The 72,089-nt window shown below is 42.9% G+C and overlaps 2 protein-coding genes across 2 annotated transcripts in view; both read left to right on the top strand.

Moving 5' to 3' along the window:
* Positions 1-19,285, top strand: part of odad2 (outer dynein arm docking complex subunit 2) — a 43,585-nt gene extending 24,300 nt beyond the window's left edge. Inside the window, exons 15-20 of the mRNA XM_008281251.1 lie at positions 5,953-6,133; positions 7,335-7,396; positions 9,816-9,930; positions 12,822-13,010; positions 13,263-13,484; positions 19,117-19,285. Of these exons, the coding sequence (XP_008279473.1) occupies positions 5,953-6,133; positions 7,335-7,396; positions 9,816-9,930; positions 12,822-13,010; positions 13,263-13,484; positions 19,117-19,233 (886 nt within the window). The 3' untranslated portion in view covers positions 19,234-19,285. The remainder of the gene's footprint in view (positions 1-5,952; positions 6,134-7,334; positions 7,397-9,815; positions 9,931-12,821; positions 13,011-13,262; positions 13,485-19,116) is intronic.
* A 17,546-nt stretch (positions 19,286-36,831) lies between these two features.
* On the top strand, positions 36,832-65,235 carry mkxa (mohawk homeobox a). The gene is made up of 7 exons (XM_008281222.1): positions 36,832-36,906; positions 38,204-38,478; positions 40,850-41,009; positions 43,982-44,135; positions 48,140-48,508; positions 64,868-64,901; positions 65,028-65,235. The coding sequence occupies exons 2-7, from the start codon at positions 38,303-38,305 to the stop codon at positions 65,233-65,235; spliced, it is 1,101 nt and encodes a 366-aa protein (XP_008279444.1). The 5' UTR covers positions 36,832-36,906; positions 38,204-38,302.
* Positions 65,236-72,089: the final 6,854 nt, after the last annotated feature.

Raw genomic sequence — 72,089 nt, 5'->3', positions numbered from 1 at the left:
CAGCAGTATGTGAATACATTAATAGCAGCAATGGATACAGAACTCAGCAGACTTGCGTGCATTAGCGTCGTCATGGCCTCATCACATATGTTACTTTTATAGGGGGCTCTCACTCATTCATGACTAGTTGTGTCACTTTTTCCACTCGCATGCTGTTGTCATATCTCCATTTTCTTTACCATTGTGTCTGGTTGAAGTGATTATTTGTATAAAATGTAAAGTTTTTGTACGGATTCTATGGGCTCTGATCTTTTATGTGACTGTTTGCCTTTAGATTTCAGTCTTTTCCACTGTTAACAAAGGATCAAATAAATGTGCCGATTTTATAGACTTCAGTGATGTGTTAGTCAAGGCTTGTTAGTATTGAACCAAACATGGGCATACTGAAAGTATCAGCCTTGCGATTCTCTAATGTCAGAAGACCCAGGCTGACGACGCCTTTAATCATTTGTCATGTATGGCAAGGATTTATTTAAGTGTCATTTAGCCTGGTTCCTTTGGTAGTGACATTTCTGGAATGGCTTTTGACTTGTACTTGTAGTGTCAGATGATTTTAAGTCAGTAATTTTCCCTATAAAGTAAATAATGCCCGGAGACCGTGCCCTGGCAGCCCCAAACATTTCCACTAGTGCTCCCTCGAAAGAATGATTTAGCTGTATTTATTTTCTTCTTCAGTATGAGGCTGGGAATGTAATATATAACCCTCATGCAGTGATTTAATACCTCAGTAACAAATTAATCAGTTTAAAAACCTATTCTTTTCAGTGTGGCCAAGAAACTGATAAGACCTAGTCTTTTAATAATTGTTTTGATAAAGAATATGCGGTTTAAGGCTGTTTGTGGAGGTGAGATTATGTGAAAATGCTTTTCTTCTTAGTCAGAAATGATGTGTAGTTCAAATTGCAGAGGAATTCTAAAAATAACAAGAAAAAAGGCTCAGTAGCACTCACAAGGATCTTTCTTCACTTCATATATCATAACTGACAGATTGATATCCTACATTTAAAGTCTATGTTAAGTCCTCCCAACTGGAACTGAGTGTCTGCTGCCACATCGAGTTAAGTGAGAAGTCCTTTACAAAAGCAGAAGGATGACAATAACATTCTTTTAAAGCAAGATGGACGGCTCGGTATCTCTTTAATGCAAGTCATGAAAGAAAATCATTTGGGCGGATTTTTTATTTAACGATTGGAGCATGGTTCTCATTCTATAGACACCAGTTCTTTTTTCACTGCACAAAATCAAGCGTTTTCATGGAGGTTTTAATCATTTTCTGGCAAAAAACATCTGAAAAAAAACAACAAAATTGACACAGGTTTGAATCCCTTCTGACTTCAGCTTGGCGAAATGATAGAACAACTTAACTGCACTGGCCATGAGTAATGTGGCAGCCTAATAGACTTGCTGCCGGTACAGGCTCTCTGCCATACTTAATGGCTTGTCATACTGTTGCTATGTTAAAAAAAAAAAAAGTTCTACTACTACTGATAATAACAATAATAGAAATAATTGTAATGATGCCATTAATCACATGTAAACCACATTTAGTGACACTTCTTTTACAAACACTGAAAAACACTTTGGTTGCCCTCACTCTAAATTTAACATGTCACAATGGGCCATAATATGAGTAGAGTTCTTATTTCATGGTTTCTTTCCTGTGTGTGCTGCGCTGTGTTTTGTTTTTTGGATGATGTGCACAGTTGGGTGTGAATGAAGGTGAAATTGGCCACCTCTTCAGGAGGAAGCCAGCATGATGCACAGCAAATGTTTTTAATGCCCACTTGAATGTGTAAGTAGATCTGTTTTTTCATACTCTCTCAGGCTTATTTGAATCACTTAAAATGTCTAGGTCAGGCAAAAGCTTGGAATGAAGTGACTGAGCCATTACTGTCAAAAAGTAAAGGCTGCTAATGGTAACAGGGTTTTAGGGGCATGCGCTCATTTCAGAATCAATCATAGGCTGAGTGTTGTACTGAGATGAAAATCATTTTGGAATATATTTTGCTACGGCAATAATGGGAGGCAGAGTGCGTATTTTTTTGCTCTTTTCTTTCATTGAGTTCATGGTCAAATGAAGCAGGCCGTGTGGCCCACTGCAAGCAGCACGGTTTTCTCTTTTATGTGACTGATGATTTGCGCGGTCTGGACAGTATAGAGGTCGGGAGGACCTCCACTCAAGTCAAGTAGCAGCATATGTTAGCCATTTCCCTGATTAATGATGCATCAGAATGAAAGATGATTGATGCCCCGAAGTATAATTACATTTATAACAAGTGTGTTTGTTTAACAACCACATTGTCATAAGCTTGTGTTTTTCGTAGAACTTATTACTATACCTGGACAAAAGTTATATGTGTGAGGAAAAACCTTACTAGAAAGCCTACTTTGAAACACTGAAACATTATTTTGTGCAGATTTATGAATTCATCCACACATGGCTCGTTGAGCCTGTATACTGAGGTGTTACGGACACACAAAAATGCTGTAAAAAGCCTTAACAAAAGAGTGAGGGAATAACTTTGCAATGGAAAGTCACGACTGCCAAGTCTCGGACTGTATTTGCCAGCGCAGTAATGCTTGGGGTCAAGATTGTGGGGTTCGCGTCCAATTACTGACTACCCCTCCATCTTACCTCTGTTCCAGCCCTATGATGAGCAGACCATAATTGCCCCTCTAAATGATACTTCTGAGTAACTCACAATAGTTCCCTGCTCACCCAAGTTATTCAGTGCTGGGCTATTTCCTTTCAAATAGAATGCATTGATCTGTCTGTTAAATTTCAGTCTTAACAAGTGACTGTCTTTCTCTCTTCTTTTCTGTGGTCATTGCCAAGTATCTTAGGATTCCTGAAATGTCTTACTTTAACTTGGGCCTTGCTAAAAGCTCTAGTTAGTATAAAAGGCTGCATTTAATCTTTCTACACTTAGCTCAATATGTAACTAGTGCAGATGAATGAGAAAAGGAAAAGGCCCGCAATCAATCATAAAAATCTGCCGCACAGAAGCTCCACTGTGGTTCCTGTGTCTTCACATGGGCTTTAATAGGCTTTCAGTTGTGTGGAGTCCAGTGTTTGCAGTAGAAGCCGCTTCAGGCAGCTTTGTGTAATGTTACTCTTGCCATCACGTAATTACTTCAGCTGGGATTGGCTTAACAAAAATAGACATGACTTACTGTTCATTTATCAAAGTTATGTCTGTGATTACAAGATAATTCTACTGTAGTCAACTGTAGATGACACTTCAGTGATGGCATAGAAAAACCATTGTTTTTCGTTATGGTGAATTTCACTGAAGTTAACTTTGGCAGCTCCTCTGTTCATTAGCAGTGTTTTCACTTGCAAGAATAGGCTGTCTGTCGGTGGACCCTGACCAAAACCAAATGACCTTGGCCATCTACAATAGCTTACGGGCCATGATGCCAGCAACCGTAACTGTGAATAAAAACAGTCGTAGAACTTAACTGTACATCAGAGGTTTGTTGAGGTTTTTTGCAACCACATTATATCCCTTTTAAATGTTTACTATAGTTTACCACTCTATAGCACTGGCAAACAAGGCAAAATCACAGCAAAAGAGGGAGGAAGAGTTTCCAAACCGCAGCAAAGCTTTGGTTATGCAAAGTACGTACGAGGGACAACTGTGAAGAGCCGTGGGAAAACTGCCTATACTGCTGGGTTACAGTAAGAGATCTGTGCCTATGTGGCCGTAAGTGATGTAACCTGTCACTTCAACAATAATACCATTTTTATTAGGTACACTAACAGAAGTGGGATTAGGCATGGCAATGTTAGTCTTTCTGTCATGGGCCACCTCACACTACTACTTTCGTTAAGAAAATATCTCAACCACTATTAGATGGATTGTCATAAATGTTTTTACAGACATTCATGCACCCCCTGAAGATGAATCACAATAACTCTGATGATTCCCTGAGTTTTCATAGGTGACAGTTTTTACTACATTAAGCACTAAAGTTGGCACTGACACTCAGTTCCTAGACTAACTTGGGAATTGTTGCCTAATTGTAGGGATCTCCTGACATTTCATTCATCAGCACCATGAAGTGGCTTTGTGTGAATGTCTCAACTAGTGCCATGAAATATGATGTAAGGACTGGAATCACACTGCAATCTGTGGTAGGCAGACGCCTGGAAAAGCCCCCAAAAAACCAAAACTAAACAAAGAAACAAACAAACAAAAAAAAAAGAAACAAAACACATAATTTAAAAATACGGCACTCACGCTGCAGCTCTCCCATCGCCTCACACCAGATGAACCCAAAGATAGACACGTGCTTTATATGAGTTTGTCGTAAACATGAACATAAATATGAGATTGAATTAGCCACAGCTGCAGCAGTGACCATCATCCACCAGACCACCATCTAAAAGAATGTGCATGCACAGCTGCATTTATAGAACAGACAGCAGGAACAGCAACTTCTCTCTAAAAAGATTTTCTAAAGTCTCGTAACATAGCCAGGAGGAGATGTAGTTTCCTTTTACACCATCTGAAAAACAATTAGCTGAAAGGTTATTATGGATTTTTTCCCCTTATGATGCCATAAAGAAAACTGCTTACCCTAGCTTTAAGTGTTTATCCAGCACCATCATCACATCAAATTTTCAGTTTGTTCAGTATATCTGTTTATGACCAGACACCTACACAACTCATGCCATTCTCTTTCTTATCCATTAGGTGTACTTTGTGTTTAGTACTACTTAGCAAATGTTAGCATAGACACACATTAAACTAAGATGGGTTAGCATTTAGCTGAAACCAATACTGTGCTTAAGTGCACCCTTTTTGAGCTGGTGGGAGACTCTTTGGCTTGAGGTTTGACAGCCAGATGCCAGCGCCACTTGTTCCACTTGAGTGGATGGAATTCTTCTGTTCATCCGTCCTTACTTCATGTGTTCAGAGCATGTTGAAGACATGGGGTATACATCAACAAGTGTCCACATCACAAGAACTCAGTGCTCCACAGATTCCTGTAGGGCTGCTACTAAAGACACTGTTTCCATTGATTTATCTATGATCTATCTTACCAATTAGTTTATTAACCTAAATGATTAATTACCCACCCAAAAATGTAAATGATGACCACTTGCTATCCTGGCTTTATCCTGTGGAGGGTTACAGGGGGCTGGAGCCTATTCCAGCTGACATAGGGCGAGGGATATGGTACAGCCTGGATACGGTGGTCAGTCCATCACAAGGCCAACACAGAGAGACAGACAAACATGTACACTCCCTCTCACGCCAATATGAGAGTGACCAATCAATCTACCATGCATTTCTTTTGGGAGGCAGCCAGAGAAAATATCGAGATTCAATCTTATCTCTGTGTTGCAGACATGTCTCAATTTAGTGTTTATTGTTAAATAGCAAAGGTCCCATAACATGCAAAACAGTTGGCAAACATTTTACAGTACCTGTTTGGGTGGTTGTGGTTCAGGTGGTAGAGCGGTTGTCCTCTGATCACAAGGTTGGCGGTTCGATCCCCCGCCCCTCCACAGTCCAAGCATCTTTGGGCAAGACACTGAACCTGAAGTTGCTCCCAATGGCAGGCAGCACCTTGCATGGTAGCTCTGTTGCCGTTGGTGTATGAATGTGTGTGTGTGTGTGAATGGGTGTATGAAAAAACACTGTAAAGCGCTTTGAGTACCACCAAGGTAAAAAAGCGCCATATAAGTGCAGACCATTTAACATTAGTATATTAGTGTTGTCATTGTGAGTATTTTAGCATGCTGATGTTGGCATTTAGCTGAAAGCACCATTTGAAGCACAACCCCTCAGAGCCACGCGCATGGATCTAGACATACTTTTAGTCTTGTTTCATTGTATTCAGTATGTGTTCACTGGTTATCTGATGTCATAAAATCAGCAACACAATGTGAAGCAACTAGTTACTGAAATGTAAAGCAGTCTTCCTTTTCTCTCCCCAAAGGTTTCAGAAGTACAACGTTCTGCAGACCTTGGTTGGTCTGTTAACTTATCAGCCTGACGAAGTCCTGGTCAATGTGGTGGGAGCTCTGGGAGAATTTGCACAGATACCTGCTAACAAGGCCACCATTGGCAAGTGTGGAGGCATCAAGCCGCTAGTTAACCTGCTGACTGGAACAGACCAGGTATGTAAAACTTTTTGTTACTGATTAAGGGTCATCTTGCGATCATGTTCCTACAGATGGGTGACAAATTAATGGTAACCATTGGCAAGTGTGGAGGCATCAAGCCGCTAGTTAACCTGCTGACTGGAACAGACCAGGTATGTAAAACTTTTTGTTACTGATTAAGGGTCATCTTGCGATCATGTTCCTACAGATGGGTGACAAATTAATGGTTGAACCTGAACCCTTGACACCTACAGTGAGGGTGTCTGGTGGCTCTGTTACGCTGTCGGGGGCATTTTGCTGGCATGGCTTGGGTCCACGTATTTCCTTAATCTTTGATTATACTTCCTTGTGGCTGCACACATGTACAGCTGCAGACAACACAGACCTGTAGTGGCTTTATTTACACAACTTTCTAATATACGGGGGGCACATTATCATACATGTGCAGCATGTGGCGTCTGTGTGTTCTGTGGATGCACTTGTAGCGTAGTTGCCATAAGGCCACACATTTTGGGCAGCAGGTGGATGTGCCCAGAGAGGTTCCGCATGGATCAGTGAGCACTTGGGTAGATGCCCAAATTTACATCTTGCAGACCCTGCCATGGGAGGTAAGGCTCACTGCAACATAGTGCAAAGTTGCTCTTTGAGATTGCCTTCATCCAAATTAAACATTTATATCCTAATGGGTGCGGTTTCCTCCAGGATGACAGTGTCCCATCCAAATGGCACGGGTCAATACGAAAATGTTGTAAATCATATGCTGTGGCCTTCACAGTCACCAGATCTCACACCAGTTTAACACTGAAGAAGGTTTTGGACCAATGTGAGCCTTGATTGTACTTCCTTGCCAATGCAAACACAGACAGTTGCAGACACTATGGACACCTGGTTGTTTTTGTTATATTGCTCTCTGGTCCATTTTGAGTCCGCTGGGAGGAATCTGTACTGTAAATGCATCAGTGCACAGTAGATTGGCAGCTGTGGGAGGTTTTGGACCAATGCGTTAGACAGCTTTCTCCGTCGCCATAGTGACGGATAAAGATGCCAAATGAAGGAATATCTTTTGGAAGAGTGATGCTCTGATCCTTCAGTAGAGTTCTGGAGATTTGAAGAATGAATTCCAAAGTGCATTGATGCTACTGACACTTCATGATTGTTTTTTTTTAATGTGTCACCGTCTGTATATTAATTCATGCATGTGCTTTGTATTTACCAGGCGCTGCTTGTGAATGTAACCAAGGCAGTGGGTGCCTGTGCCACAGATAAGGATAACATGACGTAAGTCTCTTCCCATTCATCCAACCAGCTCATGTGGCCTTTGACACTTACAATACAGCTAACACAAGCCAAACAGCCCCATTTGCAGTGTCTTTTAAAATGTTATTAGTGGCATATTCACTGTCGTTACTGAATTAGCTCCAAACACGTATTCTTGGCCAAGTATTGATGTAATATGTTTTTACAAGGGAATGACACCGATTCCAGGATCTAAACACAGTATTATTAACCTGTCATGGGCTGATGCTTCAAGAAATCTGCTGTTCTCTTAATTTGTAATTATGCAGGCAGGTTCCTCTTTCATCCCCAACTTAATGACAGATTTTTAAAGCTTTGTTTATTGTACCTGCTGTGTTAAATATGGTTGTGGTTTAATTCCCAGTGTTTTACTATAGCTTTGCGGTCAGTGTTAGGAGTTGAGCTGGTCAGACGAACATACCTAAAGCCCTGCCCTGTCCAAGACGACATGGCTGGGAAAACACAGTGAACCATAGTCCAGAGCGGTCTTTATTCTGTGTTCATTTAACCTCACCCTCAATACTGCACAACATTGTGGAGCTTCCATCTGTGCCTCATTGCTTTTACGAGGCTGTTACGGACTACAAGACCCTTCTTAATTAGCACTGGACACATATACAGCTGAATGTCTGAGTTCTCATTGTTAGTTGTTGTGAATGCTGTTGTATGAGCCTATTACATTGTTTGGAGGCCAAAACCAAGGGGCTCAATAAAAAATGAAACATGTCAAAATAAAGCCAGTAACTGTGGTGAACTTTACACAATGGGAGAAATGTATTACATTGGTTCATCACGTTCTCCATGTTTTCTCACGGTATGCGTATTTAGGCCAGACCTTGTAGTCTTTCAGCCTTCACACTGAGCTGTAAACAGAAAGCTCTTATTTCAGCAGCCATTTTTGTATGTTTTGTGGCAATAGCTTATTTTGAGACATGAATGTGTACAATAGTTTGCTGAGCAATTAACATAACTCACATTTGAATGTTTCCTGTTGCAACCCAACACAGCCGGAGCTGTTTTCCAGATTACCAGTGATAGACGATGTTTGGCTGCCTAACAAATATTATGATGATATATTTCAGATACCACACAGTTAGCTACAACATTCCTGTCAGTTAACATGACTTCATTTCAGCAAAAGAAACTTTTTCTCAAACAGCACCTTCTGTTGATCAGCGCAATCATTCTCTCATCATCATTCGGATTCAGGTCATCCATAACTAGTGAAAGGCCAAAACAAACACTGATCACTTTCAAGTTTTCCATGAAATGCTCATATGTTTGTTTTCATTCTCAACCAGTAGGCAGTGTGTGGTTAATGACGTAGCACTTCCTCCAATGAATCCTGTGTAACTACAAGAGTGAACACACGTTGTTTAATGCCTCCAAGGTTTGTGGTCTCCTCCTCTAATCCATCACTGTCAGCTGCAACTTCATTGCTAATCTGTTTCATACCTGCTTCATGGGAAGACGGAGCTGTTTTGGCGGATGATATGACGCTTCACTTTTGTTTTTGGTCCGGATTTAAGAGGCCCTGCAGACTGGAATCTGATGTTATGATCCCTCTAGACTGATTTATGTGCAAACGGAAGACAGATGGCGCAGGGGACGTCCCTGATGAGTGTTCGCTCGTTGCCAGTCACGGAGATACTGTGATTAGGGAGTGTTTAAGTAATTATGACAGCATTCAATGTCGGCCTTGTTGGTGGAAGCACACATGGGGAACACGTTACATGTTATTTATACCAGACAACGGGTGCACTGTGGCTTAATTCTTTGAGTTCTCAGACCTTGACTGCAGTTTTGAAAACAGTCATGTGTACGACATGAAATACAGCTCATGCTTAAGTAAACTTCACTCAGACTCTATGAAATATAGAGCGACCTGTCTCTGGCTCTGTTTGATTTGGAAAGAGGTCCTCTTTTTGGCTTTGGTTTAAAAACAAGCCACCAACATAAAGTGTAAGTTTGTCTCAGTTTCTATTTATATATCCATGTATGAGGTACTATACACAGATGTATGTGAGTTAACCTCTGGCCCTAGCATCGCTGAGCTTTGCCATGGAGAATGATTTGAGTGAGCAGACAGAGAGTTCAGGCCCTGGAAAGGAACTGAGCAGGACTGAAGGCAAATTGTGATGAAAAGCCGCTGCTGAAATCGATTGACACTTGGAATCCTCTTCGGCCGCAGTTGCCTGCTGGCTGATAGTCAGAGCCTTAAGAAACAAAGTTGATCAAAAAAATTACACACTTGATGCTTAATCATGCTTAATGAAAGATCTAAATGAAATCACAGTTTAACACTTTTCTTTAAGGTTTTGTTTATTTGCTTGTTCATTCCTTTCTCTCATTCCCTCCCTTCTTAAAGCACTTCTCTGTCTCTCTCTCTCTCTCCTTTCAGAATCATCCAACAGCTTGATGGAGTCCGCCTGGTGTGGTCACTGCTGAAAAACCCCAGTCCAGATGTTCAATCTAGTGCTGCTTGGGCCCTTTGTCCATGTATTGAGAATGCAAAGGTACAGTAAAATGCAGAGGTTTTTTTTCTTTCCTCTATGACATAAAACACATTATTCTTCTGTCTGTCTCATAGCTGTGCAAGCGAGACACACCAAAGGCACACAGATAGTCTGTAAATCAAAGAGTTCTGCAGAGTTCGTGTCGTTTCCCTAAACAGAAGCCTGCTTATATCACTATGCTTGTCTCCTAAGCTCTGCCTCCAACCTGCTGCTGCTGGGAGGTGAGCAGGGGCAGAGCTGTGTCAGAGGAGGCTTACATGAACCTTGGGCTAATATGAAGCAGAGAAGCCTGCTTGGCACACTGGGATTGGTGAATTGGGAAGCAGGCAGGGAGAAAGACTGAGTAATATCCTGTGGCATGGCTTCTGATTTCCCAGCTAAAAATCTCCCCTCAACATGCTACTAGTTACAGAGGCACACGATCCACGCATAGAGCAGAGGGCACCAGACAGCTTCCATGAACCCATGTCTCTAATGAAAACACTGCACAAATGTATCCGCAATGTGGTCATGAATACTGCTTGTGCAATTTTAGATATGACTAAGCACAGAATCAATTGTATGTTTTCTTTAATGAGAACGCCATGATTTTCATGTAGGAGTGCAATGTTGAATCTTTGGAGCACTCCTCTCTGTTATTGTTTCAGACCTTTACCCTATTTTTACACAGCAGTGTTGTCAATCAACTCTAATTTCAGTTACACACAAGCAAGTCTTTGATCCCCTGAGCACTTGTATCATTTCCTGCTACAAACGTAATGTTGTTCTATTAGATTATCGCTATGATTAGGGTAAACAGAGTGTCAGTAGAACAATCTGGTGAAGTTTAAACACATATATTGGGCCCAGACAGGTGTCTTGGGGGTGAAGACTTTTTTTTTTTTTTTTTCATGCCGGCTGGAATTTCTCTGGCCCAGAAGTGTAGCTAAAATGATGCATGGCAACCATATGGAGGGAGAAACTGCGGACCCACTATTGAGTGCTAACAAAGTTTGACAATGTTTGTCTGGACGTCAGTGTGCCAATTTTGAGGGAAATTCATGAACATGCTTTTTGGGTGATTTTTCTGGGACGGGGGCAATGACAAGCGCTAAATAGTGCTCTTTGCCCATCGACTTGAGGAACCTGATACAGCTGCTTTGGTGCAGTCGTTATTTAGATAAAAACCCCATGTGGTTTGCGTTAGCAGTTCCATAGTGGATTTATGAAAGAGCCATGGTATAAATGCATCTGCTGGATGCTCCATACAGTACTGTTGCCCCTACACAGACACAGACATAGACAGACACTATGCTCTATGTCCACAGGTCCTTAAGTTTAATTGATTTAGTACCATAAAAGTACTTTAAAGACTTAGGAGTGAATCATTCAATTATCTTTGTTCTCCAATCAAGGAAGTAGAACCCTCCCAGTCACATGTAATGGGGTGTATCATTAATTTGCCTGGATGCAGAGGCACATTTCGATGCTTGATTTACTTTTCCTTTACCTAGAAGCCATGTATGTTACAGAAGCCTGATTACTCCAGAGAAGGGGTCAAGGCATGCCATTCTGAGCTTGGCTTGCTCCCCTCAGCTTTAGATCACGCACAGCAGATAATGTGTTTTCTATTTCATTTCATCCTGGGTAAGAGGAGGGGAGAGAGAGGATAGCAAGAAAGGCCTTTCCGTGTGCAGCCTCATAATGCTGCGGTTTTCAGATCTGGGGGCCCGTCCAGGCCATGAAAGAGATTCTGGCTAGTCTATCGCAGCTGGTGGCTTGAGAGAGCTTCCTCTGTCGCAGGGACTCCCGGCCAGTCGTCATCAGTATTCCTAAGGAAGAGCTTCCTGTGTGTCGGGGGGTCAGCTCCTGGCCCCGGCACTCCACTCATTGGCCTGCACTGCACACATGGCTCATCTTCTGGCACAGCATCACAGGGCCCATACACCGCACCCTGGCCTCATCTCAGCTGTGAGCTCTCTGTTAGAGAAGAGAACGCAACAGTACATCATGCTCTCCAAAAGTAGCTGTGCACTAAAACTGTAAATCAGCTCCTGCTTCTCGTCGGCGCTTAACGAAATCCCTTAACTTACAGAATAAAGAAAAATAACAGAGTGCACACAATAAATTCTGTGATTGCTGTAGTCTACAAACTGTGCTACACATAAGCTCTGGACATGTAGATTGATGCTGAAATGGACTCAAATTAAGCGTGCTTTGTCATTTTCAACCAGTGGTCCATAATTGTATGCTTTCGGGGAAATTTCTGTTCTATTTTCAAAGTACTGAACATTACAGGCCCGGCCACCTTGATGTATTCTTCCGAGGCTGGCGATATGGTGAGTTGTGATTTTAAACAGCAGCCTGTTATGCCAAGCCATACTGAAGCTAGTATCTCTGCCAGCTCTTCCGCTGTGGTTTGCTCAGCACTCCCTACCAGCTTTTTGGTTCAGTAGGCATTGCCCCACAAGTGGCTGAAGACTCCTGCAGTGCCTGCTGGTGCCATGAAGTCAAACCATGAAGCCATGTGTCTATACTTTGTCACTCTGGGGAACAAGCTTTAAATGTCACTTTTAAGCTCTAAATTCTATGCTGCATCTTCGTTATGACAAGTTCGGGTGCAAGTACGAGAGGTTCACAAAGATGTCACACTTGTTGCTTGCTCAGCCAAATGCAAAAGGCAGTACGACTGCAGGACACGATGTTGCATTGCATTGCATTGCATTGCATGCACTAACAGGAGTTTGATTATTGTCAGAGCTGCTGAAAATATCTATTGATTGCCCTTTGTATAGACTGCAATGCTCAAACACCACTGCCTGCCTCTCCTCTTTCCTCCGTCATTCCTTCCTCATCATGCTCTGTGTTCATTTACACAGAGCACCAGCTAATTATGGCTTTTTTCACTATAGGATGCAGGGGAAATGGTGCGCTCCCTTGTCGGTGGATTGACTCTGATTCTTTATTTGCTGAAGTCAACAAACAACGAGGTGCTGGCAAGCATTTGTGCTGCCATCACCAAAATAGCCAGAGACGAGGACAATCTGGCAGTCATCACTGATCTCGGGGTTATCCCGTTGCTGACCAAGCTGACTGATACAGTAAGAACACCTCACTGCTGGAGACAAACAGCAAGGTTTTACTAGTCACAAACACTGCACTTATTGTCAATATACAAATAGTGTCTTTACAGTGGAGTTTAGTTGGTCTTTTCCTACTCAATGCTGCATAAATCCAGCTAATGAGAAGAACACTGGTAGACATTGCCAAGAGTCTCTTGCAGAGCTTGTTGTTGTGTTTATTGTAAAGACTGGTCTCTGGGGTCCAATAACCTCCAGTTTTTCTCTCCACAGACTGATGACAGGCTCCGTCACCACCTGGCTGAAGCCATCCACTACTGCTGCATGTGGGGCAGCAATAGGGAATCCTTCGGTAAGGTTGGAGCTGTAGCTCCGCTGGTGCGTTTCCTTAAATCAAAGGACGCTGCGGTCCACCTGAGCACAGCCAAGGCCCTGTACCAACTGTCCTGGGACCCCAACAATGTCATCATCATGCATGCGACAAAAGTGGTGAAGGTCAGTCTCAGTGTTGTTGCAGCTGCCTTTCTTACTCATTAATGTTTTTTTTGTAGATAATTTACAAAGTAATTATTTCTTGTAGTTTATTTGTTGCTTTTGAGACTAAATCGGGTATAATTGCATTAAGGAAAATGGGCTTTGGTCTCCCACCACCCTTGTTTTAGTGATGTGTGAAAAACACTGAGTAATAAACTTTGAAAAGCTGTGACTATTTTCAGAGCCTTTGACCGATGGAGCAGAAACAAAGTGGGTTTTATTCGGCAGCGGAAACATGACTCCACTTTCTAGCCGTCATGGGAATTCAGAAAAGCAAACAGCTCAGTGTGTGCAAAGTGCCATTTCTACGGTAGACCCTAGATGCCATTACAGCACAAGTCAAAGGGCTGTAGCTGGGGGTAACTGTTGCTAAGGGCTGTTCCTGGACGTCAGGGTAGAATGCAGCAGCGATATGGTTCAGGCCAAGGAGTGGGGTCAGTGCTGTTCGAGGCTAAAAGAGAACAATGTTTTTTTATGGTCAACTTTTTCTCTTCTTAGTCAGGCTACATCCGCCAGCTTTCTTCATCATGGCAGTTGTGTAGCGCTCTTCCAAAAAGAAACAAGCATTGTTTTGTCTAACATTTGAGCCTGTCGGGCTGTTTCCATGCTCAGCTCCGGAGACTGTTTATGTTTGTCTCCGACAGTGATGTAGAGATTTTATGTTGAGATTACGCTCTAATTGATGTCTTGTCACAGATGATCATGTACCCATGCTCCAGCATTTTAGGAAAACATTTATATCTCATTCTCTAATTCAATCATGTTTCACAGAAAGACTTTCACATGAGAAATCTTTTTGTGGCCATAGTGATTTTAACCCCCCCCCAAATAACAACTGTGATATAAATTATGAAGTGGTTATTCCATTGCAGCCAGTTTATTTTTTTCCCATGTTCATTAAATGGTGTACTTTAGTCTGATCTGCTGTTACAGTGTATGTGGTTCAACACCAGCCATAATTGGTTAGTTGGACTGAACACTGGGTGTTCCGAAAGAGTTATGTCCAATTTGCAAAAGTCGTTAAGCTGAATGCTTTTTGTAGTATGAGCCACGACAAAAACTGGACAAGCCCTCTTTTTTGCTCGCTGTGTGTGTGTGTGTGTGTGTGTGACTATATTTGACATTCTAGTGTGTCAATATGGGTGTGTGTGTGCAAATTCAAGACATACCACCCTTTTTAATCTGTCTCTGTGTTTGCCCTTATTAATGTACCAGTTAAGAGTTGCAACACTACTCCATAATGTATTTTTGGACTTTTAAAGAGCTTAATTACCAAAGGCCACGTAACTGCACCAGCATTGCATTTGTTCTTAATCTCAGACATGGAAACACAACACAGGCAGCCTCATTGTTCAGTCTGGCCTCAGTCTCAGCCAGTCTGGACGGGGAGGCTGATACTTACCTGCCTGACCCCGGAGGAAACATTACAATGTGGGAGCTTGTCAGTCTCCACCACTGAGAGTGCACTGTAATGCTGTGCTTCGTGATATACAGGCAACTGTTAGGAAGAATGTGTTAAAACAATATCTCCAAATGTTCTGAATAGGTTGGAGAAGGTTTATCAAGGATTGATACAGTGCTCCGTGTCTAATTTACGGCCTTGTGTAAAATTCTGGACTGCTTCTTGTATTATTGCAACTGTATTTCAAAGAGGTTTTCTGTGCCGTTGAGAAGCTCTCAAAACATGCTCACCCACGTGTAGTATACAGTTTCAAACGAGCAGAGGTCTCTCCTGCTCCAAAGCTGATTTAGAAAGTAACTTTCCTCTCTAGCACACTTAATGGTGTATGGCCCAGTCCCCTAAGATTCACGGGGGAAATTAAGCATTGAAAAGAAAGTATTTCACGCTGGAAAACACATTAGTGACCCGTCCTAATGTTTTTATTCTACCTTAACCCAAACATTCAAAATTTGTCCATTCAGTTATTTACTTTCAATGCTATGAGTCTTAAACATCTCAAATAAATCAGTTTAATTTCAGGTTTTGGATGAAGCCCCTTTTTGTTCCTAGACTTTGTTACCTACATTTTTTTGCAGAATGTGTTGGATCAGATCAGACCTTGTTCAAGGAAAGGAATTCAGGTGCTCTCTCTCAGAGGAAATACACACCAACAAAAGGAGAGTTTTATCCTGAGAGATGAATCGCCCTGGCTGTTTGATTTGACATCCACTCTTGGTATCTCGCAGTTTTATACGGATGTGCTTCATTTTGTGTCATGTATAAAATCAACATGCCTTTCCTCTGTGCTTTACATTGCTTCCAAAGTGCTGGGGATTGTTTGCTGAAACCATAAATCCTTGCAGACAGTTTCAGCCAGCTATTTGTCTTAAAGAGGCTCTTTCTAACAAAACAAAAAAAAAGCTTTGTGAAGTAAATTGATGAAAATTACAAAATGTGGATGGTAATTATTGGTAATTTTCAACTGAAGGTATTCCAAAGCGCAGCCTTTGCCAGGTCCTGCTATGTATTTTAAGCTTTTAATAATCTAAATGAGAAAAACGTTTGCACTTTTGTTGCCATGAGTACACTTTAGCTCAGGCGCTGTGAGTGTTTATTGTAATGTTTTGTTTTTTTTTCTCTTACATGCTCAGACTTCAGAAGGGAAAGTGGGCAGTGAGACTGTGGGGGGCCAAAAATTGCACAAATGTGAGGAGAGGAGTAAAACCAAGCCGAGCATCACAGGTTTACGTCTGCAGCTTCCTCTGGGTTTGTGTGAAACATGACTTCAGGTTGTGGTGAGCAGATGATCCAGACACTGTGCTCTGCTATGACTACCGTGTTTTTGAGATCCGTGGAGCGTAATGATTTAGAGCCTTAAGCCTGTCGCCCTTATACCGCTTTTCTCAGGTTGAACAGGCCAAGGGTTCAGAATGAAACTTTCCCCTGAAAGTCATTGATTTGAGAGCTTCCCTCCCTCCTTTTCCTCTTCCTCTTTAGAGACACAGAAAAAGCAGCTTAGCAGTCTCTGGCTCACTGGAAGCTTCAGGGAATGTTGTTTACCTTCACTTCCCTCATCAGCTTCCCTTCAACCCAGCTAAACACTGCTGTCTGTTTGTACTGTTTGCCTCCACTGTGGAGTCTAAAACATGGGAATGCTGGGATGGGTGTTGGGGAGGTGGGAGGGGGGTGATGGAGCCATAATGGCTGTCAGACCTGGCACAGGGGAATTTCTGCCTCAGCTCCTGCAGGCAGACATAGTCCAACAGAGCACACTTAACACTGTGACACCTCCATGGGCGATAGAATGTGTGTGTACACATACAACAATATGTGCAGCCCTCCCAGACTGCACGCCTGCCCCTCCCACACCTCCGCTGGGGAGGGGAGGCCTGGTCCCCAGCTCCCTTCTCGAAGGCCAGGACTCACTGGAGCGTGCAAAAACCTCAAAAACTCACGATTCAGTTTTTAAAACGTGGAGCAAGTGTTCATGTTACCACAGTGAGGGAATATCTAACAAGTGGTGTATTATATTCCTAGAGATCCCAGCTGGGAGGGAAAGAGCGAGCTAGAAAAAATCAGCAAAGAGAGACACGCTTATCTTAGCCTAGCTGTGCGCTTCGGGAGACCTTATTTGGCGACGTCTGAATAACGTGCTATGAGGTTGGCAAAAACGCTGCCTCTGGCACTTCTCAGGCATCCTCTCTTTTCACAAAAGAGACTTGTTTAGCGAGCTGCATGTTTTCTGGAGCCTGTGGATGTAAGTTTGCTTTCGGAGGTGTTTTGGATGCTATTTAAAAATCATATAAAACCGGAGGGCAAATGTTTCACACATACACCTCGACACTAGTTCATTGAGGAACTGACATCTTGGACGGCCTTTTTTCCACAAAATGAAGTGATTCTAATGAAGAGGAAGGATATTAGCGTTTTAATTTTATGCTGAAGGTTCACAGCCCCTTCATGCTCAGACACACAAGCCGGCTCACCTCAGCTTTTATCTGTTTTTCTTTCACTGTTTGTCTTTGCGCTGAAAATCCTGGGAATGTCTTCTCTCTGCTTCTTTGGCTGTTTGCTAACCACACAAATGTGTGGAGTGGTGTCTTAAGTTTGCATGTAACATAGAGAGAGGTGGAGATCAGCTCGGCTTTGACGTCCTGCATTACAACAGCGATAACTTGGGAGGAAAAGAGACTCAAGTTTGTCCCAAGACCTGATCGGCTGGATGGAGATCAGGTGAAATCCAAGCATGATGTGTTACTGAAAATTATTATTCCAGTTGATGTTTCATTTGTGTGAAAAAGACAAAGGATCACTTCCTTTGTGGATATATGGAGCCAGTGCTGGACAGGATGAGTGAGGTTTGAATAAAAGGGAGACAGAAATTGAGAAAGCGCAGGTTAGTAGGAGCTTTTAGAGGCGTTCTGAAGTCAGTCTGGCTTGTTTGTTGGATCGTTTCCATTGACAGTGACAGTCTAGTGGAGGTTTTGTCCTCTGTGTTGCTCCGGATTACCAGGGATCAGACATGTTGCACAGAAACCAGAGGAACGATCCAGACGGTGTTCAATCACAGCACTTGTAAGCCTGCTCTTTCTTAAAGAAGTCTTTTTCAAAATCCCTTTTCATTGACTGCAGATATATGGAGCTTAAAAGTGCCTCAGACGTCTCAACAGTATATTTATCAAGGTTTTCGTTTTGTTTAGAAGCAGGGAGTCTTTAAGTGCTTAGTTGAGGGATGTAATGTTGCCATTCGTTCATTATCGATGTAAACAAGACCATCCGAAATAATTGCAAGTGTGGCTTCAGAAACCTCAGTGGCACACCATTGTGATTTTACCACACGGCACACATTGAACAAATTTAAATTCATCCATTGCACCGGAGTATTTATGCTTACATTTACTTTTATTTTGATTCTGCCCCACAGCCGCCCGCAAACATAATGTAGTGATTTTGCTGCAGATAAAACGGGAGGGAGAAAAAAAAAGCTCCCCCTAAAAAACACACACATGCCACTCAGTGGAAGTCCATATATCCACTGTGCTCCTTTCTGTCTCGCTCTACGTAATACGCAGCTCTTTGAACATATCTTTTAGATGTTCAATTTTATATAACCAAAAAATAAACTTCCAAAGCTAGAGATTTTCTGGAGAGCTCAAAACCTTGTTCTGCAATAAGATCTAACGAGTTCCATTACACAAGCCACTAATAGTCGGATATAATCTGACCTTTGGAGCGGCGGAAAGGCTGTGGAGTGGTGTGGTTCATGCTCAGGTTTTTAATGTCGAGCCTGCCCTGCACGACTTTCATCTGAACAAACTTACAGAAGCATGTGTGCACGCAGCTGTAACCCCTTTGCTGAGGCATGGGACACACACACACACACACACACACACACACACTGAATGCTGACACACTTCCACACAGGAGGACACGTGCCAGTGCAGTTTGAGACCGTTGCCACACAGCCACTGTGTATCTCTGCAGCCCTCGCCGGTTGGTGATGCTGTGCAGAGTCTGCTGCTGCTGCTCACATGGAAACATCTGCAGCAAGCTTCTTATTTGTGTGCTGGATGTGTGTCAGTTAGCTTTTGGAAAACAATGGTTCTTTAGGAACCCTGTCAGCTGAAACCTCAGTTCTGTTTGTCTCCACAGCCCCTGTTGCAAATGATGCGCTCTGATGTCGAGGAGCTCCAGGAATACGCCAGCGGCTGTGTGCGCCACATCCGAAAGCTGTTCCTCGCTAATTTGTATCACTGCTTGTCTTATTGACGGCCATTGTTCCATTCATAACTACAGTCGCAGTGTTGGGGGAAGAGTTTTGATTTTTGTTTCAAGTAATCCAAATATTAGTTTTTAAAAGTCAAACACTGAGTTCAGCTCCCCATCACTGATCTTTTTTGTTCAGACACGAGTGGATTTCCTGAAGTGTCATCAGTTATAGTGAAATATGTTGCATCAAACTATCTAAGAAGTATTTCAAATAAAACGTTGCATCCTCATAAATGAGTATTTATTTGCCCTCTTGCTTCCGTTTCTGCAGGGAACTTTCATCCCGAGCTCCTCATTTACATCAATTACCTCATCAGGAGCTCGTACAAACATTTGCGGGTGCCCTCTACTCGCTCTCTGACCGTCTCCACTTAGAAATGATGACGATAAAAAAATAAATCGAACTCTCTCGTGTTTGTTCTTTTGCCAAATGCCCCATACGTTGTTCAGAGTCAAACATTTTGGAGCCACCTTCTTTGCAGTAACATTCCTCATGTAATCCAAACAAGACCACAATATCTAAACAACAGCCACATCTGCTTGGGTTTCTCAGCCTCCTCTTATACAGTTTATATATTCCAGTATATATATATGTATATGAACATATCCAAACTCTGAAAACACAACCTGCAATGAGACATTTAAATAAACAGAATACCTCACTGTTGCTTATGTAGCACCGATGTGGGATAAAGGGACTCTGCATAAATACCGTACAACAATATGAAGGCATAAATTAAAGCATCAGTGGATGAAAAATGTCTGTAACAATGGTCTTAACGACAAATACCATGTACCAGAGTGAATTTAAAACATGATTTTCCACTTGCAGTAACTTCAGATTTTGTAGGGATATTTAATATCAATAGTAAAATCTACTCCATAAACAAGCTCATTATTTTTGTCAGTAAAAACAAGAATCTTGTCGATGTTTGGCCAGTTTGGATCTTCTGTAGCGAGGCATGTTGTTCAGTCAGCACAAACTATAAAACAGTCTAATGAAGGATTTTGGGGAAAACACGACTGCATTTTCCCAAAAGCAGTTACTTTTTGTTTGTTTTTGTGGTTGAGTATCTTTAAAAAAAAATAATTTAAAAAAAAGCATATTTCCCTATTTATAATCTTTCTCTGTACTTGCAGCATTTGGACATGGCAGTAGTAATTGTGTGCGAGTGCAGCTCATTGCAGCTGATCTGAGCTCGTCTGAGCCTTTTGTCTTCTGTTCCTATTTATTATAAACAGGCCATGTCAGGCTCAGCAGGCTGTCAGTAGACTGTTGGCTTCTATCGCTGCCGCCCTGCCTCTCTCTGATCCTGCTGTCCTGGTCTCAGTTAAGCTTAGATGCTCAGCACTCAACCACAAAGGCTGCCACAAACTCTCGGGGGACTTTCATCATTAATATCAGCCACGTGCAAGAATTGAAAATTAGCAAAACACTGAAAATATGTGGTTGAAAATCTTCATCACTCTTTGAAGTTTAAACAATACCAGCTGCTTACGGGGGTCACTGAAAGAGCACGGATGAAGGAAGAGTGGATGAGTGTGCTTATTACTCTGAAGAAGCAACTTTCTCCCAAAAACAAAACGAGGAGCTGAAGGCTGCCACTGTCTCTACAGCACTCAGAGCAAATACATTCACATGGATTAATGATGCTTTAACTTTAACTTTCCCCACTGTGGGATCAATAAAGTTATCTTTATCTTATCTTTATCTTTAATTCCATGTGGCCTCTGTGACATGAATTAAAGCATTTAGTGTCTTAAACAAAGAGGGAAACATTGCTCTCTTCTTGTGTGGCTGCTTAGGCTTATTAGATCGTATGAAATTTGGTTTCCTATGAGCCCTCTGCTTGATATCAGCCGAATGTCGACATCTGGTGAGTCAGACAAGTGGAACCATACCTTGATCAAAGACCAAAAACTGACATGTTCGCGTATCTTTAACAAACAAGAAACACCACATTTATCTACTTTTGGGCTTGTATCTAGCAGAACACACCCTGACTCCAGTTCTTAAAGGTGGAACATGGAGTTTTCTTGGAAACAAACTTCAACCATATGTCACAACACATTGTGTGCATCCTTGAGGTCAAACAAACATGTTGAAAGCAGCTGGCGGGTTTGGATGTGGATCTGTTGAAGAGTGAACCAAATCTCAGGTTAAAATCACAATATTTCATCAGGGTTCGTTTAGAAAATTTGCCCAAATAAACCATTTGCACCATCCATCCATCCATCATCTATACACCACTTAATCCTCACTAGGGCCAAAAATAAACTCTAAATGGTGCCACCAGTTGCGTAAACAAATCCAAGTCTATCTCAGCTGACTCAGGGTGAAGGCAGGTTCACCTGGACAGGTCACCAGTATATCACAGGGCTACACTTAGAACAGACAACCAAGCACACTCACATTCACACCTACGGACAATTTAGAATCACCAATCCAACCCAGAGAGAACCCACGCTGCACGGAGAGAACATGCAAACTCCTCGTAGAAAGATCCCGGGTGTCCTCACCAGGAGGCGAACCGGCGACCTTCTTGCTGCGAGGCAACGGTGCTAACCACTGATCCACCTTGCAGCCCCCATTTGCACCAGATCCTGTAAAAAACTAACATTTCTACACATCCCATTGCAGCTGAGATGTAAAAGTTGGCTGCGACCAACAGTCACAGACTTTTCAGCTGAACTGCAGGCTGTGTCCATACAGAGAAAACAGGAAACAAGTTGTCACCGAGTACTGGAAGATACATTTGCCATGGGGAAATATTTTTTCTAGATTTAATTCTTTGCATTTTAAAACATCTACAAACCAGGTATTTTTCATACTACTCTGCACATTAATTCTATCTTTTATCCAATGTTGGCAGTTTTTTGTTTGTTTTTTTTTCTCATTTTTTGTAAAACCAAATTTTAAAAAAATCTTTTTTTCTTTTTTGAGATTTACGGTATTAAAACTTTGTTATACTGCACCAAATACATGTTTTCGTTCTCTCTGCTTCTAGCCATGGTTGCTGTTTCCATAGAGGTGCAGGTCTTTATATTACAGTGAAAATGAGCCCACAGTGAGTAAAAATGTGACAGAAGCAAAAAACGTCCAGAGGCTGCAGAGGGTTTTGAGGGTTAAATCCATCTTTACGTGCATGTAGCGCTCTTCCTTTCCTGTGTCGCTGCATTGCTACATGCTGATACCAACCGTCGGTCAGTGGAGGAGCCAAAAATAAACTCTGAATGATGCCACCAGTTGCGTAAACAAATCTAAGGTGGGCCCACTCATCCAAACATTAGCTCCTCTAGTGGTCGCCTTTAACGCACACGAGAGACCAGACGGTTTCATTTCACCGTCTCAGAGAAAAAAACAAATGTGCTTGTTATCCCAGAATATTGCACTATCTCCAGTCTGCAAGTTGAAGAACCTATGACAGCTCAGTTGTCTGAGTAAATCCATGGAGTTCATGTTGGAGTCTCCTCAGAAACATTCTGCGACATTTCAAACTTCATTACACATGGGATATATTTTCTTTCACAAAAATGTTTAATGGTTTGTTTTTAGGCCTTTTCTTGTTTCACTGCATGAAGGCGGAGATTGAAGTCCAGCCATAAACATATAAACAGAAACTAGGGATTGTTATATGAAGACGAGCTGCCAAAGCCGAGCAAGTTGTTGTCTCTAGTTACATATTTACAAGTCAACCCGGTTGTGCAGCGAGTGCTTCCTCACCTCTCATCCTCTCCTTTCATGTTATGTTGTCTTCTCCATCCCTCTCTGTCCCCTCTGGTGCTGTATTCTCCTCCATAATCGCAGGTGTAACGCTGGTTATGTACACTACTAGAGCAGTGTGAGGTTTAACTGGAGAAGGGTGGGCCTGTGTTTTTATGCCATTTACTTTAAAGTTTCACTGCCTTTTGATTGTCTAGCTATTGTCCAAATAAGAAAAGATCTGAATAAAAAAAACAACAACAACAACAACAACAAAAAAGCAGAATAATGCAAAGAACTTTCTGGAGAAAACTTCATGATGCAAAGCAGCTCACTGCTGAGTAAACTAGCTACAGGTGCATTATATATGGAGCAGAGAACGACTGGCTGAGGGGGTTGTTGGGGCAGAATGCAGAGTAACTGCAGACACTACGCAGAGCTGACGAAAGGTGTTTCCATTTATGTTTTCTGGATTTAAAAAATCATTTAAGTTGATTTTAAAACCTGACGTAAACAAGAAATCTTGTTCCTGGATTTTGGTAACAGACAAGTCAAAGAGGTCCCAGCTGACGCCTGCACCATATATGGATCCATGTTTCTAGTGGAGCTGGCAGTACAACTGAAGATAAGCATTAAAAAGAAAGCCCCGCTCTTTCTCTGTGCGCTGTCTGCCTTAATTTATTGCCCTAAAGCCCTTGTGATAAAGATCCAGCGCTCGGCTTGTGTTTGTGAACCTGGTGCTGAACCTTGTGGAGCACTGGGGTGAGGCTGAGAGGAAGCAGCTCCATGGTTTCAGGAGTCTGGCCCTCGGGCTCAATGGTCACACAGCCGCAGTTGAGTGTATTAGTTGAGCCACAAACCCTCTGAGAAAAGCAACTGCCACTTTCTTTGGCTTGCCATCCAACACAGGGACATTATTCAAGGGAAATTAGAGGTTCTGCCTCCACGCCTCGGCAGCAGCAGCAATTACGTCCGGCTCTGGCCTTTCTGGTCACCATTCAAGATCCCATGATTCTCATCGCTTCACGGAAGGGATGGAAATAGTGAAGGGATGTCCCTGGTGTCGGTGCTTCTGTTTTGAGGGAACATGTGGCCCCTGGCATCTGCCACACCCCTGTATCTCAACTGCTACGTCTCACCATCGGCCTGACCTTCACCCTCCAGACTTCCAGCAGACGGTTCCCAGAGGTCACGGTGATGGATGCGACCGCACTCCGGCACTTTATTACACATTACACAAGACTCATGTGTGGAAATATCCTTTCTGCAGTCGTGAAATTTGTCTGTCCACATTTTGGGTGGACGGAGTAATAAATATATATCGCTTATTTTTATGGATGTGCAGTCCTCTTGAGAGTTCGCTTTGCATTGTGATACTCGCTCAATTGTTTTAAAACGCAAACTGCTCTTTTGAAGTTTTTTTTTAAAGCTCCCACATCTCCCCAGGCGTTCTGCAGCAATATTTCATAAAAGAAGCTAATGAACAGTAAAAGTTCTTTCCAAATATTAGAAGTGGCTTTCCGTCCCCCTCCAGTGCCTAAAGAGCATTTTAATATAAAATCACAAACTGTTGCACAGCAGCGGCAGCAGCAGCAGCAGCAGCAGCAGCGTGGGTTTGCTTGCGATGCTGCCATCAAAAACACACGTGTACACAACGGCCTCTCAGAGCTCCGTCCACACAGAGGGCAGCGCTCTCTGGTAGCTGAGGACCGGGGGGTGAACACGGCTTCTGTTCTCAATCTGTAAATTAGCTTTTATATCATTACAGCAGCCTCACACCGTCAGCTCTGTTGGAGGCTGCCGTGTCGCGCTCGGCCTCTGTTTGCTCAGCGGCCGGCCTCGCTGCATCCGCTTCCTGCCTCCAGTCGAGCCCTCACAATCCTTTGCTCCTCGGAGGTGCCGTCCCGTCACCCACTTGCAGTTCTCTGCAGTTTTTGGAGGACGCTTTCAAAAGAGCTTTCGAGACACTAACGAATCCTGACATTCCCTTCCATAAAGTGTAAATAACAAGCTGGCATGACAATAAATAAACAGAGGAATGAGTGGGCAAATACCACAGCGTCTGGGTCGGATTTCAAGGCTGCAAATGCAATTTCTCCATAAAGATCTCTACAATATTAATGATACCTTCATTGGCAGTGACAGCTGTGGCTTACATTTGGTCATATAAGTTAATTACTTTTTTTTTTTGACAGGAAGTCTAAAGTCTCGGTCACATGAAAGTGCAAATCTGCTCTGAAAGGCCACTCAGGAATTATTTTAGTCCCTGTTCTAAGCAACTAATTGAGTTTGCGTGCACACAAAAAATGACAATTCCTGCAGAAATCATGCAAACAGTAACTGAATTAGCAAAAGTCATTCCTCTGAGCAGTATTTAGCAAAACACAATAATCACCTTTTCTAACAGTGTTAATGTCGTTTGAGAGACTGGCTGTGAGGAAGCGTCCACGGCTCTGAGGGCTCAGCAGATGGGGATTTTCAGAGACAGCAACCTGAGTGTGACTTTATTCTTGTATACTTTGGTGGGTAATGGCAAACATGTGGTTAAATGTGTAGAGGACAGCACAGATTTCTGTCTGCTCAGATTGAATTACTCTTCGTGTGAGAATCATTTGTCTATTAAACATAATTCGTGTGCTAACAGGAAAGAAATGTCTGAGCTCAGAACGACTCGTCTGGGTTTAAACTGAGAAAAACTCATTCTGACCGAAATACTTCATCTTTTGTATCTAATGTTGGTAGTTTTTGAGAATATATTGTTCACAATGGTTACATGATTTTGTGTATAATTTCAGAAGCCTTAAATAATAATAAAAAAGACATGAATGCAACAAGGGCTGCAGGGTGGCGCAGTTGGTAGTACTGCTGCCTCGCAGCAAGAAGGTTTCTGTGTGGAGTCTCCATGTTCTCCTCGTGCAGCGTGGGTTCTCTCCGGGTTCTCCGGCTTCCTCCCACACAGTCCATAAACATGTTAAGGTTAATTGGTGATTCTAAATTGTCCGTAGGTGTGAGTGTGAGTGTGCTTGGTTGTCTGTCTCTAAGTGTAGCCCTGTGATAGACTGGTGACCTGTCCAGGTGTCCCCTGCCTTCGCCCTGAGTCAGCTGGGATAGACTCCAGCCCTCCTGCGACCCTAGTGAGGATTAAGCGGTGTATAGATAATGGATGGATGGATGCAACAAATACTAAAGTGCAAACATACCTTTGTGACAGGCTTCACTTGTTTTTTTTATCCATCCATCCATCCATCCATTGTCTATACACCAGTTAATCCTCTCTAGGGTCGCGGGGGGGCTGGAGTCTATCCCAGCTGACTCAGGGCCTTAAATCACATTATTTACAAACTTGCATGTACAGTGAATTCCAGCAGTGAAGAACTGGAGGAACGTCAGGCAGGTGCTCGTGTGCTGGTTCACTTTCACATTTATAGTTTCACTCAAAAGATTCACCACAAAACCACAAAGCAACATGAACTTTAGATCCTTTAAAAACTACTAAACACATCTTACCGACACATTAACGAATACATGAAGCATTTTTTCTTCACCTTAGCTCTCCTGCAGTATTAATCTTAGATGCACTGTACTTAACTGGATATGAGCATCTGCTGTGATGATTTACTCACTATGAGGAGTCAAGTTTAATACCGTTATTGTCAAATGATGTCTGTTGAGCATGCAGGGCTTTTTTGATTCATTTGTACAGCAAACATTTGATCCTCTTTCAAACAGCTTCTGCAGTTAAAGGTGATGTATTTGACCACAACTGCAAAGAAAAGAAGCCCTTTTAAAACATCTATTGAACAGAAATACAGTTAGACTTAATATAGTTCCATGGACAAAGTAGCAACTTGTGTTGCTCTCTTCAGCAGAATTCATTACTTGTAGGCCGTTTGCCCACCGATCTCTAACATCAGCTGGCTTCATGTCCTACAAAATGTCTTCAGTTGCAACCTTCTTAAGGGTTTCTTTCCCGTACGGCATTTTTTAAATCATCCCACAACATTTCAGTGGATGATGTTCTATTTCTTTTTTTCTTTTTCTTTTTTTTTAGCTATTCCTTGGTGGGTTTGTTAGTGTGATTGGGATCATTATCCTGTTGAAAGCCCCACTTCTAGCGCAGCGTCAGTTTTTGGACAGGTGGCCTCATTTTCCCCCACACACAATCAGAGAAGCCGCTCAGCCCCCGAGGCAGCGATGCAACCTCCAACCTTCGCATTTACACCCCCACGTGTATGAGGTCGCTCTCCTGAAAAGCTGCCAGACATGTCGGCTGTTGCTGCTGCCGAACAACTCTATCTTTGATTTTTCCATCCATGACACACGATTCCAGAAGTCCCGCTCTCTGCCCGTGTGTTCACTGACAAACTTCTTTGTAAAGGCTTTTTGCTGGAAGCCTCCCATGCAGGTCAGATTAATGGAATCTCTTTCTGATTGTAGATGCAGCACTTTGACATCAACAGTTCCAATCACCTTCAGATCCTGTGATGAAACTTGGAGACTTTCTGTATCAAACTGTCTGCTCTTGGGCCGAATGTGCCGGGGCGACCAGTCCAGGACAAATTGTTTGAAAACTACACCGCTTGTAGATGATTTTCCTTACAGAGGGATGATTTATTTCAAACCATTTGGAGATCTTTTTAAATCTCTTGCCAGGCATAATGTCATCTACAACTTCTTTTTCTGAAGGCCTTAGAGAGCTCTTTAGATCTTGGCCTGATGACACAACACACTTCAGTAGAAAGGAGAACACCAGACCCAAAGTGTCAGAGGTTTAAAATAAGACAGGCTCCACCTGTCATTTTCTGAGGAGGTTCTAATATTGGCACCTAATCTGGATCTAATTCTGATTTTATGGGCTTGAAGGTGTGATAAATACTCATTTTTTCCACACGAAGTGAGGATGAATTTCACTGTGCCACTATCTGACGTGCAGAAGGACTGTGACTTGTCGTGTACTTCACAATGGAACTTTTAACAAAACACTGACTTTTTTTTCCCTCCTCCATGAATATTCGAGGCAGAGCAGACTGGAGGAGGCTTCACGCAGCAATCATCCTGAACTGTTACGGCACTTAACATCTAAGCATTTCTAATGAAACACTCTTTACTCACCGGATCTGTTGTCTTTCTGTTGTAGTCGGTGTACAGCAGAAGGCGGGGCGCCGGGCTTGGGGATATGCCTGTCAGCCACATTAACAGATCATAGCTTTTTTTCTTTACCTGACCTTGAAATTGAGGAAATTGTGAAATCTTAGAGACCGCTGCTCTGATTTGATGAAACTTGGAAGGCATGACTGTAGCTACACTGAAGTACACTGATTGGGCTCATAAAGCAACTGCAAATTTTTAAGGCAAAACATGTTTAGAGTTATTTTTTTTTTTGGTCCTGATTTACTGTCTTCCTCTACAGCCTCTTTGAAATGTGACATGTGATGATGTTCAGTGTACTTTTCAGCTTTGTGTTCACAGACGTTTTTGCGTGACCTAAAGCCCCTCTGGACCCTTCCTTTTCTTGCAGTTACACTGAACTGGAAAGGAGAGGAAAGTGATAGCCAACAGGCAGTTATATTCATTTGCAGACAAAGGATAATGCCTGGTAAAGATGCTCAAAAATGCCAAGTTCCTCACACAGCGGACAGTGATGAATTGGCGAGCGCTCCCAGCCGCACAGCTGTGAGCCATAAGCCCGGCCAGGTTTCCCCTCACTGGATCGTGAACCAACCTGAGAGCTCCGTATGGCACCCCACCAAAAATTATATTATCCCAGAGTTTTCATCAGGATCTTTTCATCAAGCTATCACAACTCTGGACCTGAGGGGAAAACATGTAACTGAGGGGAATAGCACCAAATCAACAAATCATCAGCAAGGCATTATAGAACATCCTATTTAAATCTGTAACTGATTGCGCACTTTTGAGACATAAGCACAAAGCACAAAACTGTAGTCGACGCTGCCGGCTTGAATTTCCTCACAGAATTAACAGTAATATTTGTAAAAGTGGTCAATTAGGCAAATGTTCAAAAGTGCATTTTTCTGATCTGCTGTGGTGTCGTGTCTCTCTGATGTGGCCTTCTCTTTGATTTGACCTCTAACCTCTAGCGTGTTTTAATTCTGACATTTATAAATGTCCTTTCCTTCTGCTCCGCTCAGAAATAACCAGAGTTCCAGTCGAGCTCCCTGCTGTCTGTCAGTCTGCCCGAAGCGCTCCCAAATACTTCGGAGCTTTGCAACTGTCTGCTCACAAAGAAAAATACCTGGAGACTCAACAACCACAGATAGCAGAGTTATAGACGCGCTGACACACGAATAACTGAAACATTTCACTGAAGTTTTCACACTGGCATTATAAACGACCCAGTCAAATATGCCTCTTTGTTATCCTAACATGAGTAAGTGCTTTTGGCGAGGCTTGGCGTGCGCAAAAAAGCACGTTTTGTTAATTCAGCTTGGATCGACGATGCAGGAAAATTCAGGGAGTCCAGTTCACAGTGAAAGCATGTTGCTGTGTAGCAGAAGTAACGAAGTACAAATACTCTGTTACTGTACTTAAGTAGATTTTGCAGGTATCTGTACTTTACTTGAGTATTAATTCTTCTGACGACTTTTTACTTTTGCTCCCTACATTTGAACACAAATATCTGTACTTTCATCAAAACTGGCTCGTTTCTTGTCTCAACCTCTGTGGATGCCGACATGACGTAAATGACGTAACAACAAACGTCTTTATCTTTCCCAGCAATTTGTCTGAAGCTCAACACACTCCTGCCTTCCTCAGCTGCCTGCGAGAGGCTTTTTAGCGCTGCAGGACTGATGTTTAGACCCAAAAGGGCCCGTCTTCATTCAAAGAACTTTAAGAACCAGCTTCTGCTGAGGCTCAATAAAAGATGTTGGTAGTCTTGAGGAGATGAGTGTTTCCATGTTGATTATAATGTTTAATGTTCATGATGTTGCTGAAATGGAAAACTGTCCAGTGATGTTCTTCTCTGTAGCAGCACTGCGCAGGTTCTTGAAAACAATCCTATTTTGTGTGCTTAAAACTTTTTTTGTTTTACAGAGTTATCAAAAGAGGCATCGTGTTTCATCAAAGCTAAGAATTAATTTTATTTTTATTTTTGTCCATCCATCCATCATCTATACACCGCTTAATCCTCACGGGGGTCATGGGGGGCTGGAGTCTATCCCAGCTGACTCAGGGTGAAGGCAGGTTCACCTGGACAAGTCACCAGTCTATCACAGGGCTACACTTAGAGACAGACAACCAAGCCCACTCACATTCACACCTACAGACAATTTAGAATCACCAATTAACCTCAACATGTTTTTGGACTGTGTGGGAGGAAGCCGGAAAACAACTGCGCCACCCTGTAGCCCTTTTTATTTTTGTACTTAAGTAAATTTCTGAATCTGTACTTTTTTACTTTTACTTGAGTAAAGGAGTTGAATCAGTACTTCTACTTTTACTAGAGTCCATTTTTACACAAGTATCTCTACTTAAGTAAAGAATGTGAGTACTTTCGCCATCTCTGCTGTATAGACTCAGTACTGAGGTGGCGTCTCCTCCCTGAGAGGGTAAATGTCTGTTTAACGGCTAGTTTTCTTGGAAAGCCGTACTTAGAGATACAACAGAGGACAGGAGGGTTAAAAGAGTATTGGGTGTTCCAAGTTGCAATTATTCAACACTGTAATTTTAAGGATCAATCCCGGTAACTTTTAATGGTTCTGGGTTTTGACTCTTGATTGCTTTCAACAGACATGTACACACATCACATGCTTCACCTCACTGATTAGTGTCCCAAATGTTTAAAAGCCCCTCCGAAAAAACAGTAATTGGGTCACTTTAAACAACCTGCAAATTTTCTCCTCAGTCACACTTTCCACCGAAGCTGGCAAACTATTGAACAAATATGTCTGTGGCTTTACAAGTAGTCAGTGTGCTACAGTGTGTAATTCCAACTTGGTTTACATGGAGCAATTAAGTCCGAGTCTGGAGTGAAAACATCATCTTAAACGAGAGGCAGATTTTGGTTGCACGGGCTGAAGTTTTAAAAAATAATTTGGATTGTAATGGGGTAAGGTGTTGACACTGAGCGAACACTGATTTCAAGTAATGACCACTTTTCATAGCCAGAGCCTTTAATAGGCATTGAAAGATGAAGTACCTCCAAAGCAAAACAGGGTGTTCCCCACTGGATCCGTGATGTGTAACGAATGTCTGCTTTTCAAGTTTACATTCACCGCTTCAACAGAGGACACACGAGTCTGGAGGCTGTGGATCTTCATATCTGCAACCTCTGCACCACAGCATTTTATTTACTAAAAAGCAGAAACGTTTGATTGCCTCCGTAAGCGGTGTGTTTTCTGTTAAAGTGGAAGTTTAAGGAGAAAACAAATGTTATGAGTGCAAGGGAATAAAACTTTCACTCCAAACGCCCCTCTGGCAAACCAGACCAAAGCCGCATACAAATGAACTCCAGTGGATGTGATAAAAAACAATACAAGAGTGAGTAACATTTGTATATAAACTGTACAGAAATTAAATGCAAGCATAGAGCTTCCAATAACGACTCTGACGTACGACATTTAAACTAAACTGGCTTGGATGGAGGGTTGGGTGGCATTAAAGTAATGTTTCCTCCTCGGTAATGTACAAAACTGAAGCTCCAGATGTTGGAATAAAGAGTGTGAGATATCTGGTATATTCATATACTGATCTCAATCAGCGCATGCATATGGTGGAGTTTGTACTTTTATTCCAGGGATACGCCTGTAATTTGGTATGACACTGACACAAAGATTAGGAAGCAGCAAAAGATAGATTTTAAAAAAGAGCTCAACCTGTTCAGCCCAGAACTATTTTTCAGGCCTCTGCTCAAAAATGACATACCCATAACAAAAACAGTTTATCTCTGCAACCACGAGGTCTATTTGAATAATTATTGTGTCAGGATAAAATAAACACTTGTAAGACTTGTTCAGATGTGGAAATATCAGTATATATGTTGCTGTTTAGAGTAAATGAAGACGGCACACAGCACAAATGAACAACAAAAAAAAAAAGCACTTTCAGGATCATGATCTCTTAGAACGATCCAGCTGCAGCTCTGAACCTCCCAGATCAGAGTACAACATGTGAACATTCTCTCTGCAAAGGTTGACTCTGATAAAGTGAAGCAGAGCAAAATTAGAGAGTTTTTAGTCCAGACAGTTCAGGCGAGCTCACATTTTGGCCCACTTGTGACCGTCTGAATTCTCTTATGTACAAACTACATGTTTCACTTGTATATCCCTGATGATGTTCAATACATCCAAATGCAGCAAATTTTTTTAATGAAAATTCAACCAGACTGCTGTATGTATAAAGCATCCTGTGCATGATGCTGATCAGACTGCTGTGAAGCTCCTGTGGTGACCAAGGCTGTATTGCCGTAATGATTGGTCGATTTCAGTGATTGACACCAACTTTGAATCGTTAGAGCCAACAGAATATAGCGATAGCCACCAACATCAGATTGACAGCACTTTTAGCCAATCAGAATTAGTAGAATGGCATCTTGAAAATGAGCCACTTACTGCTGAGCTCCAAAAAGCCGCCAAAAGACACCCGGAATGATTTCAGTGTAACACAGGAAGTTGTACTAACTGTTTCCGGTGTGGATTTGCCAATAAATTAAACTTGTCATGGCAAAACAGCAAAGGTAAGAGGAATTATACAATTACTTCGCTGAATTTGGATTTCGGTTTTTGCTGTTCTTTGGGTTATTTCTCGCTGGTGCTTTGGTTTTAAAGAGCTTTGATGGATATGTTTAGAATCTGTGGACTGTCTGCTTTCGTTTGAGGGGTTGTTTGGGCATTTTGCATCAAATACCAATGCGCTAGAGCCAGAAATGTGGCGAGTGGGTCGACTGGGTGGCGCTATATCGATTTCCATATTTGATCATTCATTTATTTGGTGTTTGAGTTGTGTTCGGGGCATGTAAAATGGCTTCTATATTATTGTAACCCAGGTTCTGCTGTTTAATTTGATGTGCAGCATCAATACATTCTTTCATGATGAGTGCATTGTTTCACACTATTTCTTTGTGTGAAGCCCAAGGGGGACTTAAGGGGTTCATGACAGTAGATAGTTTTGCAATCTAGTTTTGTTTAAAGACCACCTACTGTGACAGACCAGCTTGTATAATGTTAACATGTCCACATGCTGACTTTTTTTTATGTGCAGGAAGACCTGTCATGAGTGAAATAAGCAGCCAACAGCATGTCTGAGCACTTCCACCTTGTAATTGCAGCGTGCTAATGACAGTGTCAGAAACACAGATTCAGACTTCCAGGGTTTCATATGTAACAAAGCTAAGAAACCAATCCTGTCTACTGGCAGGGTGGGACTAGTAGTAGTAGCAGCTTTACAGTTTTTGAGCAGAGTCATGGGTGAGCTGGTGTGCTCGAGCTGCAGCGAGTCAATGGAGTGAGAGATAACGACTTCATAGAGCTGCATTTTCTAGAAGAAGCAACAGTGCACAGTTACATTTAAAACATTTTAAAGCAGCTGCCAGAAAACACAAACTGCTCCGCAAGAGAGACGTGGTTTGAAGACAGGAATCAAATCATGTCTTCAGTAAATGCATGAACCTGCTGTTCCAACAGCTGACTGGTATACTGGTGGTGCAGAGAATCCAACAAGCCAACAAGCGTTCTGACTGACAGCAAGCAAGCCGGCTGAGTTTTTTCATCCCACTTAATGAATTATAGAATGATATGATGCACGATTTGAAGAACAAACGCCTGGAGGAGGGAATGACACAGTGCAGAGACAGTGAGAAGGAACTGGACTGGAGTTTTTATCTGGCTATTGGGTAAGTCATGAACAGCTATAGTGTTCCATCAGCTCGTCCTGCCAGTAATCCCGTGGTTCAAGGCCTTTAGCTCTGAGGTTTGGCCAATATGTGTTTTTCAGTGCTGTGTTTATTTTATCAGGAATCTGTGTCATATATTTGGAACAATGTTGAATATCAGATCTGATCATTGATAATCGATTGAACACCATGTGTTTCAGTCACCAGCAGTTTAGACATTTATTCGGGTCACACTCCAGAAACAGTGCAAGTCCGAGCTGAGGTTACCCGGATGACTTGCCACTATGACACTATGCCGTTGTCAGGTTACGTTCTCAGGCTTAATAAGCTCCTCCAGATCAGAGGACATTAGACGACTGAGCTGCACCAACTCCTCATCCGTGACGTGCCCCTTTAAATCAGAAATCTGACAGTAAAAACATTATTTGTGTGTTTGTTTTATTATTTATACGATTCAGTTTTCATTTTGTCGTTCTGTAATGTGTCCCAGACGTTCCCACAGTGTGGAGTGGCCTCAGAGAGAGTCAGTGTCACATGAGGTTCTATTTTTTAACTTATGCAAGTTAATATGGAAAAGAGATTGTATCGTAACATATATGCATTAAAAATGGCCAAACATATTGAATTTCTGCAAAGCCTCTCAGCAGCGCCCCATGACTTTAGACTAAAAATACACTGGCACTGGTGCCAGGCTTCAAAAACCATTAATGGTCAAACCCAAGAAGCCAAAGAATAGACGACAAAGAAAACAGATGCCAGTGTAATTCATGAACTTCCAGGCCGAAATGAAACAGAGCTGTGTACAGGGATCGCCTGCAGAGTCGCTGCCACCAGTCCCTACGACGCAGGACACCATGATTAATGCTGCGCTCCTACCTGTGGAATCGTTTTGTTCACCCGCACTGGACGACAGTCAGCAGTCAGAAACGGACGACGCTGCTGAGCCAAAGCAGAGGTTTTTTAGGATTAAAGAGATGCTCGTAACAAACCTCCATATTTTCCCAGAGAAGGTTGTGCCGAGCCACAAGTTTAGATAACAGCGAGAGGTCACGGGAGGTAACAGAAGTTCACTTCAGGCGAGAAGTCAAACTTACATATTGTGTATAACCTGAGCAAATAAACTGTCCTCTGCTTTAATTAAAGTGATTACATGACTGGGCCATTCATAGCATGTTTGCACAAGCTGTTAGTAAAAGTTAACTTGCCCCGTTAAATGAAAATAAGCACAAATAAACAATAATTACACAGAGCCTGAACCCTTCATATGGCTCTCGCTGCTTAGTCACGTCCTTCGAATCACTACCTTGGATAAACCCCAAAGGAACAACCAGCTGAGAACCTCAGAACCTATGACTCATGAGCCCATAATGTGACAGGTTTATAATGGAAGTCAATGAGAGGGTGCATCAGGAGTAATCAGCAGTGGCATGGCTATATACAGTAAGAATCTTTCTCTTTTTTTCTCTGCGAGCTTGGATTGTGTTTGGTCTGAATCTGATGGAGTAATTATTGTCGCAGCAGAAGCATCAGGCCTGTTTTTGAGACTAACCAGAACCCTTCAGGCACATGAAGACGAAGATGCTCGAAAGAGAAGATGGGCAGCTTCATTCAGGTATGAAATGCAAAGTTGTTGTTGCAATAAGACCAAAGTATAATTTATCACAGGATAATTTAGGACCAGACTGTGATCTTGCACAGATGGAACATGATACAGTCTTTACAAGCATCCACAACAGGTTTACTGCACTGTAAAGTATGTCTGCAGCAGACAGTGGCTTTAACTCCAGTCTCAGTACTCAGTGCAGGAGTTGTACAGGATATTCACCGAGCAAGTCTGGTGCAGCACGGAGAGCTTTGCTTCTGTAAGAAAGGCCACAAACTCTGCTTGGCTTCAAATGTTTTTCTGTCTTGTTTGAGGATGAGCCATTCCAAACCACAATTGTTATTTGCACTTCTATTTTGCAAAATGTACTTAAACCTTTTCTGCTCGGATGTTTAAATTCTTGTATATATTTGTCTCATTATCTTGTTTTATTTTTTTTTAATATTTATTTTATTCTTTTCTTTCTGTTGTTATTTTACTTTCTTTTTTATTTTTATTTAATTTTTTTTTCTTTTTCTATTTCTATTATTCCTGCAAATTCCTCAGGCGACATCAACAGCTGAAACCAAATTCCTTGCATGTTGTGTACGTACTTGGCCATTAAAGCTGATTCTGATTCTGATGTTCACTGCACATCTTTAGGTGTTTGTCATTTGATAAAGTTCTAATGTGCACTGCTACCACACTACTACTGCTATCACACTAGTACTACCTAAGGCTGGTGCTGTATTGGTACAAACAAACAGAGGTTACATCAAATGCACAGAACACATGCAGATTGCACACAGAGGGCAACAGGTGAGGGGTCAGAGCCACCCAGCAGGATCATGTCACTGCCATGCTGGTGCTATTTTCTAATACAGCCCTAACAAGGATGTTTAAAGTTAGAATAAACTTCCTTATTCATTAATGAATGATGTCGAGCTTTATATATGTGCAGCAACTTTTGGTGCAAAATTCCTTTGACTTGTTTGACTGTTTTAACATTTACTGTCTGGAAAATGGTGCAGAGAATCCATGCTACAAATAACTTATTAACACCTTATTAAGGTCACAGATATAACAGTTTATTAATGACTTATTAACATTTCTAATATTGCATTATGGCATTGTTTCCAAATAAAGTTGCAAAACAGCAGCCAAACGTGTTTTTACAAACTAATTCAGTAACATTTGAAACTGTGACACAGTCTCAGTCATTCAGACAGCCTACTTTTTGCAGCGTGATGCTTCCCTCCCTCTCTTCCCTCCGCTGGCCTCGGCCCCAGAACCGGCGTAAACCATCAACAGTATGTTCGCAGGCTCGGGCTGTGTACTAGGAAACATGAGCAGGGTGAGATATTCAGAGTCCCGGGCGGCGCGGCGCAAGCCGCCGGATAAAGCGGAGGAGGAGACGGCGGTCCGTGTGGTTTGAGCTCAGGATCTCAGGAGGGGAACATGTGAGCAGGGAATGGGCGACTGGAAACAGGATTATTGTTCTACACAGCAGAGAGACGCAGGAGGGACCCGGGACAGGTAACTGACCGAGACCCGCTCACACGCTCATTGTAGTTGTAGGAAAGAAGCGACAGACTCAGCTGTGATGTGTCACCCGGTTCAGGAGCAGCGATGTAGTCCAGGATAAAACCACGTAAAGTCCGTTAACCCAACTTTGAATGAACTGGACTGAGTTTGAATGACGTCTTATTCTGACATTTTATCCTGTAGAATGCTAAAAATAACACATGTTACACACACACATACACACACACGCTGCAAGTAGGATGTTAGTTTGCGTCTCTGTTTCACTTGGCGATGTTCATATTTTGCACCAGGCTGCCCAAATTTTGCACCAGGCTGCCGGTGATGGCTCCACATCACGGTGCGTCTTTTCCCGTGTCAGACTCAATATTGAACCTGTACAGAGAAATTCTAAATTGGAACTGAAGGGGAAAAAAACGAAATGTCACATTTTTGAAGCCTGCATGGCTGTTTGTTAAACATTACAAAAAAGGAAAGCACCAACCAAAATAAACCATCCAGGGCTTATAGACATGAGACCGCAGTGCAGAGGAGGCAGGGGAGAAATATTCAAGATGCTTGAACCAGAATTCTACAAGACCGCATTTAAAAAACTCAAATTTGGTGTTTACAGTCCAAACCACCGAGACTGCGCTGTTAATTCTCAATTCACTGTTGTTTGTAGAAAATAAATTGACGGCGCATTAAATAGAATTAAGCGAAATTTTGTCATGTAAAAAAGAAACAGACTTGTGGCTGACGAAGAGAACAAGTCGGCTTTATTGCTGTGCGTAATTATTGCGCACAAAGAAAATTAAATTTATTTACCCACATTACTCATAATTGACCTGCTGACAGCACGGATTCTTCATTGCTTTTTGATTTGTGTACCAGGAGATGCACGCACAGCTCAGCAACTCTTTGGAGTTTTTGGGCGCGATGAGTTTGCACAATACTTTGTTATGATTTGGAATTGTTTAGAAAGAGCGACACTGTAATGACGCATCACAACTGCGCTGTTACGCACGGTCCGATTGAACTCAGATCGGTCTGCAGACTGTTGTATGTGTTGCATGTGTGTGAGCAGGAAGTTAGTGGTGGGCAGCTTGATTCCACATATCAGAGTGAAGGTATGAAGCTGTGATTTATCCGAGCAATGTGTGTTTTCAACGGCTTAGGTTAAACGCTTATCTCAGAATGATTACTGCATTTTTTCGGATGATCCTCACTGACCAAATGTCTAATTTTACTTCACAGTTTATGAGGTGTATGTAAATACTACTTTTAAAAAATATTCAAACTTGTTCCACAGGAGAGACACGGGGACACTGTGACAAATCCGAGGAGATTCTTTTTTTTTTCCTTTTGAATTTTTACGCATCAGAGAAACCGGTGGACTGTCTGGCCAACCATGAACACCATTGTGTTTAACAAGCTGAGCAGCCAGGTCCTGTTTGAGGACAAAGCGAAGGAGGTGGAAATGAGCAGCAGAAATTACCTAGAAGTCATCGACGGGCAACATTCAGACCTCCTCTCCAGCAACCAGGCCATCAGAGACAACCAGGCGATCAGACACAGGCGGAGCGGGTATGTGGAGCATTCTGTTATGTTTAACGCTGCTGGTCAGCATGTGTGGATGTGGATTAACTGGAGTCCGGGAAGCCCCCCGGGATGTTGCTGATGACGAATACCTCTATTTTACGGTTATTTCACTCAGCACAAGTGAGAAAGTGAACAACACGAATGGTTTTGTTATCAGAACTCTTTGGTGATCTCTCCAAATTGTGCGCAAAACTTAAGCGAGCAGACGAAATAACCAACTCAGATCTGACTTCTTAGGCTACAATCCTGTAAAACTATATTTTTGATCTATTTAAGTGAATGATTTGGCTTCAGTTAAAAAATAGATCCTTTCAATAAATTTCAAATTTGTTAAGAAACATCTATGCAGCCGTGCGTAATTACGCATATACGCACAAAAAAAAATCATATTTACACAAGGTTGGTCGGTTATAGATTTACTGTAGAATTGCATGTCCTTTACATCCCAGGACTAAAAGACACATTTGATTACTCAGTCTGACTTTTTTCATGTGGTTTTAATGCAGCAGGATGTGATGGCTCAGAGCATTCATATTTACCGCTCAACAATCTGGTCTTTATTTAGGTGTTGATGTTCACAGCTAATCTTAGAATTAATAAGTAGGTCAGCCTTGTTCAGTAGCGTGTCTTATAGAGGTCTCCATCTGTTTCCAATAAATAAATTCACCCTTGAGCTCTCTGTGTGGTCTAGTCAATCACACAAGGGCCCAGTGTTTTTATTTTTTTTTCTAAATCTACATTTTATTTAGTTTTTCTGTGAGAGGAAGCAGGTGCAAGAAAATATCACATCCTGACATTATTTGTTCATAGATGCATGTTTATTAAGTACATATGGGAGCCCAGAGAGAAAGCAGTGGATTTAAGGAGCCTGCTGAAAGAGGAACTTTGAGCAATAATCAAAGAATCGTAGGTGAACTTGTGTGACTGTAAGGTGTCCTCTCAGGGGAAGCATCGGTACTAATGAAGAACATTAAATCATTAAACAGAGGTTTAGTGTGTGTGTATGTGTGTGTGTGTGTGTGTGTCTTAGAGAGTGTGTTTAAACCAAAAGTTCAGAACATGGAGTGAAATGTCCTTTAGGATGTTCATAGCGATCTAGATTACAAGGAAAATATTTGTAGAACATGAACCTCAGGCAGACTTTGAGGTTAGACTAAAATATGTTACATCTGCAGTCAGTGGAGCTTTTGGTGAGATAAAGGGAGAAGTGGAGCACAGCACCACACTGACATCTACAGGTTCATAAAACCTGGAGCTACAGGTGAGACCGACTCCTTCACAGCTCAGGAAAACCAGCAGGCTCCTTTCGATGGACTTCAAGGAAATGTTTTTTAATCTTCCTTTAGGGACTCACACGATGTCAATAATGAATTTACAGCAGTTTCACAGCATTTTGCAATGTGCTGCCTTGTTGAAAACCACCAGTTTTCTTTTACGAGTCGCTGTACTCACCAGTGAGTTGATGTATTGAGATGTAAGAATATATATGTTTTTGTTCTTTCATGGTGTAGTCCCTGCTGGGGTTGTCTGTAAGGGAAAACCAGAAGTATAATTCCAGCCTTTTGCCGGTCCCTTGCGTGAAGGCTTGGCTCTAGCTGTGACCGAGCTACATTGTTCCTGATCCACTTCTCCTGGGTGTGAAAAGTTAATCTGGCAGAAATGCGCGCCTGAGCGAAATGTTTTTGTTTGTTTCATTGCAACGTGTTGGTGGTTTGTGGGACACGCAATGAAAAATAAACTGCGAGTGGCTTTTTTCTCTCTCTCTCTCTCTGCTTCAGTCTCTCGCTCTGTTTCTGCCTCTCCGCGTCTCTCTCTCCTTTAATCCAACATCTCTGAGCTTAATTGCAGTGCGTTTGGTGAGAAAATTGCACACTGTATAGAGTGTTCACTTTATGTGTCATGACTAACGAATTCAGACAACATGCCGCTTCACTCAGGACTCCACTTGCAGCTGCGCAACATTGTTTGGTTCACTTCAATAAACAACATGACCGTGATTCCGTTTTATGACGTTACAACCAGATTAGATCACAATCTTCAAAAGGGGGAATTGGATTTTAATGTAGAATGTTTACCAACATGATTTACATGATCCTGATGTAATGAGCTTGGTGTTATGGACAGATGCAGAATGGGTGCAACCATCTGTCCTGTGCGTAAAGGAGGACTAAATCCTGCAGATTATGAAAAATACACTTTTTCATGAAGGATAAATGTAGAATAGATATAACAGCTCAAGCTTGGTTTAACAAAATCCCCCATAATTTGTCCTATAATTCACCTGTACCCGGGCTGTCCAGGTGTTACGCGCGCATTAAGTCAGTGCGGTATCCAAACTGTGCCTGTTCCTCCGCAGGGGTCGTCCCAGCGGCGGTAAAGTGCGACACAAGCGCCAGGCCCTGCAGGACATGGCGCGGCCGCTCAAGCAGTGGCTCTACAAGCACCGAGACAACCCCTACCCCACCAAGACCGAGAAAATCCTCCTGGCGCTCGGCTCGCAAATGACCCTGGTGCAGGTGAGTCCGCTGCGCAGTGGCTTCCTTCAAGCAGCTGGTCAGGTGACAAAGAAAACATGAAGCTAGAAAAAAATAATAATAATAATGGAGAAAAGTGAGGTATTTCTTCATGCAGCCCAGAGTGTGATCAGCGAGGGTTGGCGTTAAGTTAAAAAGTGAAATCTGATTTCTGTGGTTGAGAGTCTTTCTAATCAGGTCTGAAAAGCTGGATGTTAACTTGCATTTGCAATTAAGAGGCAGTGAGCAGAATGTGTTTTTACATCTTGATCTGCTTATATAACAGACATGCAGTGGTGAATGTTGTTTTTTTTTGTCTTCCAAATGCTACAGCTGCCAGTCTGCTCTGTTTTATTTCACAGTGTTGTGAAAAACTTGCAGCGTCTCAGCCCTTATCACATTTTGCATAAAACCAGTTTGAAGAAATTATAGAGATCTGTTCAAAAAAAAGAATGTAGCAGGATAGTTTATTCTGCAGTAGTAAATACAGGTTTCTTATATGCTTTAGGTTGAGTTGCACCCTCTATTGTCTGGTTCTTCTTTTATTCAGTTTCACAGTTGTGTGGAAAACATAATGTGTTCAGAAATACAGCCTGGAGTCGTGTGGAGCCGTGGTTCCTAATGTGTTTGACTTGTGATTAGAAAAAGCAGAGTTGTTTGCAAATGGTAAAAAAGTGATTTAATTATTTGTTTTGATAAAATTTCAGAGGCCTGAACATGTAGAAAGTGTGTTTGAGAAAGAAGTAAGAAAAATCTAATTACTATTATTTATGCATGGAAGAAATCTTGCTCTTTCAACGACACTACTTTTGTCTTGAGACCTGAATCAGATCCCGACCCAGAGGATGGGATCCCCTGAACTTTATATTCCTAAAGCCGGTTCTGTATCTGCTTTAGGCTGAATTATGTCGTCAAGTATTCACACACAAAAGCACAGTGGACAGTTTGACTTTAGCGCCTGACAAACTGACCACTGAGAGGAAAACCCAGCGGTGAAAATGAGAGTGTTTTGTGTCTGGCACGTGCAGCTGTGTATGTACAGTATCATCTGGCTGACAAGGTCACTGATACGGCCTCACAGAGTCTGCAGTGGCTCTTTCGGGCCGCCCGCCACGGCGCTTAATCTGGTTCTCATTTCGGGGGCCTGATGGAGCTGTTTGTTTTGGTGCGGGCGAGCAGAGTGCGGAGGAATGCTTTGTGTTGGACACCGGGATGCTGTGCTGCGAACACACACTCTCCCCGTCTCACACAGCCTCCTCACACACACACACACACGCGCGCACACACACACGCTGAAGCTGACGGTACCAGCGTTGGGGTCAGAGGTCGGGGGGAGATGTCTTCAGAGTGAAGACCAGCAGGGCAATTATTATCACATTATTCAGCACGAAGGAGTGTTTTTGTGGGCCTTTGATATTCTGTGGATGAGATTTGTGTTGTTAAGATGATAAGTTAGCTCATAAAATAACTGATGGACAGAAAAGTGTAAAAAATCAAAATAAGATTTAAAAAAAAAATGTCCGTCACATCCATTTAAATTTCTTAATATTTATTGTTTCCAGTTTCTCAACATAAGAATCTTTTGATTTTTGTTTTTTAAACCATGCAAAGGACCTAAAACTGTAATATATTTGTCTGCCTTAACAGTTCTCTTACAGGCAGTTATTACTATTTTCTGACATTTTATACCTCAAACAAATGAGAACATAATCACCTAATTATCTAAAATGAAAACATCAGCTACTTGTAGCACTGCGAGCCTCCATTTTCTTCGCCCCTCCATCGATCGAGGCTACGAACAGCCCAGTTCTTCCACTGTTTAGTCCAGACAAACCACCGATCCTGCTGCCAGTAATGTGCATTTTTCCCTGGAAACACCCACCTGGCACCAGGTGTTTAAAAGCACCTAAATCTGTCATGTTTTAGCAAAACAGCCCATTTTTTCCATGTAAACGTTGTGAATTATTTCTTCAGAGTTTGTGCTAATACTCGGGTGCCATCTCTCCATCACCGTTGAGCTCCCCTCGCCGTGCCTGCATGCCGTCTCCTCTACGGTACATACAGTGCAGACAGGCCACGGGTGAAGGCGCTGGTTTGGCTGCTGGGTTACCTTTTTAATCTCTCTGGGTGTCATCCGAGCAGGCGTGCCATCCTTGCTCTTTCCTCTCACCCCATTGACAGCCGTCTTTCCTCCAGTCCTCATTAGCGAGCCGTCCCACGCCTCGCCTCGTCTCACCTCACCTCCCCTCCGGCCAAGCCACATGTAGTAGATGCCGCCTCACCCCTGGTGTGCCACAGCGCTGGGCTCGAGACAAAGGGATGTGGGATGGTCTTAGTTAACGAGAAACACGATACTGAAAGAGAGGATCAGAAAAATAAGTACTCTAGCATAAGGCCCCTGTCCCAGCCCCTTCATAAGCCGCTTGAAATCTATTGAGCATGAAAAGTTATTCTAGTATAACATCTAATGGTCTCCCTTCCCAGTGAAAGGAAGAGCGCCGGCTCAAGTGTCTTTTTTATTGCATCTTGAAGACAGTGTTGGAAAAAATGTATTATTGGAGGGAGGCTGTGTGAGTCCAGAATAAGCACGGGGGACGTACATCTCGGTCGGAACATTAGTTAATGAAACGTTGCGTTCACTGGCCGGCCGGCGTTTGGAGGGTGTTAAATGTTCCTGCATGGCGTTGAGACAGAAAAGATGCATGCTGGGGTGTCTCTCCGGAGCATCTGGGATGTTTCTTAAAGCTCAGTTTCAGAGAGCTGCTCTGCAACCCGACTCTGTTTCTGTCTGTTGCCTCGGTCTCTCTTGGTTTTTCTGAATGAGACTGATGGCAGGCGGAGAGCAGACGTTTTCATAGAGGATAGACTTTGTTTTGCTATGGACGTGGAGGAGTTTGGAATCAAAACAATAACATATGTTTCTATTTGCCGTGCGCTCCCACTTCCTTCTATTTCTCTCTCTGTCTTTCCTTCAGGTATCCAACTGGTTTGCCAATGCCAGGAGGCGACTGAAGAACACAGTGAGGCAGCCAGACTTGAGCTGGGCGCTCAGGATCAAACTCTACAACAAATATGTTCAGGGCAACGCCGAGAGGCTGAGCGTCAGCAGTGACGACAGCTGCTCAGAAGGTACGGCTAAGATTTGTGTACTGAAAAAACAGTAGAGAATTCTCAGCCTGCCCAAAATGGGCAACAGCCCCAAAGCTTTATGAGCTCTGAGAAGTCCAGGTTCACTGTGTGACACGAGGCTAGTTGTCAAAGAGTGAATGTATCTGGGATGCTGCACTTCTGAAGGAGGGTTAATACCAACGCAGTGACTGTTAATGTTGATGCAGTTGCAAAGAATCACCGAACACGAAGCAACAATCACGGAGCGTTGTTGTAATCCTCTCATAGCACGGCTGTTTGCCAGCTAAGTGCCACATGTAATCAAACAGAAAATAACATCCCTAATATACCTAATTAGGAACTAAAATGTCATAACTTATTGTTCTTGGGCCTCATCGCTTCTGCCACGATTAACACAGGAAAGACTGATTGTTCTCATCTGCTGATTTCTGCCACATAGTATTAATTAAAAGGATATTTCACTTTACTGAAGTGCAGTACCACTCAGCTGTGAAAACACTTGTACATTGTCTTGTGTGTCAAAATAGACACACTGTGTATTACAGCCCTGCAGATCGGCCACTTGTGAGTCCCTAAACTTGAAGTTTGAGGCGTTTTTTCCAGCAGAGATAACGTTACACAGCACACTCTGTCTCACACACACATAAACTGGGTCTCTGTTCGCTGAAATCTGCTGCGTTCTCACTGAGAGGCTTTTTATATTTTTTATTGGTCTCACAAATAACTCCAGCTCCAAACTCTGTAGCTCACTGTGGCTTAATACAGCCGTATTAATGTAGAACTGCAAACCAACACCTGCGTCACAGGTGTCTGTAAATTAACCCTCTCCTTTCAGCCCAGCTCTGTTTTCAGTGGTCATGGTGTAAAACTGAAGCTTCCTCTGACCCACTGAATGTAGATTTGCTGGAGATTGCAGGTCACACAGGTTTCTGCTCCCTGTCCGATGTCGATGTGTCACCATTATGAAAGTCTCCTGCAGTGAGGCCGCCCTGGTAGCTTTTTTATTTGCTAAATCATTTATTTTAACGACCAAGACAATTCCGCTGTTGCTATTTTTAGTGAACACAGTTGGTGAATCTTGTTTTCAGCCCCACTAAGACAACTGTCACTGGTTTAGAGAAACACACCAGAGCTTTCCCTCCCTAATAACAAGCAGGTGCAGCCAGACCATGCCACACATCACTGTGTAGAACGGTCTGGCTGCACCTCCTCATTATTCTACTGTGGAACATTTTGAATCATCTTGCTGAGGACCACTGAAGTAAAGGTTCCAGATCATTTTACAGATCTCTTCTATTAATTTTACCTATATGAAATCATAAGTCACAGTCTTTTTTCCTTCAATCTATATGTCAAATGTAAAAATAATTGAATTAGTTTGACTGGCAGGCTTTTACTCAGGTGTGCTGTACATTACAGAACGGTGGAAAACTTTTCCATCTGCTCAGTCTATCGCTTTGATTGATGATCACTTCAAAGATATCACATCATAAAGCCGCAAACGTGGTGTGAACCCGATGCACTTTGCACTGAGTTGCTGGGAAAAGTTTTCTGACAGCATGCTTCTTGTGAATCCCAAGATTTAAAAGTACTATTATGACATGAAATAGGGCCAAAGGTTAGGCCTTTTCCCTCTGTGTTCGTCCTAAAGTGGGCTGATGCTATTCAAAAGCATGTTCTGGGTGTATATAAATGGCGAGTGTGTTACCCATCGGAGAGACTGAGAGGCCGGCCGGCAGCGACACGCTGTCATTAAGACACCCCGCTGAGCCAACCTCTGCCTCCAGCCTACAATTGGAAATGAGTATCTCTCTGTCAGCCGTGTATTTACTGCAAACACATGCACACATGCTGATTCTCAGGGGAGACGCTGCCTCTTTGTGCTCACTGACAGCGCGGAAAACATGGTCAGGAAACAGAAAAAACTAAAACCTATATAGTCATGCAGCGAAAGAATGAACAGAAAGGAAGAGCGCTGTGGTGTCAGTAATCTCTAATTAAACTTTGGAGGGGGAGAGGCCGAGCGTGCGGCTCACACAGGAATGTGTGCATGGTGTTTGCATTGTGTCTGCCACAGGCCACTGTACCACCGGAGGCTCTGTATATCTCTCTGACTCTTCTCCCTGTCACATTATGGTTATGAAGCTATCCGCAGCCTGCTCCCACTTCTGACCCATGCTCTAAAAGGCCCTCCATTATGTTAGTAAGCCTATGCTTTTGTTCCAGAGACTATTTATGGGGCCACATCTGACCCCATTGACCCCATGTACATTCCTCTTACTGTCCTGAAATGGTCCAGCTTGTTTTGTAACTACAGTAGCACGTCCAAGAGAGAAAGTGCTGTTGTCTGCATGGGATTTGGAGCGGCCGTGCTGTCAGAAAGGACAAGTTTTATTTAAAAATCTGGCAGACCTAAATGTGAAAAGAGGCTATCATGAGATTAAAATGACAGGTCAGATTTATTATTGTTTGTGTGGTGTCAGAGGAGATGCTGAATTCTACCTCAGACAGTGCAGGAGAAGGAGAACAACTGCTTCCATGTGTTTCTGATATGTGGGAGCTATAATTTTAATTTGGCCCAGACTGAATCAAATATCCAACCTGCCTAAATTACAAAATTACAGTCTTGGCAGCGACAGTATCTAGAGTGAACTTCTCCCTGATTTTCCTCCTGCCGGAGGATATCTGGTGTTTCAGTGCGGTGTTTTATCTTTCCCCCCCGTTTCTTTCATCAGGTAGGGACCCATGCTTTAATTCAATCTCTTCAGCTGCAGAGCACCCTGGAAATTATTTATTTCAGCAGGGGAATGGTCGGGCAATGTGCTTTTGATGGAGAGGAAATCGACGACTATCCGTTATGATTTGGTAATGCTTCTTAAGTCTCGGCTGGGCTTTCTGCTCTTGAGGCGATGCCAACAGGAGGGCAGGAGTGCCAGGTTGAAATCTCTCTGCCGTGCTATTTGGATTCAAGATCAGCTCAAAATAACCAGAATGTGAGTTGGAGGAGCCGAACAGACCTTAGGAAATAACTTAACCTTGAGAAGTGCAGTATTTTATGAAAAAAAAAAGTAGCGCTGCAATGCAGATTGATAGGAACTGGAACTGTTCTGTGGCGACTACAGGACTATGAAAACAGATTAACAGTGAGGGAGACCTGAGTTACAGACGCGGTGGGAAAGAATGGAATCTTTTAACACTTTGGCATTACCCATCGATGCATTTCAATATATAACTTATAAGCTGTAAATGTCATCACTGTGATTTTATGTGCAGTCAGTTTACTTGTTTATTATTTAGTTATCAATCATTTACAAAAAACTACTCAGTAAAATCTGAATATTTGTATTATTCTCCACAGTGGATGGAAGAAGTTGTAAAACTAAATGATTTTTTATTTTATTTTTTTTAAATTAAACTCAAAAAAATAAAAAATCAAGAGAAGGAATATGAATTATATGAGTGGACTGTGATAGAAATACACCTCCTGTGTAATTTCAGCAAAGGAAACAAAGACACACACTTTGTCATCACAAGCAAACACTAGGTTTTCCACATCAACAGTGCAAACTGAATTTTTGAATCTTCATATTGTCAGGAGTTTTCCAGCAGCTCAAGTTTTCAGTGATCCAAACCCGAGTGTGAATGAAAGGCCAAAACGTAAAGAAAACGTTTTAAATAATCATCACGTCCACGTGAGTCTGTGGCTGAATGTGCTCCTCTGATTAGCCGGAATACTTAGTAGAAGGTGGGCCACAATATTTCCTGTAAGCTGTGAAGACTCTCCAGCTCCACGACCACCACTGAGCCCAAATTAATCATGTTGGTATCTGCTAGTGGAGGCTCACAAGCAAAGGTGAAAATGTAGATTTCCGGGAAAAGCTTATTCATATCCAAATGTGTGCCGATTTTTTTAACTTTCAATGAATCGATATAGAAATGATACATGAATGTGTTGGAAAGATTCCCTTCACTGCATCTAAATGAATTCATTTTTCTTGGAACAGACGGGGACAATCCTCAGAGGACACAGAACGGCCCCGAGGAGCTCAACAAGCCCATCATGTACCAGAGCGTCATCAAGAAGGAGGGCTCCTCCATGGTGGGCATGGCCATGGGCATGGGAATGGGCGCTGGGCTGCGTTCGGCCGCCGAGGCCGCCTCACTGGCCGAGGACTACGTGTCTCCGCCCAAGTACAAGAGCAGCCTGCTGCACCGCTACCTGAACGACTCGCTGCGCCACGTCATGGTGGCCAACGCTGTCATGGACGCTCGCAAGAGGAACCACTCCGGCTCCTTCAGCTCCAACGAGTACGACGACGATCTGCTCTCGCCGTCCTCCTCTGAGGCTGAGGCGAACTTTGTTTATCGGGCTGGTAAGGAGCCACATTTCTTACATTCTTTCCCCTTCGAGAGTCTCCCTCGCACACACGACATCCTTCACTTTTGTTCTTTTTTCGTCCCCTCCATCTGCACATTTTGTTTTAATTCCTGCAGCTGGTCCATTATTTCCAAACTGTCTGCCTCTCTGCCTGTCTGCCTGCCTCTATCTACAGCACATTACCCTCTATCTGTAGGATCTCTGTCGCCATCGCACCCTCTTCTGCTTTCATTTAGCATTTGTGCTGCTCAGTGTGATTCTCGTGACTACTGACATGGAGATGAAGTTAAGCGGGCTTTGAGCCTTAAACAGTATTATTAGATTAAAGCCAGGTCCAAAGTGTCTACCATACACACAAACATGTTCTTGTATCCACAGCACAGGAACCCATGTACTGTTATTTCACACACACAAGCACACACACCTACACACACACACACACACACACACTGGCTGTCTTTCACCCACTCCAGCCAAGTAGAGATGGAATTCCCCCCAGCCAGCTCCTCTGACCAGGCTTTAACAGGCCAGACACAACAAGGCCATGTGGAACATGCTCACTTTCAGACTACTGTTTGGCACGCCTTTGATCCTACCATGAGGTCCTGCTGGGAGCGCAGAGGCAAAGCACACAGGCTGCGTGTTTGTGTTAGTGTGTGTGCTGTGTGAAAACATGGAGTCCTTTTTTTAGACTCAGACTTAAAATTAAAAAAGTAAATGTCAAATCCCTTACAAAAAACCTTCAGTTTCCACCAAAGGCTCTGGTAGAAATCAAATATTTTAGCTCGCTACCCTGGCTATATGGTACCATGGCTGAACATTTCTACCTCGAGTCTAGAATGATGACGGTCTTAAAAACACAGACTCAGACTTTCAGATTTTCATATCTAACAAACCTACAGAACCAAACCTGTCTGCTTGCAGGATGGGACTTTCTGTGTCATTATTCTGCTTGAGAATCAGTTTCTGGTTCTAAGATTTGCAGCTAAATTACTCCAATATTACAATTTGTTAGTGTGTAGTTTTACAGTGTTTACACAGAGTTGTAGGTGAGCTGGTGTGCTTGAGCTACAGAGATTGAATGCATGGAGTACGTATATCTGAACATTCTGGAGGAAGCAGCAGGCATAAAGACGTGAAGGGATTATTTTCATGAAAAGACCTTCTAAATATGTAGCTTTGATGTGCAGAAATTACATTTTAGGGGTTCAATGAGTGAGACCCTAAAAAGCTGATGCCAGATCTGCTTTACATCACTGCTGCTCACTTTTGTTACAACCAGTAACCTGCAGATACCTGACCTTAGTTCCCTCCCTTCAGAAGAAACCATTTGCTGCCGTTAATGAAAACATCTTCCAGAGCAAGATGGAGTCAATCTGAAAGTTCCTGTCTGAGTTTCTCCCCAGATCAGTGTTTTCATATTGGTGTGTGATGTGTTCCAAGCCGTTTCTGTGTTTTGGCACAAATGGCACCGAATGGGATCTTCCACAAGGAAATAATCCTTTTAAAATTGCCTTGTGGACTTTAGTGTCACATTTTTTATTTAGAGCGTTTTTTGTTTTTTTTTTGTTGGACAGAACTTCACACCGAGCGAGATAAACTTTTCAAAGTCAGTTCAAAATAACTGAAAGTAAATTAAGTAAATCCGGCGTAATATGATGCCGCAAAAAATAGACAGAAATAAGTGATACTCAAAAAATAAGCAAGAATTTTGTCAAGTCATTTCTATGATTCACTTGCTACAAATATATGTTTTTGTAGTATTTCATGTTAATTCAACTTTAAGTGACTCAAATCAACGTTCCATTAAGTGTCCATTCAACTCGATAAATTAGGTTTCTAAAGACATCACTGGTACATCAGCAGACATTCATTGTTCTTCTCCAAAGACTTTCTCTTTTACAGTTTAAGGAAAGCCAGTGGAAACGTATTTACATGAACTTGTGAGCTGATTCTGGAATACTTTGACTTCAGCGTTTTTTTTTTAAAGGAAGAGAAACTTGGCTTTTTAACCCGAACCTTTCTAAAACGTCTCACGGTGATGTAATCGATTCTGATGTTCTAACTGTGAATTTGGTGTCAGGCAAATCACAAAGCTCTGCACGCTGCAAATCCTTTCATAGTGTTTCAGCTCGCAGCTCGTCTGAACAATCAAGGTCAGCTCTGTCTTCTTCAGCTGAGAACACTGGGCCTTTGTTCAGGCAGACTTCATAACCAATAGTAATGTTTTCACTTTCTGTTGAGCGTGGACGGGACCCGGAGGGGCCGGATTTGAAGGTGTAGGTGGTGGAGTGACTGAGATCGGGGGGAAGAGCCAGTTTTATTGTGTCTCTCATGGACAAATGTGTTTCATATTATGTGAGCGTGAAGGAGTGTGTGTGTGTGTGTGTGTGCGGTTTGCATGAAATGCATCAGTGACTGCGACGGGTACAATCCTCCTGATCGAAAAGCTTAAAACCCTGTGACCTGAACGAACATCAGGCTTTTTCACAGCGAGACACCTGCTGAGACTCACAGATGGAGAAGGAAAGAAAGAGATGGATAGACCTAGTGAGACTTATAACTCCCTCTCTACCAGATTTTAATAAGACAAATCCCAAAAAAAGGATTAATTCACCTGGCTGACCTGCTGTTTTTAATAGAGAGTAACTATTTTATCTCTATGGTTAATATAATTTCTTGGCGTTGACGTCTCCCTCTTGGATTTCTCCGGCTCTGGCACCTTTACAGAAGTGTTACTCTGTTACATGCAAGAGAAGCTTTTGAATCCACACATGGAAACTTTTCAGAGGCGGTGTTGACTCATGGGATCGAACACCTGCTGGGGCCCTCCGATCCCATCGCCTGGCCGAAGAAATGAAACGAAGAAAAAGACGAGAAAATGAAATTTTAATTCTGCATCTGATGTCGCCGACGCAGACAGAGCAAATGAAAGAGTGGGGAGAGGAACAGTTTGAAGCTCAGGTTTGCATCATTTCCTCTGCAGTTTTTTCTCCTCCTGTGGGCGGCACATTCCAGATATTTCTGTCGTGAACACATTCCTCTTTTACAAATACTTTTATTGTGTTTTTATAATAAGAGAAAAATGTTTCCCTGAGTAGCAGATTTCATATAAATCTGTACTTTTATCAGTTACGCAGAGGTAGAGGATGATAAATCAGATTTAAGCTCACCGAATGTTCCCCTGCTTTGTTTTTGACAATGACAAAATGTCTGACATTTTCAGTCTGTAGGGAGGAGAAGAATTTGAACTTGAAAGAAAGAGCTCAAACACAAAACGGTGTCTCTCTGCACATTCTTGTGCCGAATTCCAGCTTGTAAAACAGTTGTGATTGGTCAAAGGAAAAGTGGCGTGCCTGGCAACCATCGTCCCATTGGCTAAAGGTCCGTTAATGGGCCAGTGGCTTGTTGTGGCCGCAGCCTGAGCCCCTGTGACTACAGAGGGCAGTCAGACGTGGCAGGAGATGGAGAGTGTAGATTTACCCCAGTGGAAAACTAAACTTCTGCCGGCTTGAAAGGACACACACACACACACACACACACACACACAGACACACACACACACACGCACACGCTCGTGTACAATTCACAGGTCTCATACAAGCACGAGCACACACACACATCCAGTACAAACACCCACATGAGCACACACACACACGCCGCTGTCCAAAGTCTGTGGGGAATTTCATTGAACACAAGCAGCAATAGAATTCCATCACACATGCCAGGGGTTTCATGCCAAATTACCCTTTAATGGGATATTAAATGGCAGGAATCTGACTGAATGTTTTTCTTCTTGCTCGGTACCAGATTTCGCCCCGTCCGATATCATATAGATCAGTATTCGCCAAATAACTCCCAACGTTTCTGCGGACGCAGGCGGCGAGATCTCGGTCAGACGTTTTACTCGAGATTGACAGTGGTACGTTTTCTCAGGTTCTCTCCTTCGTGGACTCTGGTTGCAGCCGAGTGCAGCCGTCTGATGGCGAATGTGGAGTGGTGGCACATGAACCTATTGGTGTGGAAAAGCATCAGTCACTGGAAGCAAGTGTGTGGCCACCAGCAAGTTTCTAATAACGAGAATTTTTAGTCTATTGAATGAAGGTAGTGGTGTTCATTTAAGCATGCTGAAATGCTCACAGTGAAAATGGTAACATGCTGATGTTTTGTAAGTAACGTTCATCATCTCAGTGACAGATGACGGCAAAACGTTGTCGTTAACTTTTGTCAATGTTGCTGCCAATTTGCACCAAGGTCCTATTCTTATACGTAAATAAGATTTGTGGCAAACTTTTGGTGGACTTCTGGCTAATTTTGTGCAAAACTTCATTAGCTCTACTCATGCTATCCTTCAGGGGGTCATGAGGTGACACTGGGGGACACAAGTCCATCACAGGGCCAACACAGACGACCACTGAGAACCACAGTCACGCCTACGGGAGGAGATTAACGTAGGCACACAGAGAACAAGCAAACAATACATTTGACTTCACAGCGTTCTTGTTGTGAGGCAAGAGCACAAGCCACCAACAAAGTTAGCCAGAAGTCTACTGCAAGTTTCTCAAAGATGTACTTTACATACGAAAACACGACCTTGCTGTAAAAGTTTAGCTGGTTGCCGGAAAAGTATGAATAATACCATTTCTGTCCAAAATTCTATTTATGGCAAATGTAAACTGATCCGCTTGCCACTAATGGCAAACCTATTACCAGAAATGTGTTTGAACTGGTAAGCTGGGGTGGCAAAAACCACCGGTGAACATGTTTGAAAGTTGTGGAAAACTTGTCATTATTGCCAGAATGTTCCTGGCAGTGGGTCAGTGGTGACCAGTGCTGGTGGATCTCTGGCACTTTATGGCAAACTGATGTCTTTGTTGCCAATGAGCTACAAATCTGCTGTTAATATGTTGCTTTGTAAGAGTGTTCACATGCTCTCATTAGCTGTTTAAAGGTGAAAGATTGTTGATATTTAGTGAGCATGTGCCGGGTTTACCACCCCTCTTTTTCCCGTTGCCACTTTTCCCCTCCACCTCTCCTCCCGCTCCCTTTCTTCCCGCTGTCCGGTACACGACACTAACATGAACAGGACACGCTGGAATAGTGTTATAATGATTGGTCCGACGCCCTTTCGAGAGCCACCACACTTTTTTTTACGAGCACCCACAGAGACAGACAACAAGTAGACCGTGATGAGACATTCACAGAATTTTGCAGAAACCGCACTGGATTAGTTTCGCTGACTCGGCCTTTAACACTAAATGCAAAGCAAAGATGATGTCATTGGATTTGCAAATGTTTAGTGAACTTGATGGCACAACATGACAGGTCAAGGGTCACCAATCCATTCCAATATTTTTCACTTGAAACTACAAGTCTTCCCATAAGCCCCTCCATGGCGGCGCTAGATGAAACACCAGCGGATCACAAACGTTATTCATCCTCTGGGAACCATCGACGGTCCCACAGAATTTAATATGGATTCATCTAATGCCTGTTGAGATGTTTCACTCTGGATGGAGCTGTGCCAAAGTTTTTTTGTTTGTCTGTCCATTGTTTGTCTGCCACACACAATTTAACAGGCGTGTACAGCCACGCTGACTGCTCTGGGAGGCCGGAGCTACTTAGTCACAGCAGTACTAACCAAATCAGCATGCTAAAGCGCTCATAATGACAATATGCATACAATGACGACAATACGCTGGTGTTTACCGGGTATACGGTTTCACATGTTCTCCATCCTAATTTAGCATGATAGCACGCTACGATTTGTTGCTGAGCACGAAACATAAAGTACAGCTCGGGCTGATGGGAATCTCATTAGTTCTGCATGTATTTGGTCATAAACCAAAGTACTGAAACAAGCAAAGGGACCACCAGAAGTATTCCACATCATCATGAGGGGAACATGAATGTCTGGCATGGGTAAAGATAAAATGTGTGTTCAAACTTGCCAAAATGACTGTTATTTTTTTTTTTTTTTATTGCGTTTCCTGACAGCTATTGTAGGATGTCTGCCACACAAAGAGGTAAACTCTTCTATATTTTACAGCATTAAAGGGACTTTTTTCTAAATCAGGTGATGTCTAACACGCAGGTTACTTAGAGATCCGTCCCATGAAAACAGCAGCGTTTGACGGCGGCCGCGGAGATCCTGAGGGCTTTTCAAATTAGGTCACACCGAGTGCCAGACAGTTATTGAATCCTGGAGAGTTTAGTGGCACTTAAGGAACTCTGGAGTCGTCCAGGTGAATGGAAGAAAAGTAATCTTAATGTGGAAAAAAAAAAAAAAAAACAGGCAGTGTTTGGATTTCTTGTCTTGAGGTAGAAAGGTAGATGTGACGGTTGTTCATGTGATGGTCACCGATGATAAAAAGAGATTTCTATCATGGCTGTTTTCATATTTTCGGCTAACAAGATATACTCAACTGGGTTCCCTTTACCATTAATGTCTCCCGTGTTTCCTCTCCAAAGAGAAACCCAACTGTGATGATTTATGCAGCAGCGTTGTTGAGGGATGGCGGTGGTCGTGTCTGATTTAAGACTCTGATGTCTCGCTCGCTGACTGATGAGCGGCGGCGTGATTTATCGTAGACCACAGAGCAACAGGAAAGACAATGCTCGACACAGTTTAATGACAATGAGCCACTCCCGGATCGTGATGGATGCAGACTTCTCGTCGTAGGAATCCATAGAGGTGGATAGACTGGCCGCAATTTGCTCTTTCCACAGTTTCATAGGAAAGGAGAAAGAGAAGACAGAGAGAGGAGGGGGTTCGGGATGTTGTTCCAAGGCAGCAGCTTTTGCCAACACTCACTGCGTTCAGGTTAAACTTTAGAAATCAGTGTGGAAGGGATGGGGGGGAGGAGAGGGAGGGAGGGAGGCACTTGTTCCATCCAGATCAAGAGTTGAGTTTCCCCAGCAGTGGCCTGCTGGGAGAAGAAAGACAGCATGGTGGCAGTGACTAAGAGACACAGAGGTTGGAAGAAATGAGTGTGTGTGTGTTCTTGAATTTCTTCTCATAAAGATAGGAAGGTGAGGAAAATCCACCAAAGTGAGGACAGATGGCCAGCGTTCACTTTGTAGCGGGGCTGTTTGAGGAAGAGGACTGGGACTTGGGGAGAGGGGGAGACTGACAATTAAACTGAGGTGAACGTAGAGTTCATCCAAATTACAAAAACATACCAATATTTTTACACTCACCCCTAGTGGTGTCTGGCAATGCAGACAGTTAATAATCTTAATAACTGCCTCTGAAACTTCTGTCAGTGAAGTGGGGATGATTTGAATTTGATTTGTGCTCTTCAGAGCATTGAAAAATCTCTTTAGGAAAAAAAAACAAAAAAAACAGTGTCCCTGCTGCCAGCAGCATTCTCTGCTGGAGAAGAGCTCCAGTAAAAACTGTCTAAACTTTTCAACAACTTTTTTAAACTAACCATACACATAGCAAAGATGTAAAATAGGTGACATATGAACTAGCATCAAATTAAGTTAAATAATATAAGCTTAATCCTATTACTACAAAAAAAGAAAAGTCAGCATGCTGCTATGCAGATGTGCAGATAAATAAGAGTATAGGAACAATTAATATGCTGAATGGTTCCCGTCTCTGTTTAACTCTCTGAAGCCCAGATTCCAGCAGACATGTTCTCTTTTAAAAATAGACAAAATTCCACTCTTTATCATAGCAGGAAACCGTTAAAGCCAAAAGAATCATTGGATTTTTAACTTTCCAGTGATCTTTGAACGAATCGTGTGTGACTCTATCAGGAAAATTCACCCAACCTGAGCTTAAAACAGTGATCGTTTATTACAGTCAGGTTAATGCACATCTCTCATTCAATAATTCACAATAAACTATTTGCACAAATACGACTGGGCCAAAGTTTACTACTGAGAAGCCAATAGTGACACAGCTGGGACCAACAGTCATGAGACAGAAAAAGTGGGGAGTATTTGACTAAACGAGAGCTTAGTGTGGAAACTAATTAAAGAGATTGAGACCAAAATAAAACAGACTTGAGCTACAAACTAAAGCAAGTTGTTGGAAGCTAGATTCAGCTTTGTGACATATCTGTCTAGAGTTGTACAAAGGTAGAAGGTAAAATATCTACAGCATGTGGAGTCACGTTTCCAAGTTTGGTAACACCTGTGGACACTTGGGAAAATGTTGTACATGTTGATTTTAGGTATATTTAGACTTTTGTAAAACAAATGAACAAAATCGGTGCCTGTGTTTAAGGCACCCCAGGGTGCTGCTACATTGACTGTGGGAGATACTGGTGCAGACATGAAGGGCAGAGTGTGAGGGACATGGGTAGATGATTTATAGAAGGACATTTCCAGGATATTTCCACAAAGGCAAGTTAATGATAGTCGTCCAGAGTTGGATTATTGTAGCTCAGAACTGGCTGTCTGGGTGTAAACATGATTCATACAAGTGAATGTGTTTTTTCTTGTTTTACTAGTTGATATAAAAGAGTTCCTTGAATTTGTTTGATGCAAACGAAAAACTAGATTGTCTCCTGGTCCTGAAATCAGCAGCAGTGCAGAGACTCAATGAATCAGTGATCTCTATGTGCACAGGTATGTTTATGGGATTTACTATTAACTGGTTTCTCCAAAGAAACCAAGAAAAAGTTGGTTTTTTTTCGGTGAGATGACAGACTGAGTTTATTTCATATTCTGTTGCTTATTATGTGATTATTTAGAGGCTAGACTTTTTGTAAAATGCCATTTATTTCTGACAAATTTGTCTAAAATGTCTTCTTTATTTGCAGTGTGACTTATTGTGTAAGAAGGTAGATTAAAGCCTTAGAACTCTAGTCTTTCCCTCTTATGAGTCTTTGTGTGCCGGGCACATGACACAGAAGATAATAAAGCTAAGTAACCGACTAGATTACATAAAGGTCTGTTTTTTAAGAACGGCTGTGAGGTGTCCTTCAGGGTGTGGCGGCTCTAATGGTGGGAACAACTAGGAGTTGGCAGAAGGGAGGTATAATCCTGGCATTAGGGCTGTGGTACAGCTTCATGCGAATGGAAAGGTGGATAAAAAGACAGAGACAGAGAGGGGAAGAAAAAAGAACTCTGATGGTGAACCTCTGTCATTGCAAGATGGGATATTGGCTTCCGACCACTAAGCAGAGGCTGGGTGTGAGGCAAACAGAGAAGACAGCAGCAGACTGAGACGGATTTCATTCTTGCCGTCATCCCGCGTTAGAAGTGTTAACAGACAAACATCGGCGCAGACACTGTTTATGCTCGGCTCCCTAACATAGAACTGGAAGAGCGCGGAATAATAAGCCCTCTCAACCTGATCGTTTTTAAATCATCCGCACGCCAAGGCTCTCTGGGACGGACGCGCACACACACACAATCAGGTCATCAGATTCAGAAAGCACAGCTGCCTGCCTAGTCAAGGGAAACCGAGCCACACTGCCCTGGTCCGTATAAAACACAAATTGTTTCCATTTTAAAAACCGAGTCGTGTCTAGAACAATAGGCTGCCATTGTGTTCCCACGGGATGGAGGAGAGCGGAGGGAGCTTTAATGAGAGAGCAGAGGTGTGACCCGGGGAGGACACGGAACACACACACGCAGAAATCCCCCAAGAGTGTGAGAGGGCAGTTCAACTACCACTCTGAAGAATTGCAACATAATGATGCAGTGAGTGCAGCGCAAACATATCATTTGGCCTCCAGCTCCCGAAAAAAGGCTATTTTTCCGCACATGTAAACACTTAAAATCTGAATAATGTTTACTCGTGGTTTCTGCTATTTTTTTCCTCCTAATGTGTGTGTTTTGTGCACCGCAAACACCATCCCCGAGGATGTTAGTGAGAGCGCTGTGGCGGCGGGGCACGGCGGAGGAGACTCGGCGCTGTTTTGTCTCTTTTGTACCTGTTGTGTTGAGTCAGTGATAAGAGGCTCATCTGTTCATCATCAGCGATGCGTCCCCTGTTGTCATGAAGTCAGCATGTGAAGCAAGAGCTCTGTGATCCGTAGATACTATCACTGTCTCCTTTCCAGTCTCTTTGTGATGATCACGTTGGCGTTGTCTCGCCAAATCTCAGTCCCTGATCCCTGCTCATTATGAGCCTGTTGGTTCCTCCTTTTTGTTTGTCTATGACACCGCGGCAGTCCACCCACACCCACACAGAGAAGACACTCGCACACTCGCCATGACAACGTATTTACTTCGCCGTCGAGACGCTCTTCTCATTTTGGCTGATTTACGGGGGCCCTGATTACACTCTGTTTACTGGCACTCGTAAACACAATGACAACCTGGCAGTGTTTAAACATCTGAAACACTGTTATTATTTCTCCATCAAGCAAGAAGACACAAGGCAATCCTCATTGCTGGATCTTGGTTATCTGCCCCAACCACAGCCACACCAGTGTGTCATCTGCCGGGCAGACATGGAAAAAAGCAGCAGAGAAAAAGCAATGCAGCGGATAGGAGAGTCATTCTTGGGCAGCAGCTCAGTATCTGTCTGGCTGTGTCACTGCATGTATGTTCTATTTAATAGTGTAAGAGCTAATTATTCAATATTTTTTTAAGTGATGAAAGTGTTGTCAAGACAAACGGAGAAGACATTAAATTCACGGCATGTATGATGTCTTTGGCAAACTGAGTGGAATTGACAGTTTTGGTTCTTTGGAGCCTCGGACTCGCTCAATACCAGCAGAGCCAGAGAGAGAGGGAGGGAAATGGCAGGGAGGGGTAATATAAAAGTAGTGCTGGCAGAGCACGAGGCATTGGAGTGCCAAGGCATCTCTAACTTCATTTACAGACTCTTCTTGACATTATAAAAAGCACAGATCATCAGAGAAATCTATAAAAGATAGATCTCAAAGGCCAGAAGCTTGAGTCTCACACCTCACATCAAAGATAGCATCAGTGGACTTCGCAGTATTTCGCCTGGAGGGTTTGTCATTTCCTTCTTCAGTCAGAACTGAAAAGATTTGGTTAAAAGTGATAAATCCTAGTGGTCACAAGTCTGCACATGCAGTATTCTGAATGTTTCCTGACATCCGCTAAGCTGTGTCTCATAACACAGGCATTGCTGGAGGTAAAGTGCGGCCTGCCCGATGATACACTTTCTGTCCAGTGCAGCGTTATGACTCACCTGTGGTGACAGTGAAACCTGACTCATCCGCAGACTTTGACTGGCTGCCCGAGACTTCAAAGCGGCTGCATAACGGTGTGATGATCTGTTCTCATACTGACCTGTGCTGCGGTTGCACAGGTCAGCGGCGAGGAGATTGTCGAGCCTGCAACAGCACTCTGGTTCTCATCAGGTGCTTCAGAGCAAATCAGCTTAGCTCATTTCCTCACCCCAACAATTGAGTTTGGACTTGTCTCTGTGTGTGTGCGACTTCACCGGCCGTCCTCCAGAGGTGGAATAATCTTCTCACGCTGGTTAAAGTAAACTCGTTTCACTTTCTGCTCTGTGACGTACAGCCTTCTCATACCAAAGTCCTCCTTTCTAAAGCTGCAATAATTGTTAATATTTTACTGATGAGTTATTTGAGCCATTTTGAGGCTCTTTTCAGATGCCAGGTTTCTGAGTTCTGTTTATCCTCCTCCAGCAGGACATATGTTTGACTTATTAGACATAATAACTAGGCTATTGATGACCAGCAGGAGAGTTTTTTCACAACTTGGCAGCCTAAAAGTTACTCTTCAAACTGGCCTATAAAGCATCAGGAGGTTGCTTCTTTCACCAGTAATAAAGCCAAAAATTGCACCTGTTGAGTCCTTAATAAAAGGTGAAAGTTTAAAGATGGAGTGCAGTGTTTTTACATAGAAATGAACGTCTGTTATACTGAAGCCACAGGAGTTCACACAATGCAGATTAAGCCTGCCAGTGCCTTTTAAATCTCTCTGCATTTAGTTTTAGAGCTGGTTTCTCTGGTGACATTCCCATGCTGGCACAGCAGTTGTGATACCTTTGACATCAGCCAGCAATGGCTCCCTCGCTAGAGCTTTAAAGGAGAACAACTGTAGCAACGGAGATGGACTTGGCTACAGCAACGAGGAGCAAGATGGAAAGGAGAAGCTTCGGAAGCATCCAAGAAAGGTTTATGATGATCCAGATAAAATAAACTCAGCAGGCAGATCAAGTATAACAGACCAAGTGATGGACAGCGAAGCGGACGTCATGAGCACCCATCTGTGGTGTTTGTGTGATGACTCTTCCTGCCATACGGGGGAGACAAAAGTTACACACCGCAGCTTTAACTTTTCATTGCTTTTTTATTGTGAAGACATTTCTGACACAATAATAGCTCAACATTCCCTCACTGACATTTTCTGGAGGTGTAGGAGTGTTGTTGGCTCTGTTGCCATCATGTGACCTGAGTGTGGAAGTTTGTGAACAGCAGTAGGAAGAAAACCCAAAGGGCTGGAGAGGGACGCCAAATTAAGATTTAAAAATATGCTTTTGTGACCGAGGATTACATGAAAATATCAGGAGCACCAACGATGGAGCCATAGAGCCAGAACCGGTTAGCTTAGCATATAGACTGGAGACACACACAGCTAGCCTGGCTCAGTGTAAACTTTACATTTCTGTAATTAAAGCCATTGTTTCTTGATGTAATGTTTGTAACAGATGATGTTTTATGGTGAGGGACACGTAGCCAAGAGTCCGCTGCTCAGGGTCGCCAAAAAATAGCTCCATCATGCTCAGACTAAACAAACAAGATTAAGTAGTGATTAGTGTTATATAGTGAGATGCAGCACAGCTGTCAGGTGGAATCTGAACTTTAGGGATGGCCAGGCTATCTGTTTTTGCTTGCTGCTTGGATTAATGCTAAGCTAGGCTAACAGACCCCCAGCTTTGGCCGCATAGTGACGCACAGACCTGACATTGATATCATTTTCTTTAGAACAAGAACATACTTCCCAACAGTGTCAAACTATTTCTTTAAATCCTGTCTTTCTATGGATCCGTTTCTTCTTTTTTTCTTTAATGTGTTGTTTCCTGTGGAATATTGTAAAAGCCACTGACGACATATTTTGGCACCGTGCAATCCTTCGCATCCAAGGATTGACGCTTATTTTAAGTCACTTTGGACGAGACCACCCGCCGAAAGAATGAAATGTCATAAAAGGCCTGTATGTGTGTGTTTGTGTGTTTATTTGTCTGTCTAATTCAGCCCAGCCCACGGTTTGTGTAACGGGGCCGGCCTTGTTTATTGTTGTGTGTTGCTAACAACAGCAGCAGATGGTAATGATGATAGTCGACTCGTCTCCTCCACAGTCATCTGAACAGGTGGAATCTCCTTCCCTCTCTAATTTGTCAGTCCCCGCTTGTTCTCCCTCACTTTCACCACGTTTCGTTGAAACGAGTTTTTCTCTTTTCGCTCTCCCTCCGTCACCCTGCCGAGATGTTAAGTGAGCAAGTATTTTTGGACTTCCAGCACGACGCCAGAAACCATCAGACTTCTTTGCTTTCCCCTTTGGCGGTGCGTGAAACCCCACTGTCAGTGAAGCCCAAAGGCAACAGCAAAGTTGACTGAGTGTTCAGTAGCAAAGTAGTAAAGCAAAAAAGGAGAAAATAGACGGAGAAAATAATAAAAGGTCCTCAGTGATTTATTGGCGATTTATTGAGTCTTTGGCTCTGATCTTGTTTTTAAAAATCTGAGTTTTAGATGTTTTAGGCAAAGGGCTTTGGAAATTGAGCTTTTGCATGCAGCGGCGCATTTCCAGATTCTAGGATCTGGGGTTCCCAAGGGCCAGGACGGGTATCTAATCCCAACAAAGGGTCTTTGCTGTAGGGTGGCTTTGGTCATCTTTTTGTCCACGCCGCCGTCATCGACTAGAAACCTCTGAAACCTCTGCTCTGTATGTTCTAAACTGAGCATCTGGACAGTGGCTGCCTCGCACTCACTGGAAACACTTAAAGCTGTGGATGGAAAGACTCACAGGCTGCACTTCACAGCCCGCAGTGACTTCACAGCACACAAATACACACTTTCTTCAGCATGTTGGTTGTCTTTGATGTCGCTGCTATTGACCTTCTCACTGCTGTCACCAGCCAATCCTTACACCGGGCATTGCAGCAGTAAACACTGAGCTAATATATCTTGGGGGGGAAACATAAACAACACATGAAAACAGTGTAATTGGCCTGCAATTACTGTGCTGTAATTTCAGAGAGTGATGCATATTTTTAATCAGGACCAATCTGCTTTTGGAGCACTGGCAACAATCAGGAAAGTAGATGGAGATAGAATACAAACAGAATGGCTTCGCAATCTTCAAGTATCCGCTTGATTTTCACAATTAGGTTTGAAAAATGGCTGAAAAGGTAAAGAATAATTAAAAAATTGGAGATGAAGAAAAGATGGAAAATATCAAGGGCTTTCAAATAAAACTTCCTGACACAGCACAGAGTCGCCCTTTATTAAAACAAACGGGAAACACAGCATTTGTTTTGGCTGAGATAGATGAGAATGGCCGGGCTCGAGTACCTGGATCTGGGGGTATTATAGCAAATCACTGCAGTAAGAGGTGAACAGTTGGAGGAGAGAAGGCGAGGGACCCGAGGAATATCAATAAAGGAAAGAGGACTCGCTGATAAAGCAAGATAAAGACCGAGGCAAAGATAGGACAGCAGGGAGTTGCGGCCAGACGAGAATGTGAGGATTTTGTTGGAACGCTTTGACGCACTAAAACCTAAAATCTCATCCTGTGGTTTGTACTTCTGGGTTATCATGTCCTCATCTCCCTCTCACACGTGCGCTCACATTCCTTCTGTCTAAGAACGATCAACAGGAGAAACCTGTGGAGAGTGAAGTCTGTCTCTTCTCTGTGGAATACACCTATTACAGAACAAATGGGAAAACTACAGGAAATTTCATAATCAGGCCCACATTAGCCCGCGGCTTCGCAAACCCGCTTCAGTCAGCTTGGGTCACGCTACACGGGAACAGTTTCGGAAAACAAGGGAGGAACGGAGCAAGGCGTTGGGAATAATTAGCCGCTCATGGCAGCCTGAAAGCCTGAACACTGCATCCAGATATTTGGAACATCTATGGAGGGCTTTGGCGAGGTTAGAGGTGAAAAATCCGAACGGTAAAATCTTGTGTGTGTGCTTTGTCTTGACGTTGAAGGAGTTTGAGTTTTGGCTCTCAGCCTCTGCGGCTGTCTGTTGACTAAAGCTAAATCCCGAACACAGTGTCCTTGCGCAACCTTTTCCAGTCATTCCTACAAACATGGGAATGAGATTCCAGCGATAATGAACTTTGCAGATTTTCATTAGCAAGCGGGAACGTTGAGGAACGCCTGTCGACTGTTGTTTTGCGGTGATGATGATGCGAGGAAGGGCCTCGTTAAAGCGGCAGCTCAGGTTTAGACATTTGCTTTATTGGGAAATGTCACGTGGGGGGTACAGGAGACCCGGGGTTCCTGGGCGATGTGGCTGTGATGTGGCATCTGGGAAGCAAAGGTGGACCTCGGTAGGACCAACTCTTCTCAGGGCAGAACTTACCCTCTTTTGAACATTCTTAAGTCGTCCAGTCATTTCTACCTGGTCACGACTGAACTTCTTAAAAGCTCACAGGTCCTTAGCTGTGTGTTTAGTTAACTTAAAGAGAGCGCCTTGAGGCTGCGTGGCTCGAAAATCCAGATGCTTTGCTCTCCTTTAATGCCTCATGAAACGCCAAGCCTGTGTCATCATATTCACTGCCGGGCAAAAACTCACCTAACGCTGGACCCGAGACAGAAGACAGGTTCAGCACACACTCCAGTAAACCTCCCCCCCAACACACACACTCAGTGAAGTAAACACACTGGTTGCCCTCAAGAAAAGTTTGGTTTCATTGTTTAATGACTTTGCTATTCCCCGCTAATGTTTCACATATGAGATAGAGATTGCTCCCATTTGAAGAGAAAAAAAAAGCGAGCAGGCATCCATCTTTCTCTCACTGACTCACTTGCTGCCTTTTCATTCCCGCTCACATCTTTTACGCTCAGTCATTTTCGATCTGATTTCCTCGGACAACTCAATTACGTTGGCCCGCTCCCATTTGTTTTCGAACAAAATATTAGAGAATGGAGTTTATGAGTCATAAGAAACATCTTTCAACTCGATCGTATTAGTCACCTTGTTTCTTGACGGCTTCTTGCAAAACGTCCTTTTTGTCCAGCGTCTGAGTAAAGAGAGAAAACAGAGCAACACATGTGTACAGGACAGGGTGTACACATACAGTACAGTACAGACCTCACACACAACCGTGCACACACACACCTCCTGAACGTGTATGTTCAGGGAGATTTCAATAAATCCTCATTGACCTCAGAGAACTCTACAAAATTAATGTTTTTTTTCTCCTTGTGCTTTCAGAAACCACAGACCATGGATCAAGTAAATGTGACAAGTGAGTGGACTTTCTCTTTGCCTTGTTGCCCAGATCAAATCCTTGAAATTACAAGCTGACGCTGACCTCTAACGCTGTCTGTTTTGTTCTTTCCTGCGCGTGTTTGCGTGTTCTGTTGATCATCAGTGGAAGCGTTGGCGTCGGAGCTGCGCAGAAGGAGAAGGTGAAGGGCAAAGACGAGACATACTGGAGGGAGATCAACGCCGCCATGGCCTTGACCAACTTGGCGCAGGGGAAGGACAGCGCCTCTGGAACCACCAGCTGCATCATCCAGAAGTCCTCCCATATAGCAGAGATAAAGACTGTTAAAGTGCCGCTGGTGCAGAAATATTAGCCCTGACGTCATCCTCCCGTCCCTCTATGCAAACCGGCAAACATTCCTGTTTCAGCAAACTCGCCAGAGTCCAAATAAACTCCCCCTGAAATGAAAAGAACTGTTGTTTAGGGGCAGGGGTGTTTGAAGCGAGGAAGTGTGAAACAAAAAGAGAACTTTCATTCTTTTTGGTTTGTTATTGGTGTCTAAAAATTTTCGAGAGGCCTTGACCATCCTTTTCCTTTTTTTTTGGGCTGACGTGCGAGTGTTAGTGATAGTTTCACTGCAGTATTTCTTAAGACAAGACACTTTTGTAATGTTAACTTATTTTTTATGAATCTGTTTTGTTTTTTTTTATTTCTTCTTTTTTAATGCTACAAATTTTGTATTTTGCCAAAGTGCCTTTGTTCTTTAGACGAATAACTCACTGACTGTGGTCAATGCAAAGTACAGATACTGCGGTGCCTCTGGAATTTGTGAAGGAATACGTTGTTGGAGTTTAGACTCGCAGTCATGATTCAGGATTTGTTTTGTGAATGAAAACTCCCCACAACAGCATGTGCCTTAAGGACTGAATGAGCTCACCATCCGAGGCACTGATGAACTCAAATAGCACACACCCACACAGATACTCTTAGAAAAATGCCCAGCATGAGTCCTCTGAAGGCATTGTTCTTGTTTTGACTGTAGTCTTCATTTTGACTGTAAACTGAACTCTGCTTTGTCTCGGGCTCTCGTCGCTGGCAGGCCGACAGCAACTGCTGGATGCGTAGATAAGCAGCAGATCGATAAGCGGCCGGCTTTCGCATCTCGGCCTTGGATTTTATGAACCGGCGAAGGATTCCTCTCTTATCGCGGTTTTCGGTTGCTGAAACGTGCACAAGCGCTCAGCCGGACCCGAACGTTCGCCCACGCAGTGACACAAATACACCCACAGGCGTGCTTTAAGGTTCAGCTGAAGAATGCCATGACCTAAAAGGGATGTTTTTGCTTTGCATTATCAATGTTTTATGTGGACTGTGTTGCCTTTTCACGTTTTTGCTCAGAACAAGATAGTCCGGAGTGAATGAAAGAACAAAACACACACATACACAACCCCCCCCTCACCACCAGCTCCTCCAGCCTTTTTGATCCTCTGCCCTCAGCTGTTTAGCATTACATTCAAATTGCTGTTTACAAGGAGCCAGAGGAAAGGCTTAAAAGTTTAACTTTCTCCCCCACGCTTTTTTCTTTTTTTTTTTCCCCCTCGACTTCAAAAATACATTTCAGTATTATCTCTTTGTCAGCCAAGCAAGTGTTCAAAGTATTTGTTATTGTCAGTCTGTATATGTCTGGTTGTGTTTTTTTTTTTTTCCTGATCAAAACTCGGTTTCTCTAAACTGTACTGCATTAAGAGCTTCTTTTATCATCCAATGGAAAGAAGCTCGGTGAGAGAAAGTACTAATGTATGGTGCATATGTTATAAACGTTTGTGGCGACCGAGGCCAAGTTCACAAACGGGGGAAATCAAGTTGGACTTATGGGAGAAACTGAAGTTGGCTCTCTGCGCCGACTTTTTAATTTTATGTATATCTTCAAGGTACTGTTTATGTGTGTCAAAATGTACACTCCTTCATAAATTGTGCAGTTTTGTTTTGTTTTTTTTTGACAACCCAGACTGTGCTTATGGTCAAGGACTATGAGAGGGAGTGAAGCTGCACAAAGTGACTTTTTGACCTTTTTTTTTTAATGTGTCTTGAATGTGCAAACTGTTAAAAAGAAATCTGCACTTACAGTTTTTCAATGAAGGTGTTTTCACATGAGGGTGAGGAGGAGAGGTAAAAAAGAAATGAAGGACAACCCTGTATTATTCCTGTTAGTGTGCCTATGGACGTGTAATGAAATGAATCGCACTAGCCAATCCCCAGGCACTATTTGCTTATGCAGTGGGGGCTGTGGGCTCCCACATGTGTTTTTTATACACCTGATCCAGGCGGGGTAGCTGCGGGGTAGTGCTGCGCCGCTCCTTGTGTTTCTAATTGCACCTCTGAACCTCTGGACCGCTCGCGACCCTCACACCTCACACGATACCCGCTCGGTGGGAAGAGACAGCGAGGGAAGGAGGCTTGGGAGACAACAGAGCTGCCTTTGTTGTTCCGACCTGCCATCACTCCCCCAACAACGACACTACGAAGACGAACAAAGGGGTTTCTACAGCCAAGACTTGGGTACTGTAAATGCCTTTCTCCAGCACAAACCCTGCTTTCACAGCCACGCTGACACATGGAAAGCAACAGTGTGTATTAAAGCTTATAAATTATTATTACGGACTGTCAGAACAAAGAAAGTGGTGACCATAGTTTGTTTTGTTTATTGTTAAGTTATATAAATTGAGATTTTTTTTTTTTTGTTCATTTTGATAGAGACTGGATTTCCAATCCAATGACCAAATGCATATCTCCTTGTATTGTCCGATTTGCTCTCATGTAAAATTTCTTTTATAAAAACAGTTGTTACTTGGTCAAAGCAATGAATAAACCTCTGAATGAAATTAATGGTATCTTCTTGTTGTTATTTGTTCTTGTTAAAGTTACACTAATTGATGTTTTAAGCAACTTCAAACTCATCCTTCTTGTTTTTTTTTTTTAAACTGCCGACAACATTCTAGTTTATTGGGAGTTGTATTTCTGTTTTTCTGGAAAGAAGGTTAATTAGAGTAATGAGACTAAAACCAAACAGTACATTTATGAGCTGTACATCGACACATTTTGCTAAATGTTGCTACAAGAATCTTCAGAAGTGAAGAGTTTTGTGATAATTATCTGTAGGTTTGTCAGTAAGAGGCACCACTTTCATATGTTATTTAGTTTTATTAATAATATATATTGAGTAATGCAGCTTTAAAGAAAAACACCATAAATTATATGCCCGAGTGTCACTTTTATGTCCTTGTTTTCTTTGAGGAGAAAACAAAAAACAAACACAAATTCTGGTCTCTAAATACCGACTTCAACCAACTGCACTTTTCTTTTGTTGATGTCACCAAACTCGAGTCTTGCTTCTAACCATGAGCCACCACTCAACGCTGATCACAATATGGGAGATGTTTGTTTACGGCACAAAAGGCGAGGCGGTTTTAAAGAGCTAAACAAACTAATCATGACAAACCAGTGGAAGAGCTGAATGTATACAGCAGCGAGCTGCCTCAACCACATACCACACATTAGTGGTCTGGGCCCCAGCCTTCACTATCTCCTGTGTATTTTTGCTACCTTCACAAGGATGTTGGGTATTTAACTTTATTTGTTTGACCCGGGATCAGATTGAAATCTGTCTCTCAGGAGTTCAAGAGGGCAGCAGCAGGAGATAAATGACTTTAAATAAAGATTTCATAACGTTTGTGTTTTCTATATCCATTGCTGTGACGTGGGTACCTAGGGCTCTCTGTACATATAATTTGAACACTTGTGGTATTGTGGATCCTGCATGATAGCGTGAATAGACAACCGAGCCTTTGTGTAGTGTCTGGCATCTCGAGGAGGCCAAGGAAAGACTGAATTTATGTCTCACACTTCCTAGGTGTGTCCTTCTGCTCGGGGCCTGGTCTCCCTTCTCCTTCCTGTGTATTAATGGCTCTACCATGCCACTGCTAGTCCTGAACCTGAGCTCTGCCACAGAGCCGAGGCCGAGAACTCTCTCACGCCAGGAGAGAAAGTTACCAAAAGAGACGGCAAGCCTGCAAGAAGAGATTTGGTTGGAAAAAAGGTGTTGACAGCAGGTCTTCCTTTGTCGCAGCGAATGCTACAAGCCGGTCCATGTTGGAGGACCCTGCGTGCTGTGGTTCCATTATCAGCGAGAAACAATCAGGACACTGGTGGTTTTCCTGTCCATCAGCTGCCTCTGGACTTCTGCACCGTGAGATGGCTCACACTCACACTCCCCGAAACAATCCTATCAGGTTTTTTGACCTCTCATCCCTCGCTGCACTGCGCTGGCCGAACCCCAGATCCTCTGAGCCACATTTTCCATTGAAAACCTAAGTGATATTCCACGCTGCCTATAGCTTCTCCATTCACTTTTTTATTTTTTTTCATCCGTGCCTCCTCTGTGTGCTGCTGAAAGATTTGAAAGAAGTCGTGGAAGTGCACGGTTATCTCGGAGCAGGAGACGGACAAGTGGAGATTCTCGCTTGGCGCGGCCCACGACTTGACAGACTCCAGACTTCACCTTGGCCATTTAGTCCGCCAGAAACTCCGCTGCACCGACAGAGGGTGAAACCACACGGAATGAAATCCAAGAACACAGACGTTCTGAAAATCATTTCCCATTTGATGAGGAAATATGACTCCGGTCGCATGCTGAAGTAATTAGTTACCTTGCTGTGAAGGATGCTCCAAGGAGCCCCCGTTCATTAGAGCCAGGACTTTGTCTTTTGCTTGCTCCTGCCCTTGGACACAAGTATGAGAGAAACTGCTGGGCCTAATTGTTAGATTCCTGAAAGAATTGACTGATTAAAAAGTCCGGCCTTGCAATCATTTCAGGATTGGGACTGTTTTGGATCAGCTGTAACTTCACGGGTGTTTGAGGAGGCGAGGCATTCAGGCCACCGCTCAGATCCCCGGACACTGCGCTAACCAGAGCTAATCACACAGGGGACGAAGGGTCAGAGAAGAGTTATTACTTTACAAATTACACTCCGTAAATTAGCATACTTTGCTGTAGGGCACGTCTGCAGATGAGTGAACTTTAAGTTTGCGTGATACTGGGAGCTTCCACTGGATGATACACGGAAACATTAGCTGGTGCGGAGGAGGAATTAAACTGCAGGGCGCTTACACAGATTACTGCCAAAATTAATTACTTTAATGAAGGCGGTAGGGCCAGGGAACAATGTGGTATTTTGGCACTAGTTCTGATTTTTGGATTTCCAGTAAATATTAAACTTTAAGGATGAGGTCTTGCCTACATTGTTCTCAAGGCTGTGGATCTTCTCACCCAAGAAATAATTAAATCCCGACTTCTTTCTTCTAGATTTCACTTTTGTTGTCTCATGTTCTATTTCATTTTGTATAATTTCCTCAAATCATTTACTTTAAAGTCAGCAGTACATTCCATGTTTGTCTTCTTGATTCCATTGTTATATTAAGGCCACATTTCTCTGCTCGTCTTCTGGCTTAGGCTTTGTTGTGAGGCGGTTTCTGAGTCTCGTCCGTGTTGAGCTAACCTAAGGCAGTAGAAAAATATTTCCTGTCTTCATTTCTCATAATAAACTTCTTCAGAAACCACCAGGAACAAGACGGAGAGAGCTATGCTTACACGGAACCGCAAGTAAACGCTGATTTTGGCCAAATGAGGACATGCCGGCTGTTATTCCAGGTGGACATCATCTCCATTTTGTTTTGTGAAAGGGTCTGGGGGAAAAATGTGACACATGCCAGTTTTAAACAAAAAAGGTCAATAGCGCTCGTAGGAACAGACTGTGGAGGCATGCACATTGTTCTGACCTGAGCGCAATGGGAAATGGATAAATGTAGGTGGTGGAGTTGCCAGAGTAAACGGCTCTCACAGAAAAGGGAGACACAAGCTTCGTGAAACAGAACAGGAATGGGTCTTTGGGAGCGAGGGAATGCAGGAAATCTCTGCTTTGATAAGTTTTCGCTTTAGTTCACGTGATTTCATCGACCGCAGTTGCTCGTGCGTGCGCCACGCCGTGTTGTTCGGCAGGAATACGCTTACGCCGACTGCAACCACGCAAATCATTTCTTCCTTTTTGCTGTAAATCGACATAATCCCAGTCACAGTCTCGCCGCAAAGCCCCTGCAACAAAACAGCTCCCATGTTCAGTCTGCTGCTCGGAGGTTTGGTCCGCTTCTTTTCCATTTGCCTCCAAGATCCAAACAGGCCCACCATGCATCGCCACATGCAGTGGATCTCCCTGTTTGTTTATTGAAGGATAATGATTGTGAATTTCCTCCCTGGATCCCGTGTCTCAGAACATCCAAGAGTCACACACACACAGTACGAGGAACAGGGCTGGACAAGCAGGCGGTTTAGCTGCCTGCACCTCAGCTGTTTCCTAACAGCCTAAATCCTGGTAATTGCTGTTCTCCTGAGCTCCTCAGACAGCCCGACTAAACAGCTGCTACAAACAATGAGACCCCTTCCAGAGGTATTGTGGGTCCGAGCCAGTGCACAGCTGCCAACACGGGATCAAGGCGAAGCTCAACAACCTGTGGAGAGCAGAATGACATGCAAGCTGTGGGGTGAGAACTGGTACTTTAACTTCTGTTGGTGCAAACAAAAGTTAAGATGACCTATCTATTTTCATATACACATGTAATCCCCTGATGATAGTCGGCATTTCAGCTCCTGAAATTACCCTGAGAATGTTTTGAACTCCTTTTATTTCAGTCAGACATAAGCTTATTCACAGTCATTGTTTGGAGTTCACAGAATACATCGCTGCTAGCTTAAAGGGATCCAACCTCATCAAAGAACAATGGGCTAAAGCTGGACTCAAAAATAGATTTGAAAAGTCTAAGATCTGGGTGTATTTTGTGCTTCCCTCCCTAATTGTGTTTTCACATTCTCCAACATTCATCAGTCACTAGTGAACACTGTTTTGTTGATTCTGTTCCTCCAAAGTTGGCCCGAGTTTTAAATGAGCCTCACCCTGATCATTAGTTTAAAGGAGAGGACAGTGGTTTACGGGTTGGGAATTGGGGTTCCCAAAAGGGTTTCTGAAATAAATCTAATATGTTGTAAGATTATTCAAGGAATAAGAATAAAAATCAATTAAATTTTTACCATTGGTGAGGTTTACAAGGTGTCTGCTGCATTTATAAGCTTCATTAAAGGAAAAAAAAGGGATGAAAGCATCAGGAAATATGGAGTTA

This window comes from Stegastes partitus, unplaced genomic scaffold (genome assembly GCF_000690725.1).
Source record: "Stegastes partitus isolate 25-593 unplaced genomic scaffold, Stegastes_partitus-1.0.2 Scaffold227, whole genome shotgun sequence".
Classification (NCBI taxonomy): Eukaryota; Metazoa; Chordata; class Actinopteri; family Pomacentridae; genus Stegastes; species Stegastes partitus.
Note: the sequence above shows the minus strand (reverse complement) of the source record. Positions and strands in the feature narration are given on the sequence as shown.

What these genes read in the sequence shown, in the direction of transcription:
- mkxa (XM_008281222.1), top strand. Translation starts at nt 38,303, where the DNA reads ATGAACACCATTGTGTTTAACAAGCTGAGCAGCCAGGTCCTGTTTGAG. An exon ending in ATCAGACACAGGCGGAGCGG is followed by an intron (nt 38,479 to 40,849) that starts GTATGTGGAGCA and finishes GTTCCTCCGCAG; the next exon opens with GGGTCGTCCCAGCGGCGGTA. An exon ending in TGACGACAGCTGCTCAGAAG is followed by an intron (nt 44,136 to 48,139) that starts GTACGGCTAAGA and finishes TTCTTGGAACAG; the next exon opens with ACGGGGACAATCCTCAGAGG.